The sequence below is a fragment of the Hemitrygon akajei genome, chromosome 15 (genome assembly GCF_048418815.1).
Source record: "Hemitrygon akajei chromosome 15, sHemAka1.3, whole genome shotgun sequence".
Taxonomy (NCBI): Eukaryota; Metazoa; Chordata; class Chondrichthyes; order Myliobatiformes; family Dasyatidae; genus Hemitrygon; species Hemitrygon akajei.
The window spans coordinates 55,628,909-55,700,997 of record NC_133138.1 but is presented as its reverse complement, the minus strand read 5'-3'; the positions used below and the strand labels follow the sequence as shown (position 1 = coordinate 55,700,997).

The 72,089-nt window shown below is 41.4% G+C and overlaps 1 pseudogene; it reads right to left on the bottom strand.

Annotated features, from left to right (window-relative positions):
* Positions 1-13,928: 13,928 nt before the first annotated feature.
* On the bottom strand, positions 13,929-58,245 carry LOC140739069 (uncharacterized; annotated as a pseudogene).
* Positions 58,246-72,089: the final 13,844 nt, after the last annotated feature.

The following is a 72,089-nucleotide window of genomic DNA, read 5'->3' as shown; positions in this document are numbered from 1 at the left end:
GCGTTGTTCACAGTCTTCCCCTTACCATTTGCCCCACTCCTCCCCATCATCCCACATTTCCTCTTTTGACTTAACTTTCCTTGCCACCCTGTTGTTACTCTTCCATCCCCACTGTCCAGTGTCCGCTGCCTCTCACATATACACGCAACTATCCCACAAGTAATTTTCATCACCAATATTTTCTAAGTTTTTATAAGGTTAATGTCCTGTTTGAATGGAGATTTCCTCAGAACACCAGCTCAGCTTCCATAAACTCACCAGAAGCGAGGCAGTAAAATGGATCATGATATAGATACATAGAAAACCTACTGCACAATACAGGCCCTTCAGCCCACAAAGCTGTGCCGAACATTTACTCACTTTAGAAATTACCTAGGTTTACCCATAGTCCTCTATTTTTCTAAGCTCCATGTACCTATCTAGGAGTTTCTTAAAAGACCCTATCGTATCCACCTCCACCACCGTTGCTGGCAGCCCATTCTACTCACTCACCACTCCCAGTGTCTTTTTAAAAAAAAAACTTACCCCTCACATCTCCTCTGTACCTACTTCCAAGCACCTTAAAACTGTGCCCTCTTGTGCTAGCTATTTCAGCCCTGGGGAAAAAGCCTCTGACTATCCACATGATCTATGACATGATCATAGGTCAGTTGTGGAGAGCGCCCTCTTCTTTGTGGCGGCGTGTTGGGGAGGAAGCATTAAGAAGAGGGACGCCTCACGTCTTAATAAGCTGGTAAGGAAGGCGGGCTCTGTCGTGGGCAAAGTACTGGAGAGTTTAACATCAGTAGCTGAGCGAAGGGTGCTGAGTAGGCTACGGTCAATTATGGATAACTCTGAACATCCTCTACATAGCACCATCCAGAGACAGAGAAGCAGTTTCAGTGACAGGTTACTATCGATGCAATGCTCCTCAGACAGGATGAAGAGGTCAATACTCCCCAATGCCATTAGGCTTTACAATTCTACCGCCAGGACTTAAGAACTTTTTAAAAGCTATTATTAATGCTTTTTGAGATGGTGATTTAGATGCATATCATATTTTTTTACTGAGTTAAGTATTGTATGTAAGTAGTTTTGCTACAACAAGTGTATGGGACATTGGAAAAAAAGTTGAATTTCCCCATGGGGATGAATAAAGTATCTATCTATCTATCTATCTATCATCTTAAACACCTTTATCAGCATCCTCTTCTGCTACTCCAAGGAGAAAAGGCAGAGTTCACTCAACCTATTCTCATAAGGCATGCTCCCCAATTTAGGCAACATCCTTGTAAATCTCCTCCACACCCTTTCTATAGTTTCCACATCCTTCCTGTAGTGAGGTGACCAGAACTGAGCACAGTACACCAAGTGGGGTCTGACCAGGGTCCTATAGCTGTAATATTACCTCTTGACTCTTAAACTCAATCCCATCCCTCCACTTCCTCATCCAGCTCATTTATAAACATCACGAAGAGTAGGGGTCCCAGAACAGATCCCTGAGGCACACCACTGGTCACCAGTCTCCATGCAGAATATGACCCGTCTATAACCACTCTTTGCCTTCTGTAAGCAAGCCAGTTCTGGATTCAGAAAGCAAAGTCCCCATGGATCCCATGCCTCCTTACTTTCTCACTAAGCCTTGTGTGGTGTACCTTATCAAATGCCTTGCTGAAATCCATATACTCTACATCATCGTGTTTAGTCGCATCGTCAAAAAATTCAGTGAGTCTCGTAATGCACAACCTGCCTTTGGCAAAGCTATGCTGCCTATTCCTAATCATATTATGCCTCTCCAAATATTATAAATCTGCCTCTCAAGATCTTTTCCATCAACTTACCAACCACTGAAGTAACTCTCACTGGTCTATATTTTCCCGGGCTATCTCTACTCCCTTTGTTGAAAAAGGGAAAAACACCTGCAACTCTCCAGTCCTCCGGAACCTCTCCCATCCTCATTGATGATGCAATGATCATCACCAGAGGCTCAGCAATCTCCTCCCTCACCTCCCACAGTAGCCTGGGATACATCTCATCCAGATGCTTTCCAAAAGCTCCAGCACATCCTCTTTCTTAATGTTTATATGCTCCAGCTTTTCAATCTGTTGAAAGTCATCCCTACAATCACCAAAAAATGTGTTGGAGTGGTGTAAGTGAGAGGGAAAATTTCTCTTTAGGTGTCTTAAGCTATTATTAGCTGGTTATTAGCTGATTTAAACTTAACAGATCATTACTTGTGCTGTGTTGACTGACTTTCATCCATTTTATTAACAAACCTCCATTGTCACTGTCAGCACTTAAGTTTGTTTTACATTGTTTCCAGCTTATTTAGCTTCTTGTTAAATTAATTAAAAACATGCTTTGTATTATATTTTTATGACTGGTGAAATACAAGCTTCCCATTTCTATGAAAGCAAGAAGATAGATATAAAGGCAAGCTATAGTCTAGCTTCTTGATAACCAATTAGTTATTCTGCAATATGTTTTTGTTACCAATTTTTCTACTAAAGTAAAGGCTTGCAATCATTATTTCTAGAATTATAAGACATTGCCTTGACATCTGTAATGAGTGTAAACCCATTGGAATAAATTACACAAGAACAAGTATTATAAACAGCAAATAACTAACCCATTCTGGGTTCAGTAAAAAACAGATCATGCTTAACAACTTTTATTTTGTGGAATCCTCTAAGGACCAGATAAAATTGGTAGGTAATAATAATGTGGTGGAAATCTTATTACAAACTACAAAGCATTTCAAGAGGTGCCCCAGAAGGCTTACAGCTAAAGTGAAAATATTTGGATGAAGCAGGAGGGTATTAATTGGATGTCAAATTGGCCCAGAGGGTAATTATCAATAATGCTAGTTTGAGCTGAGCAGACATAATTAGGGGTGAAACCCAAGGATCAGTTATCAGTTCTGAGCTTTCATGTCTTCACATGAAGCATATTAAAATTAGACTTATTGTGCATTTAACATTTAAGTAATGTTGGAGTAACCTTGCATATATAGGTTGAAAAAGTGTTCCTGTTTGTCTAAATAATTCACTACAGGTTACATGTATAAATACATGAACTGTATACATTAACACGCTACCATGTGACACATGCATGCCTCGCTTAAAGTAACCTAGAAGTGAGATGCGCATTTTGGGCTCCACTGTCTACTTTTAAATTAGTTTTAATGTTTTGAAGTTATAAAACATAACATTGGCATAATGAGGTATTTTAAAACAAAACGGAGACAGCTACTGACCTGTTAAAGTGTAGCAAGGTATTTGAACTAAAAAAAACAGCAAGGAATGTTCAACTTAAAAAAAATGCAGCCCAGCATGTACAGAGAGAGTCAAGTTAAGAAAAAAGCAGCACAGCACGTATTCATCAGAAGGGAAGATACGATCATGATTTTTTTAAAAAAAGTCAGTAAACAAAAAATTTTATGGATTCATATAGAGTGATTACTGGGTGATAATAATCCTTAAAAAACAGAAATGGCTGGCTACTTTGGAATGACATGTCTATTTATACAAAAGATAACTGGAATATATATACTGAGCTAACTCAACAATATTTTGAAACAATAAAATTGACTATGAGAAACGAGTACCAATTTTGCTATGTGCATTGCGTTTAAAGGCAAATAGTTTGCTTCAAAGTTTGACTACTCCAAGTAAACTAGCATTTCAATGTACGTGGCTGAAATGAAGAGATTTCCTGAGGATTGTAAATTCGGTAATGATAGATAGATAGATACTTTATTCATCCCCATGGGGAAATTCAACTTTTTTTCCAATGTCCCATACACTTGTTGTAGCAAAACTAATTACATACAATACTTAACTCAGTAAAAAATATGATATGCATCTAAATCACTATCTCAAAAAGCATTAATAATAGCTTTTAAAAAGTTCTTAAGTCCTGGCGGTAGAATTGTAAAGCCTAATGGCATTGGGGAGTATTGACCTCTTCATCCTGTCTGAGGAGCATTGCATCGATAGTAACCTGTCGCTGAAACTGCTTCTCTGTCTCTGGATGGTGCTGAAATGATACACTAAGAGGTCATTTAGTTTGCGGAATCTTATACGAAAGCATTCTGGAAGAGCTCCTAACTGAAGCACAGCTTATATTTAAAAGAGTAGCTGAAATTGCTGTTTCAATTGAAACCACAGACAGACATGCAATTGAATTGCATTTGGAATGAAAGTGAATGTGAAGAAAGTTGTAATATCTAAACAGAAACCGGCCAGGCCAGACAAAGTAAGTTACCATTGTGGTAGGGACTCACATACATTAAACAAGTGCAGATTTAAAGACAAATCTTGCAGAAAATGCAACAAAGTAGGTCATAGACAAACAGCATGTTTGGTAGACAGAAATAAACATACTGCACAGGCAATATAGTGGAATGCTCCTCTTGCGGGATGTGGGAAGGCAGGGAGACTTCCAGAGTGTCCCTAATGGCTATAATTGCAAGGTGCATCCAGCTGCAGCTTCTAACAATCCATGTTAAAGAGTTGAAGCTGGAACTGGATGAACTCTGAATTTTTTGGGAGGCTGAAGGGGTGATAGATAGGGCATATAGAGAGGTAGTTACACCCAAGGTACAGGCACTGGAAACTGGGTGACAGTCAGGAAGGGGAAAGGGGTTAAGGAGACAGTGCCATTCCCCTCAACAACAGGTATATCACTTTGGATTCTGTTGGAGCAGTTGAGCTACCCAAGGAAAGACTCAGTGTGTGTGTGTGTGTGTGTGTGTTGCTTGAAAGACTCAGTGGTCAGTTCTATGGCACTGGATATGGCTCTGTGACTCAGAAGGGAAGTGGGGAGAAGAGCCCCACTGTAGTAAGAGGCAACTTGTTAGTGGAATGGACAGGACGTTGTGTAGGTGAGAACGAGATTCCCAAATGGTATGTTGCCGCCTAGGTGCCAGGCTCTGGGACATCTTGGATTGGGTTGTCAGCATTCTTCAGTGGGAGGGTGAACAGTCAGAGGTTGTGTTCCCTGTTGGTACCAATGACATGGGTAGGACAAGTGAGGAGATTCTGCTTAGGGAGTTAGGTGCTAAGTTAAAGGGAAATACCTCCAGGGTTGTGATTTTACGGTTGCTATCCATGCCACATGCTAATGAAGCCAGAACTAGAAAGATTACACAGTTCAAAATGTGGCTGAGAATTTGGTGTAGGAGGTAGGGCATAAGATTTTTGGATTATTGACCTCTCTTCCAGGGAAGCTAGGACCTGTACAGAAAGGACAGTTTGTACCTGAACTGGACATGTCTAATATCCTAGTGGATGTTGTTAATGCTGCACAGTGGGGTTTAAACTAGACTTGCAGGGGAATGGCAACCAGAGTGCTAGAACAGGTAGTTGAGAGGTTGTGGAGGCAGTTGTTGGTAAGAGCTCAGACAAAGTCAGGAATCAAAAGATAGAGCATGGTGCAGTTAGTGTCCTGAGCTGCGTATATTTCAATGCAAAAAGTATCGTAGGAAAGGTTGATGAGCTCAGAGCACAGACCAACGCCTGGAATTATGACTTTGTATCCATCATTGAGACTTGGTTGCAGAAGGAGCATAACTGGGAGCCCAGTATTTTGGGGTTCAGTTGTTTTAGATGTGACAAAGCAGGAGGGATTAAAGGAGGAGGGGTGGTGTTACTAGTCAGGCAAAGTGTCATGGCAGTGCTCCATCAGGACATATGGGAGAACTCAACTAGTGAGGCTTTATGAGAAATAAAAAAAGGTAGGACCACATTAATGGACCACCCAATAGCCCTAGGGATGTATGGAACAAATTTGTAAAGAGATCACAGATTGGTGAAAGAAAAATAAGGTTGTTATAGTTGGTGATTTTAACTTTTCACGTATTGACTGGGAATCCTCTACTGTAAAAGGACTAATGTGATTGAGTTTGTCAAATGTGTTCAGGAAAGTTTCCTTCATTAGTACATAGAAGTCCAATGAGAGAGCATGCAATACAGGATCTGCTATTAGGGAATGAGTTAGTGCAGGTGACAGAAGTGTATCGGGGAACATTTTGCATCCAATGACCACAATGTGATTAGTTTCAAAGTAAATACACTAAGAGATGGGTCTGGTCTGTGGGTTGAGATTCTAAATTGGGGAAAAGCCAATTTTGATAGTATAAGACTGATCTAGCAGGTGTGGATTGGGACAGGCTGCTTTCTGGCTAAGGTGTACTTGGTAAGTGGGAGGCCTTCAAACACACAATTTTGAGAGTACAAAGTTTGTGTATGCCTTTCAGAATAAAAGGTAAAGATAAAAGATAACAAGTGTAGGAAAGCTTGGTTTTCAAGAGATATTGGTTAAAAGAAAAAAGGTGCGTAACAGGTGTAGGCAAGTAGGAACAAGTGAGGTGCTTATGGAGTACAAGAAATGTAAGAGAGCACTTAATAAAGAAATCAGGAAGGCTAAGAGAAGGCATGAATTTGCTCAAGCTGACAAGATGAAGGAGAATCCCAAGGGATTCAACAGATATGTTAAAAGAAAAAGGACTGCAAGGGACAAATTAATCCTCTGGAAGACTGGAATGGCAATCCATGTGTGGAGCCAAAACAGATGGAAGAGATCTTAAGTGCATTTATTTTACTCGGGAGATTGATACAGTGTCTATAGAAGTGACATGGACCCTGTTCAGATGACAGGGAAGGTGGTGTTTGCTACAATGTAGCAAATTAAGGTGGATAAATCCCCAGTGTTACGTACCCCGTAACTGGGTGTCTGACCAGCAGAGAAAGAAGAATCCGTTGGAGTCTGGTGGTACTGTATTCAAAGGTGTCTATTAGTAAAATAAGCAAATCAATACCAATAATGCAAATATATATATATATATATATATATATATATATAAAATACCAGTTAACAATAATAAACCTAAAAGTGTAGGAATAATAATAAGCAATAAACAAGCTCTATCGATGTCTAGGGGTAAATGAATTGTCATAAAAATGTATAAAGTTCAGTTCAGTTCATGAGTGCTGAGGTAGATATGGTTGTTGTGTTGTAATCGTTGGAGAGAGAGAGAGAGAGCGCGAATGAGGTGTAACAGCAACTGTTGCAGCAGTCAAACCTTTTACTCCTTTCTTAATCCGTCGTGTCGTTGTGGCCATTCAGTTATGACCCCTCTGTCATTCAGCTAGACCGTTCTTCTGTGGTGGACTCATCACTCTGGCATGAGTGGACACACACACAAGTCCCCATCGGCCCTGCTGTAACACTGTGAGCTTTACTGACCGATCTCCTGGTTCGGTCTCTGATGCCCCCACCTTTCCTGTGGGTTGCAACACTCAATCAGTGTCCACTGGTGTGTCTGAAGGGTGTCTCTCCAGACCTGTCTTTTATCCCTACCCACGGGGTCTCAGCTATCAATCAATTTTGAATGACTGAGTCCATCAAACCAGCCCTCTCCTGCAGTCCACTGAGGAATGTTAATGAGCAAAATGGTAGAAGATAAATAACCCTTGCAGAAGTCATAATACAGTAAATCAACAAGTCTCTCTCATCTGTAGCAGATGTTCTTGCATGTTTTCCATCTCTCTCTCTCATGAGCAGCATAGCAACAGTAATTGTTCGTGATTCTCAGGGAGGTGGGGGATGGGTAACTCTGCACCCCATTGTCCATCAGATCTGTTCATCACTCATAACACCAGGGCCTGTAAAGGTGCTGTACTTCACTATGACTATGAGAAAATGATAAAAAGTCAAGTTGCACTTTCAAAAAGAGCACTAATCTGCTTGCTGTTTATGAAAAATTGGATAATCATGAGAATGACACAGGAATGTGCGGCCTTGAGATTTAGTATGAAGATTAGCGATAGACAAGTAATATGGCTTACACCAGAAGTGAACAGCAAATTCATTAAAATGGAACTGGACACTGGGTCAGTTGCTTCAGTCATTCCACAAAATGAATTTGAATGACATTTCAAAGATACTAAACTGAAGCATGCCAATATTCAACTAAAAACCTATATTGTAGAAAAGATAGCTCCTGAAGAGTACAACAACCAACACATTGAGCTTGTACGTGGTTAAACCAGAAGGACCAGCATTGTGGGGATGTGATTGGTTGAAGCAACTACAATTTGATTAGAGAATCCACCCACAATTTGCTTGCTGTATACCCTGCAAAGAAGCCAACTGAAAGTGAATTAAGAAGGGTAGTGACACAACTGTCTCTGTGTTCTACACCATGAACTATTCCCCATAGAAGACAAACAGTTGTCGGTGCCAAAGTTTGTGCCTCTAGTTGGAAAGCACACTGGACTATGCTGCTCAGTGTTGCAGAAGTGTCAAAAACAGTAGTCCAACTACAACAGTTTTTGTAAGCAACATATCTGAGAAAGCTTCTGATATGTTAATCATGCAGTTACTTATTGAAATGCAGCTTGGTTTTAAGCTGGAAGACAGTTCAAGGAGCTTCACAGAAGTTGCAAGCATTTGGCATTTGTGAATAGAAAGAATCAGAATCTACTCTGCATGCATTAAGGTTATTGAATGAAGTTCAAGTGAGAGACAAAAGCTGGTTTCAAAAGTAAATTCAAAGACCAAAGCTCAGCTGGATGAATGAAAGGTATATTTAAAAAAAAGGAGTCAAGTGAGATATAAAAACAGAGGATTCATCCCATGGTCTCTCTCTCTCCGTCTTGTTTTACGGCACTTGGCACCCAGCTTAATGGTGCATTACTGCCTCCTTCTGTTCCGGAATATGCAATGGACTCACTTTCTAAATCCCTTCACCCAATCACACACATACACATACCCTAACCTACACTTTATCCTCCCCATCCTAGTACCCTATTTCTGTTTATCCATCATATCCTATAAAAAACCCCTGTACCCCTTAAGAAAGCAAAAAATACCCTGACCTGTGTTCTCTCACCCATGCCCAGCAACCCTTTTAATGTGAATTCCTGCACCCCTAATTCCCTTAAATTAATTCTCATCATCTCTCTCTGTATCCCATACTTCCTGCAACTCAGAACCACATGTTCTACTGACTCCTCTTCCTGACATTCCGCACACAATCCTGTCTGGTGTTTCCCTATCAATTTCAATGTTTGTTTTAGTGCACAGTGCCCCAGCCTTAACCTAGTCCACACAATTTCCTCTCTTCTGTATCTACTTCCTACCCTAGTACCTGCAACACTTTTTTGTATTTGATATAAATGCCTCCCTTTCCCCTCCCCGTCCCATCTTTCTTGCCACATTTGGTTAATTTTTTCCCAGATTACACACTTAACCTCTGCTTTACTGATACTAATGTGCATTTCTATATTTTCTTTCTTTATTGCCCTCTTTGCCAACTCATCCACCCTTTCATTGCCCTTCACCCCTACATGAGCTGGAACCCATAGAAATTTAACCTGACCTCCCTGATTTGCAACTCTTGTGACTGACTGAACGACTTCATGAAGTACATCTTGCCGGCCGTTTGAGTGAGAAGACCTTAAACTTGCTAGTACTGAAGATGAATCTGAGCATATCAACGCTTTGACTAGTTTAGTTTTCTCCACTCAACGCAACGCAACCAACACTGCCATCATCTCCACTGTATACACCGCTAACTTATCAGATGTTCTTCTGCTGATTGCAATTGCTTTTGCCGGTATAGCCACCCCAAACCCTGTCACTCCTGTCTCAGGTTCCTTAGCACCATCTGTATAGACCCGAGTATAATCACCATACTTTTCCATCACATGACAGTTAAATGCACTTACCAAATCAGTTTTATACTTTCCTTTCCTTTTTACCTCTAACAAATGCCAGTCTACGTCAGGCCATACCAGCTTCCATGGAGCTACAACTGGATAAACTACTGAAGGACTTATCCTTAGATCAAACACACCACATGATCTAGCAATATCATTCCCTACCCGACTAAAGTTTTCCCTCTGAAACCTCCCATTTTCCCAGGACTCCTGCAACACTCCTTTAGCAGGGTGAGAATCATTGTGTCCCTGCAAATTAACCCAGCAGTTTGCCATCAATTGCATCCTTCTTAATTCCAAAGGCATTATTCCCATTTCTACCTGCAGGGCTGATACTGGTGATGTTTTAAAAGCCCCACTGCACACTCTCAAAACCTGAGCCTGAATCACATCCAGTTTCCTTATAAGAGACCTAACTGCTGATCCATATGCTACACTTCCATAATCCAACACAGATCTTACTAAAGTCACATCCATTCTCTTTAATGCTGAACAACTTGCTCCCCATTCCCTACCAGTCAAACATCTCATCACGTTTATTACTTTTTTACATTTCTCCTCAACTTTCCTGATATGGTCTGCCCATGTAATCATGAATCAAATATAACTCCCAGAAATTTAAATGATCCAACCCTTTCTAATTCAATCCCATACATCCATAACTTCTTCCCTACTTCAATTCTTTTCCTAGTGAAAAATACAGTTTGAGTTTTTTCCCACTGAAAATCTACATCCCCAATCATAGCCCCACTCTACCACTTCATCAATTGCTCCTTGTAGTTTCCTGATTATATGCTCCGTGTTCCTGCCTCTTTTCCACAAGGCCCCATCATCCACAAACAGTGACCTACATATATCCACTGGTACCTTTGTGAAGACATCATTGATCATAATGATGAAAAGTAACGGGCTAATCACACTACCCTGAGGTGTGCCATTTCCCACTATGTACTGTTTTGATAATTCTGATCCAATCCGAACTTGAATTTTTCTATCAAACAAAAAATCTTTAATCCAATTAAAAACTCTCCCCCCAACCCCCATCTTGTGCAGTTTAATTAATAATCCTTCCTTCCACATCATATCATAGGCTTTTTCAATGTCAAAAAAAACACTGCAACTACCGATTCTTTATTTGCCTGGGCCTTTCTTATTTCAGTCTCTAACCTTATCACTGAGTCCATGGAATTCCTTCCCTTCCTAAAACCACTCTGATAACTTGCCAGCATTCCTCTCTTCTCAAGATCATACGATAACCTTTCAGTTATCATCCTTTCCATTACCTTACGTATATTTGATGTTAGTGCTATTGGCCTGTAGCTAGTGGGTTTTGACGGATCCTTGCCAGGTTTCCTTATTGGAATTACTACTGCTTCTTTCCATGCACTTGGCAATCTTCCCTCCTCCCACACTCTGTTGTAAAAATGCAGTAACTTCAAGAACGCTCCTTCTCCTAGATTTTTTAGCATAACATAGCATATTAGATCTTTCCCTGGGGAGGTTGGTCTCGATCTCTTTATTGCTCTCACCATTTCTGCCACAGTAAATGGATCATCAATTATATCATCTGTTTCCTTCCTCCTGTTTAACACACCTGGGTATTGACTCATTGTTCTTTCCCTTCTCCTTCTCCCTTCTTCAGACAAATTTTCTGAACTATGTATCTTTACAAATGACTTGGCCATGATCTCAGCCTTATCCCTGCTGGAGACTGCTGTTTCCTCCTCAGATATCATTACTGGATACTTCCAATCCCTTCTATCTCCCCCCACCCTCTTAATCATTCCCCATACCTCTCCCATAGGCGTTGTTCTTCCTATTTTGTTGCAAAAACTCCTCCAACTTGCCCTTTTAGCTTGACATATAGTTCTTCTCACCACTGCCTGTGCCTTTTATATTGAATCAAATGCTGCATATTATGGGTTCTTTTAACTAGCCTGGATGCTCTATTTCTGTTTTTTTCAGCCTGACAACATCCCTCTGTCCACCATGGCACTAGTTTTCTATTCATCCTATTTTTACTCCTGGGTATAGATCCTTCTGCTGCCATAATAATTGCTGAAGTTACCTGACTATCTAATTCATCTATATCTCCAGAAATGTCAATCTTTGTCAATGCTTCTTCACTTAACTTCTGGAACTTACCCCAATCTGCTTTTCCAAACACCCATTTTGGGACTCCCCCACCTGGTCTTATTTCAACTCTTTCACCCACTGAATATTAAACTGGGTAGTGATCACTGCCTACTGTTGAAGCAGTCCAAACTCCCCAGTTACTAATGCCAGCCAAGACATTAGACACTAACGTAATATCTAATACCGACTCAGTTCCTGTTGTTATGTTCATCCTTGTTCCTCTACCATCATTCATACACACCAAATCCCTTCCATCAAATCTTCAATTACCGTTCCATTTGAATCTGTAATCAGATCCCCCCATATTGTGCTGTAAGCATTGAAATCTGCACACCACACTATTTTATGTCTATTTTGTCCTTGTATCCTTAGTAGGCTGTCCAAATCCAACCTTTTACATGGATTGTAGTAGTTAATTATAACCACTCCCTCCCCTCTCTCCCATATTTCCACCACTATGTATTCCTGATCGTCCCCTTTTTCCAGTACTCTATACGGTATACCTTGCTTGATTAACATAGCACAACCTCCTCCTCCCCCTAGATTTCTATCTTTCCTTATCATTGTATACCCATGTACCACAAAGTCTAAAGCTGGTTTCAACCAAGTTTCCTGAATACACACTACATCCAGTTTTACAACCATTTAAGGACTTTATTATGTCCTTAAGTTCCTGGCCATTGGCCAGTAAACTCCTTGCATTCCATTGCAAAAGAATCACCATAATGAGTACTAACCAACCTATGACACGTCCTGGCTTGACTGATTAATGAAGTTCTCCCTCACTTCTTCCCATGTCAGTCCTACTAACCCTAAATGGTTTACTGCTGCTTTGACCACCAGCTGAATCTTGTCACTTTTTGACTTTATCTCTGCCGTACTATTAATGACTCCTGCAATGAATGTTACTAGAGCTTTTTTTTCCACATAAATCCTGTCATTTACTCTTCACTGCATCTCTTGCATCCCTATTGCTCTCTGGTCATTAGGAGCATTATTCTGTTCTCTTGACATTCTTACAGCTTCTGCTAAGTGATCTTTCTTTTCACTCTTATTTCTTGAATTTTATTCTCCCGTCTCATAACCTCACACCCACTATACGCCACATTATGAGCTCCTCCACAATTACAGCATTTTGGTTGCACTCCTGTTCCGCACTTTCCATATTCATGATCATCCCCACATCTAGCACATCTCCTCTGCCTTTTACAGTTTTTAGCTATGTGTCCGAACCTTTGACAATTATAGCACCTCAATGGCTTTGGCACATATACCCTTACTGGGTAACTCATGAAACCCAGGAACACTTTCCTTGGAACTCTTTCTTCTTCAAATTCAATCAATACTGTTTCACTTTCCTTTTTCATTCCCTCCTTTGTTGTTTTCAGTCTTAGAACATTAATTACTTTCCCCCTTTTGATATTCCTCTTCAACTCCTCCATGTTTATACTCATTGGTACACCCGTGATCACTCCTTTACAACCAACATTTCGTGCTCCCACTCTCCCTGTATATTCCACCTTGCATTTTCCTATCTCTTTTAGCTTGAGTGCTTTCGCAAGTTGTTCCTCATTCGCACATCTTACCAATAGATTGCCATCATTAAGGACTTTTGCAAATACTATTTCCCCTATCTTATTTGCCAGAGTTGTTAGCACAAATGGGTTAATTTTCTTCATGTGTCCTTGCGCCTTCTCATTAAACCTAATTATGACAACACCTCCTCTCTGAACTTGTTCATCTTCCTCACTTTCAGAACTCTCTCCATTGTCATTTCTTATTCTTTTATTCCCTTTGTCTCAGTTTTCATTCATCCATCCCCTCACTATCTCCTTATTCCCTTTATTTCTCCCTTCACAATAATCCATTTCTCCCCAGCTGCCTACCTCTGATCCCAAATCCCTATCCCGCTCCTTCTCCACTCTCTTTCCCTCAGCCCCTCCTCTCATCTTGTCTGTCATTACCAGACCCAGGCAACCCCCTCCCATCAATTCCCACTCCTTCCCCACTCTCTTTCCCTCAACAAGTTCCAAACCACTTTCACCCATGCAGCAACCACCACCATCCCATGGTGGGTAGCTTTTTGGCTTATAAACTCTGTGAGTTGTTTAAAGGTATAGCAATCACCTGAGAGTTGTTAAGAGTCATAGAGGTAATGAGAGAGTCATTAGTCTTGTCTTCGGATGAATAGAGGTGTGAACTTTTGTGGAGGTGCTGGGGTAGATATGTATTGTAAGTAGCTGATGAGTGGTGTTGTACCCCACCCTCTCTGTTCAGCGATAGGTTTTCCAGTTTAACCCCTCTTCAAATCACCTGTCTCCCCTGTCCAAAATGTGCACATTGTTATCATCATAGGAGTGTTCCTTGTCCATTAGGTGTAGATATACAGCTGAGTCTTGACCTGAGGTTTAGCCCTCCTGCGTTGGGACATCCATTTTGAAGTGGTTGTTCTGACTCTTTGATATACAGCTCTGTGTAGTTCCCATTGCATTGGATAGCATATGCAATAATGTTCTGTTGTTTGGGTGTAGAATCCTTGGTGTGGGTGAGTTTCTGTCTGAGTGTGTTTGTAGGTTTGAAAAACACAGGGGTTTTGTGTTTGTTCAAAATCCTTCTAAGTTTCTCTGAAACTCCAGCTATATATGGGATGACTATGTTTTTCTGTTGGCTTTGTTCCTTACCTCTGCCTGTTGGCCTGATGTCCCTGCTGGATTTTGCTGCTGTATTGGTGAAGGTCCAGTCAGGGTAGCTGCAAGATTTCAAGATTTTTCTCAAATATTTACACTCCATGTCTTTGGCTGTAATGCTGGTGGGCACATTCTCAGCATGGTGATGTAGTGTTCTGAACTTATGTTCTAATGGGTGATGGGAGTCAAACTGTAGGTACTGTTCTGTGTGGATTGGTTTCCTGTAGACTTCAATATCCAGATGTCCATTTTCTTTGAAAAGCACTGCACTGTCTAAAAAGGTCAGTTTATTGTCCTTGATGTCTTCTTGTGTAAATTTGATGTCATTATCCATAGAGTTGATGTGTTCTGTGAAGGCTTACACTTCATGGATTTTGATCCTTACCCAGGTGTCATCTACATACCTGAACCAATGACTGGGTCAAGTTCCATGGAAGGTGATTAAGGCTGTCCTTTCTACTTTTACTACAGTCCTGATGTAGCCCCTTTTTTACTGTCTTGATAGCTTCTGAAGTGGGCTCAGATGTGAATAAAGATGTAACATCATATGACACCCTGGTCTCATCTGTATTCAGCTTTAGATACCAAACTTTCTCAACAAGGTCCTTGGAATTTTAGATGTGGTGTGGAGTGTTGCCAACCAAAGGGGTGAGAAGGGCGGTAAGGTACTTCGAAACAGACTTTTTAACATCATAAACTAGCCTGTTGTTTTTCTGTCTCCCGCTTGCTGTAAAAATGAGAGACACTTCCCTCTCCCTTATTAGGGAGAGAGAGAGAACCTGTGGATTGCCGAATGCTGGATGAATTGCGATAGTCTTTAGGGTAACTGCATGGTCTGTGTCTTTGCTATCTCCTAGCACATGCTTGTGCTTGGTAGCGGGTGTGCTTTTTGTTTTGCCAGTGGGGTAGGGGGGGATTGTTGCTCGTCGCCGCTTACGCACGGGAGGGTGGAGCTGGGGGGTGGGTGTCCTTGTGGTTCTTACGTTTAACTGTCGTCCATTCTTTAGGACACTTCCCTATTCTTGTGGATGTTTTGCAAAGAAAAAGCATTTCAAGATGTATTTTGTATACATTTCTCTGATATTAAATTGAACCTTTGAATGTTGTAATCATCTGAGTTCATGCTGCTCACAATAGGCCTGAGGGGACTCCTTGCTTGTGGATCTTGGGGAGTCTGTATAAGGATGGGATGGCTTCTTCTGGGTATAGGTGATGATATAGGACCTGATCAATTACTTAGTTTTTTCTCTAAATTTTGCATACAGTCTATGATCTTCTTCCTGTAGGATCCCCCTTAAGTACTTTATAGACAGAATAATAAGAAAATACTCCAGTGAACTAAATGTAGGTTACCAAGATCAATATGCGCAAACTAGAAGAAGTAAAAGGAAGGAGGAGGAGGTGTCCAAGGCTGTCAGAACCATGTCCTAAAGTCTCAGAGTCAAATCCTATGATCACCATGGAGGAAGCCCCAGAACCTGGTTGTTTTCACAGCCACAAGTCTCAGCTGCTGAGCAGAGTGATTCCCCTTGTCAGGAAAGATGTTCTCTCACAAGGGTAAGAAATCCTCCCCAGCAAGTAAATCTTTAGGCCTGAATGGGACAATTTAAACTTTACAATGAGGTGGAAGTCTGTATATAGTAGTTGTATTATGTAATATACTTTGTATATAGTTGAGCTGCATTCTCTATTGAGTTGAAGTTTATAGCTAAGCAGAGTGGAGTATTGTGCATTTAATACTTAAGTAATGTTTGAGTAATTTTGTGTGTGTGTGTGTATATATATAGGTTGATTAAGCATTCCTGTTTATTTAAATAAAAAAAATGTAATAAATTCATAAGAATAAATATTTTCAAAGTTTAGTAATGCAACTTTATTTGTTACATTGTGGTAGCATGTTAAGAAACACAAAATGTTTCTTTCAGTACAATGTACCACAATACAGTATTAGCTTTTTTACTCTGACTTATATGGATAGCAATTTAGTAGTTTGATTTTAACTTGAAGAAGATTCTGGGTGGGAGTCAACTTTATGCTCTGGCCAAGATTTCAGTTCTATCCTAACACATAGATAATCAAGTATTCATGTAATTTGACACAATTTGCATCACACATATAGTGTTCTAATTAAAGTAGGAATGCATCTTTTAAAAGGAAGTATTTGGTTTATTGCCATTTCTAATGCTGTAATATAAATTGCAATAGTCAAAACATATAGAAACATACCATTGTGGACTTGTTCTTTGAGCAAGCAAGTCATGGAAATCTCCACCCTATCAGATTTCAAGAATTGGAAGACCATTCCATGATATTGCAAAAAGAGTAATATATAACAAAAGAGAGGACTAAATACTGAAATAAATTTATTCCATACTGCAATAAATAACACAAAATCAAGTACTTTGAAAGCAAACATACAAGCCATTCTGGGTTTATAAAATACAGATTAAGCTTGGTTCACAGTATTTTGTTCGGAATTCTCTGAGGACCAGGTAACATTGGAAGGTAATAATAATGTGGTGAAAATCTTATTATGAAATTCAGAAAGCATTTCAAGACATGCTCCCAGAAGGCTTGTGGTTAAAGTGAAATATTTTTGATGAAGGAGGAAGTTGTTAATTGGATGTCAAATTGGCCCAGAGAGTAATTATCAATATTGCTAGCTCTAGCTGAATAGGCAGGACCAGGGGTTAAACCCAAGGGTCAGTTTTATGCTCTCAAGGCTTCACATGAAGGATTATGAAAAGGAGAATTATTGAGATCAAGGACATTAGAAATTGATGTTTGTTTTTTACAGGTGATGTCAAGTTGAATGAGTGAGCTTTAAAGAGAAGAAATGGAATTCCAAAGCCCAATAGCCAAATATATTAGGGAAATAAGGTAACACAGTACATTCATAATATTCTGTTGTCATAATCTAATTACACATTTGTATCAGTAAAATTTTGATAACATGAAAAATTAAAAAAATATGCAAATACTATAAATCTAAAATAAAAAGAAACAAAATGCGGAACTGCAGATCAATGATTGAAAATGACAGCAAAATAAAACAAAATGTTCAATGGTGGGGTGGTCGTGCTTGGTGCAATCGCTTTACAGGGTTCACCCATCAGGGTTCCATTCCTGCCGCTGTCCGTAAGGAGTTTATACACTCTCCTATTTGCCAAGCAGGTTTTCTTTCAGTGCTCCAGTCCTTCCACATTCCAAAGATGTATGGTTTGGGTACATGAATTGTGGCCATACTATATTGGCACCAGAAGTGTGGTGACATGTGTGGGCTGCCCCAGCGTAATCCTCAGACTGTGTTGAAATATGATGCATTTCACTATATAATGTGTCAAATAAAGTTAATCTTTGTAACTTTGCCATCTATATTACTCCATGTTTCCATTTTAGCATTAAAACAGCATTGTATATTGTGCTTATGCTGCGAGTGAAAGTTATAGTAACAGCAAAGTTCGCAAGAGAATCCTACTGAGATTGCCTTGATCACACATTGCTGTAGGGCATTGTTGATACTGAATGTATTTAAGCTGCTGTCTCCACAAATTCCACCAATTTCATCAGGATTAATGAACTAAGGTCATTGTCCTCTCCTCAGCTAACCTTCCCAATGTTGAAGCCCTAGTTTGCTGAGATGGTTATGTTTGGCAAGCCTGACACCATCCTCTCAAGGCATACACTCTAACCTGAGCTCTGTTGTGGGAGGTGAAGACAAAGTGGAAAAGGAGATGATTCAAGAATGTGCTCAGAGCTTCTTTGAAGAAAAGCATTCTCCCTTTAGAGTACTGGGAACCTTTGACATATGACTACTTAAAGTGGAGAAGGAGCATTTTGAGTGGCATTCAGAATTTTGAGTCCATGAGGTGGGAACATAGAAGTACTGCATAAATACAGTAGCAGTATAAGTTAACCAGCTCACAAACTACCCCTACGCTCCAACCATTGGGCATCACCTTTACTATCTGGGGAAGTGTCTGCATTCCTCACTTTGACCTTGTCAGCCTCTTTAGAACACAAAACCAGACTGCAAGCAGATATTCCATGATGTTTAGAATCAAAAACAGAATCGGGTTTATTATCACCAGCATGCATCATGATATCTGCTAACTGAGCAGCAGCAATATAATGTAATACATGATAGTAAATAAATCAATCCTGTAAATATATGTATGTATATTAAATAGATTAAAATAATGCAAAAACAGAAATTATATATATGTAACACTCGCTTCGCCTAGCGGCTTAATAAAGGGGGCAATAACCCCCGGTCCGGCCAAAAAATCTTGCTTGGGTGGATGCTGTGCAATGTGTCCCCTGCTACAAATCAGTACCCCGAAATAACAAGCAGTACACAATATGTGACTAAACAATTAAGCTTTATAACTCTTACTTTGACTATATGGTTAGTAGAGAAACAAAATATAAAAGAAAAAGGGCCCAAATCTTATTGAATAGTCTGTGCACACCAAAGTTGGAGCTCACGCAGTTCAGTAGTTCTCCCACCATTGATCTCCTCCGAGTGTCGTTGACCTTGGGACCCCCACTCCGAGTCCACCCCCTCTGGCGGTCTACCAAATTTATCCATTCGAGTCTTCTCTCTTCATCTCTCCCCCTCTTGCAAAAGCCCGCAAAAATAATTGCTTCCAGAATCACAACACAAGACACAGCAACAATCTTGTTGGCTAGCCACTGAATTCCAAAGTCCTGTTATCTCTAGTCATAACCCAATCATTGCTGCTACAGAGAAACCATTACCTTAACAGTGGAACATTACATAGAAACCATTACATTAGATTTAGTAGTGAAACCTTACAGCGTGTCACAGGTTCAATGTCCTTTTAGAATTCGAATGGCATAGGGGAAGAAGCTGTTCCTGAGTCACTGATTATGTACTTTTAGGCTTCTGTATCTCCTTCCTGATGGAAGCAATGAGAAAAGGATATGCCCTGGGTGATGAATGTCCTTAATAATGGTCGTCGCGTTTCTGAGGCGCCACTCCTTGAAGATATTTTGGATACTACGAGGGCTAGTCACCAAGATGGAACTGCCTAATTTTACAACTTTCTGTAGCTCCTTTTGGTCTTCAGCACTAGCCACCCCACCCTCTACCCCATACCAGACAGTGATGCAGCCTGTCAGAATACTCTCCGTGGTACATCTGTAGAAGTTTTCATGAGATATAGACTCTGTCTTGCTTTCTTTATAGCTACGTCAATATGTTGGGACCAGGTTTGATTCTCAGAGTTATCAACACCCATGCACTTGTAACTGCTCACTCTCTCCACTTCTGAATCCTCTATGAGAATTGGTTCCCTCGTCTTACCCTTCCTGAAGTCCACAATCAGCTCTTTTGTCTTACTGACATCGAGATTGTTGCTGACACCACTCAACTAGCTGATATATCTCGCTCCTGTATGCCCTCTCATCTCCATCTGAGATTCTACCAACAATGGTTGTATCATCAGCAAATTTATAGATGGTATTTGAACTATACCTAGCCACGCAGTCATGGGTGTAGTTGGAGTAGGGCAGTGGGTTAAGCACACATGCCTGAGGTGCACCAGTGTTGATCGTCAGTGAGGAGGAGATATTATCACCAATCCACACAGATTGTGGTCTTCTGGTTAGGAAGTCAAGAAACAAATTGAAGAAGGAGGTACAGAGGCCCAGGTTCTGTAGCTTATCAATCAGGACTATGGAAATGTTAGTGTTAAATGTTGAGCTATAGTCAATGAACAACATCATGACATAGGTATTTGTATTGTCCATGAGATTTAAAGCCGTGTGAAGAGCCATTGAGATTGCATCTGCTGTAGGCCCATTGTGGCGATGGGCAAAATTTAGTGGGTCCAAGTCCTTGTGGTTGAGGCCGGAGTTTATTCTTGCCATGACCAACTTCTCAGAGTGTTTCATCACTGTAGATGTGAGTGCTGCTGGGTGATAGTCATTAAGGCAGCTTACACTTATCTTCTTAAGCACTAGTATAACTGTTGCCTTTTTGAAGCAGGTGGAAACTCCTGACTGTGGATTTCTTCCTCAGGGTTTACTTCCGAAGCCTTTCCCATGGGTGGGTATGGCCGCAAGGTAGAGAAGGTTTAAAATCATAGTTTTCCTTCTCCTAGGCGGACTGCCGTCCAAGGTTGATGAGCTCCACCTGCCTGAAAGCAAGTGTAGAAGGCATATAGCTCATCTGGTAGTGAAGCATCATAGCCATTCATGCGTTTCAGTTTTGCTTTGCAGGAAGTAATGTCCTGCAAGCCCTGTCAGAGATTACATGCATTCGATGTTACCTCCAAATTCGCTTGGAATTGTTTCTTTGCTCTTGAAGTAGCCTTCTGCAAGGAATTCTTGAGGGATTTCCTAAGAAGACGAGGAAAGTCTATACTAATAGGAGAAAGCAAATGACGTAAATCGGATTGTGATGAACAGTGCACACAGGACGTATGTTCTTTGCACAAGGAAGTCATAAAAATTCTCCAGGACAGCAGGCAGTCACTTCTGAAAGGAGTTCGCCAGCAAAATTTCTGTACTAAGATGAATGCATTCTCTGAATCCCTAATTTTAGGGATTTCTGCAATACAGGCAAATGCTGGAACTGGGTTTGATGTTATCCTGCTGTGTAAGAAAAGTACCGGTAGGTGAAATCTTTTCACATTAATTATTGTGCATGAGTGATTTTGTTAATGCTATGGTGAGATGCAAACTTTGTCATGAGGCATTCAGCAACATAAGCCTGTAATGATTCTGAAGGTAAGTACCCTTGGTGAAACAGATAAGCAGCATTAAATTTAAGATAAGAGGAAGTTGCAGACCTTGGGGAGAGCATAAATAATGCAGTTTGTGTTCTTACTCTTTAAAAACTTGATTTCCTTGCGAGTAAACTGGAAGTATCATTTGTAAAAAGCAACAGTGAGGATAAAAGTTTTACTGCTAATGAAGATCATGTCTTGAATATCTTCTTCCCACAATTTTTTATGACCTGACTAGCCAAGATCCCATCAAACTCTACGCAATCACTTGGCCTCCAAATTCACCTCCCTATGGCTAAAGAAATGTCTTCTTATCCCTGTTATAAATGTTCATCCCTCTATTCTGAGACTGTGCCCTCTGGTCATAGATTCACCCGTTATGGGAAATCATTCTTTCCACATCCACACTATCTAGACCTTTCAATATTCAACAGCTTTCAATGAGATAACTCCCCACCCCCTTCCCCCACCATTCTTCTAAACTCCAGTGAGTACCGGCCCAGAGCTATCAGACATTTCTCATATATTAACCCTTATATTCTGGGAATCATTTTCATGAACTTCCTCTGGACCCTCTCTAACACCTGCACATCTTTTCTGAGAAAAGGGGCCAAAATTGCTCACATTACTCCAGATGCAGTCTGACCAATGCCTCATAAAGTCTCGGCATTATCTTCTTGCTCTTATATTCTACTACTCTCCAAATGAAGGCTAACACTGCATTGACCTTCTTTACCACTGATTAAAACTGCAAGTTAACCTTTAGGGAATCCTGCTCAAGGACACCCAAATACCTTTGCACTTCTGATTTTTGAATTTGAAAATAGTCTATGCCTTCTACCAAAGTGCAAGATCATACACTTCCGTGCACTATATTCCATCTGGAACTTATTTACCCGTTCTCCCAAACTGTCCAAGTCCTTTTGCCGATTCCTTGCTTCCTCAACACTACCTGTGCCTCCACTTATCTTTGAATCATTTGCAAACCGGGCCACAAAGGCACCAAATCCATCTTCCAGATCATTGATATGTAATGTGAAAAGAAGTTGTCTGAATGCTGAACCCTATGGAAAGCCATGTCACTGGCAGTTAACCAGAATAAGCCCTTTATTCCAACTCCTTGCCTCCTTACATCCAGCCAATCTCTTCTCCAGGCTAAGATATTCCCTGTAATACCATGAATTATTATCTTGTTAAACTTCCTTATAAGCAGCACCTTGTTAAACAACATCCACTGACTCTCCTTTGTCTATCCTGTCCGTTATTTCCTCACAAAATTCCAACAGTTTTGTTAGGCAACATTTTCCCTTGAGGAATCCTTGCTAACTTCGGCCTTCTTTATCAGTGACTCCAAATACCCTGAAACTTCATCCTTAATAATAGACTTCAATATCTTCCCAAACATTGAAGCCAGACTAACTGGCTTATAATTTCCTCCTTTTGCCTCCCTCCCTTCTTAAAATGTGCAGTGACATCTGCAATTTTCCAGTCCTCTGGAACCATTCCAGAATCTAGTGATTCTTGAAAGATCATTACTAATGCCTGCACAATCTTTTCAGCTGCATCTTTCAAAATCCTGGAGTGTGGTCCATCTGGTCCAGGTGACTTATCTAACTTCAGACCTTTCAGCTTCCCAAGCATCTTCTCCTTAGTAATAGCAACTACACTCACTTCTGCCCCCGATACTCTCGAATTTCTGGAATACTGCTGGTGTCTTCCACAGTGAAGATTTTCACAAAATACGTATTAAGTTCATCCACCATTTCTTTGTTTCTCATTACTATCTTTCCAGCATCATTTTCCAGAGATCCAATATTGACTCTCATCTCTATTTTGCTGTTTATATATCTGAAAAATATGTGGTATCTTCTTGGATATTATTAGCAAGCTTATTGGCTTCATATTTCATGTTTTCTCTCTTTATAGATTTCTTAGTTGCCTTCTGTTGATTTTTAAAAACTTCATAATCTTAAATTCCCCAGTTATTTTTGTGACATACAGTATTTAGATTAGATTAGATTAAATGTTATTGTCATTGTGCCGAGTACAGATACAAAGCCAATGAAATGCAGTTAGCATCTAACCAGAAATGCAAAGAATAGTGTCATTTACAAAATAACTGTGAATAAAAAGTAAGTGCTACAGCACACAAATATAAAAGTACTGAGACAGTACAATATGGGTGCAATACTGCTTAGCACTGTGATGTGAGGTTCAGCAGGGTCACAGCCTCAGGGAAGAAGCTCTTCCTGTGCCTGCTGGTGCGGGAGCAGAGGCTCCAGTAGCGCCTACCGGATGGGAGAAGAGTAAAGAGTTCATAGTTAGGGTGAGATGCATCCTTGATAATGCATTTCACCCTGCCCAGGCAGCGTTTATGGTAGATGTTCTTAATGGTGGGCAATTGGGTGCTGATAATCCACTGGGCAGTTTTCACCACATGCTGGAGCACTTTGCGGTCCGATACGGGACAATTGCCATACTACACTGAGGTGCAGTTAGTGAGTATACTCTCAATGGTACAGCGGTAAAAGCCGTCAGTATCCTGGGATAGAGGTGAACTTTCTTGATGATCTGCAGGATATAACAGCGCTGTATGCTCTCCTTTTATGCTGTCTTTGACTTCCCTTGTCAGCCACGGTTGCCTCAACCTCCCTTTAGAATACTCCTTCATCTTTAGGATGTATCTATCCTGTGCCATGCAGATTGCCCCCAGAAGCTCCGGCAATTGTTGTTCTGCCGTCATCCCTGCTAGCGTCTCCATCTAATCAGCTTTGGCCAGCTCCTCCCTCATGCCTCTGTAATTCCCTTTACTCTGCTGTAATACTAACTTCATCTTCTCCTTCTCAAACTGGAGGGTGAATTCTGTCATATTATGATCATTCGCTCCCAAGGGTTCCTTTACCTTAAGCTCCCTAATCAAATCTGTTCAGTACAAAGAATTGCCTTTCCCCTCATGAACTCAACCACAATCTGCTCCAAAACGCCATCTTGGAGGTCTTCTACAAATTTCCTCTCTTGGGATCCAGCACCAATCTGATTTTCCCACTCTACCTGTATATTGAAATCCCATGTGAATGCCATGACATTGCCCTAATTACATGCCTTTTCTATTTTGTGTTGAAATTTATATCCAACATCCTGTTTACTGTTGACAGCCTGTATATAACTCCCATCAGAGTCTTGTTACCCTTGCAGTTTCTTGACTCTACCCACGAAGATTTATTGACTTCCAGTCCTATGACACCTCTTTCTAACGATTTGATTTCATATTGTACTAACAGAGCCGCTCCACATCCTCTGCCTACCTGCCTGCCCTTTTGATATAAGACATATCCTTGGATATTAAGCTCCCATCTGTGATCTTCATTCAGCCACACCTACAACATCATATCAGATAATCTCTCACTGCAGTTGTACAGAGGGAAACAGAGTTAATGTTTGAAGTTGCTGATCATCTCTTCTGATTTTATAACCTTGACCTAATTAAGGATCACTTATTAGTAATCTCTCCACAGGAACTACTCGACCTTCTCATTTTTCTAATTCTCTGTTCTTAGCATCTGCAGTACTTGATTTTTAAAAAAATTTTGGCTTTCCATTATTGCTTTGATGTTTGCTGATATCCTTTTGACTGAATTTTTGTTGTGGTGTTCCAACAAAGATGGTACTCATTATTTTGGGGATTAAACAGTTTTAGGAGTATCACGTGGGTATCATAAACATAGCTATCTCTCTGCTTAACAGGAATATTCAGTATATTTTAGGAATTTTTTCAGAATATGATATTTCATGTAAAGGTCTATTGATTTTAATTTCTCATTGTTTTAAATGTTCACGATTTTTAAATGTTTGTTTGTTGATGAGTTATTTACAATGTTCTAATTGCAGTTCCATCACCCATGTGAGGCACTGAAGAATGCTAACATCACTATAGAAGGTAGAACTAAAATTCTGTATTGATGATTCTATCTCAAATGGAAATGTTATGCACAATTCAACATTACCATTATTGCAGCCATCAGTTCCATATCTTACAAGAGTTACATCAATAACTATCTTTAATGATCTGTTGCATGTATAATTTGTAACTATACCTAGCAATATTAGAAATACAAATACATTACAAAGACTTTTGAATCATTAGTTTAATATGTATTAAACTAATACTTCGAATTGCTCTTAGAATTCATTTTGAAGTATGTGGTCTAAATTTTCCCGAGAGTGGCCTACTGTTGACATTGCCATCCATATCCCTATTCACTGTAATTTATCTTTTCTGGATTTTGAGGGCTGATATCAATCCCAGAGTTGATTAGTGATTTCCTGAGTAAGAACAGGTCTTTATTCAATGCATTGCTGTGAAATGCTAGTGATACACTGCCTATAAAAGGTATTTAACCCCCTTGAAAGTTTTCATGTTTTATTGTGTTACAGCTTTGAACCCCAAAGGATTTAATTTGGCTTTTTTGACACTGATCAACAGAAAAAGACTCTTTCATGTCAATGTGAAAACAGATCTCTACAAATTGATCTAAATTAATTACAAATGTAAAACATAAAATTAATTGATGACATAAGTATTCTCCCCCTTTAATATGAACCACTAAATTATCACTGGTGCAGTCAGCTGGATTAAGAAGTCACATAATTAGTTAAATGGAGATCACTGTGTGTAGTCAAGTTGTTTCAATTGATTGTAGTAAAAATACATCTGTATCTTGAAAGTCCAACTGCTGGTGAGTTAGTATTCTGGCAAACTACACCATGAAGAAAAAAGGACACTCGAAAAAACTCCAAAAAAAAGCTTATTGAAAAGCACAAGTCAGGAGATGGATAAAGAAAATTTCCAGTCAATGAACATTCCTTGGAGGACAGTGAAGTCAATCATCAAGAAATGGAAAGAAATTGGCTCAGCTGAGATCGGCCCCGTGGTTTGTTCATTCTGCAGCATGTGGGAAATCAGGGATACTTCCAGTGTCCCTGATGACTATGTGTGCAGGAAGTGTGTCCAGCTGCAGCTTCTGGCAGACCGCATTGAGCATCTGGAGCTGCGATTGGATTCATACTGGAGCATCTGCGTTGCTGAGAAAGTCGTGAATAGCACATTCAGTGAGTTGGCCACACCGCAGGTAAAGGCTACACTGGCAGAAAGGGAATGGGTGGCCACTAGACAGCGTAGCAGTAGGTAGGTAGTGCAGGAGTCCCCTGAGGTCATCTCCCTCCTAAACAGATATACTGTTTTGGATACTGTTGGGGGAGATGTGTCATCAGGGGAAGGCAGCAGCAGCCGAGTTCATTGCACCATGGGTGGCTCTGTGGCACAGGAGAGAAGGAAAAGGAGTGGGAGAGCTATAGTGATAGGGGATTTGATTGTAAGGGGAATAGATAGGTGTTTCTGCGGCCGCAAACGAGACTCCAGGATGGTATGTTGCCTCCCTGGTGCAAGGGTCAAGGATGTCTCTGAGCGGCTGCAGGACATTCTGGAGTGGGAGGGTGAACAGCCGGTGGTCGTGGTGCACATAGGTACCAACGATATAGATTAAAAATGGGATGAGGTCCTACAAGGTGAATTTAGGGAGTTAGGAGATAAACTAAAAAGTAGGACCACAAAGGTAATAATCTCTGGATTACTACCAGTGCCACGTGCTAGTCAGAGTAGAAATAGGAGGATATTTCAGATATATACGTGGCTTGAAAAATGGTGCAAGCGGGAGGGATTCAAATTTCTGGGGCATTGGAACCAGTTCTGGGGGAGGTACAACTGGAATAAACAGGATGGTCTGCACCTGGTCTGGACTGGAACCAATGTCCTAGGGGGAGTGTTTGCTACTGCTGTTCAGGAGGATTTAAACTAATGTGGCAGGGGGTTGGGAACAAGTGCAGAGAGACAGAGGGTGTAAAATGAGGATAGAAGCAAAAAGTAGTAAGGTGCAAAGTAGAAGTGGCAGGCAGGCAAATCCAGGGCAGAAAGCAAAAAAAGCCACTTTTCAACATAATTGTATAAGGGCTAAGAGTGTTGTAAAAACAAGCCTGAAGGCTTTGTGTGTCAATGTGAGGAGCATTTGTAACGAGGTGGATGAATTGAATGTGCAGATAGTTATTAATGAATATGATATAGTTGGGATCACAGAGAGATGGCTCCAGGGTGACCAAGGATGGGAGCTCAACATCCAGGGATATTCAATATTCAGGAGGGATAGACAGGAAAGAAAAGGAGGTGGGGTAGCATTGCTGGTTAGAGAGGAGATTAATGCAATAGAAAGGAAGGACATTAGCCTGGAGGATGTGGAATCCATATGGGTAGAGCTGCATAACACTAAGGGGCAGAAAACGCTGGTGGGAGTTGTGTACAGGCCATCTAACAGTAGTAGTGAGGTTGGGGATGGCATTAAATAGGAAATTAGAAATGCGTGCAATAAAGGAACAGTAGTTATAATGGGTGACTTCAATCTACATATATATTGGGTGAACCAAATTGGTAAGGGTGCTGAGGAAGAGGATTTCTTGGAATGTATGTGGGATGTTTTTCTGAACCAACATGTCGAGGAACCAACTAGAGAGCAGGCCATTCTAGATTGGGCATTGAGCAACGAGGAAGGGTTAGTTAGCAATCTTGTCGTGCGAGGCCCCTTGGGTAAGAGTGACCATAATATGGTGGAATTCTTCATTAAGATGGAGAGTAACATAGTTAATTCAGAAACAAAGGTTCTGAACTTAAAGAAGAGTAACTTTGAAGGTATGAGTTGTGAATTAGCTAAGATAGACTGGCAAATGATACTTAAAGGGTTGACGGTGGATATGCAATGGCAAATATTTAAAGATCGCATGGATGAACTACAATAATTGTTCATTCCAGTTTGGCAAAAGAATAAACCAGGGAAGGTAGTGCACCCATGGCTGACAAGGGAAATTAGGGATAGTATCAAGTCCAAAGAAAAAACATATAAATTAGCAAAACAAAAAGCGGCACACCTGAGGACTGGGAGAAATTCAGAGACCAGCAGAGGAGGACAAAGGGCTTAATTAGGAAAGAGAAAAAAGATTATGAGAGAAAGCTGGCAGGGAACATAGAAAGTGACTGTAAAAGCTTTTATAGATATCTCAAAAGAAAAAGATTGGTCAAAACAAATTTAGGTCCCTTACAGTCAGAAACAGGTGAATTGATCATAGGGAACAAGGACATGGCAGACCAGTTGAATAACTACTTTGGTTCTGACTTCACTAAGGAGGACATAAATAATCTTCTGGAAATAGTAGGGGACCGAGGGTCTAGTGAGATGGAGGAACTGAGGGAAATACATGTGTGGTGAACTACATATACCTGTCTGGACACCCCCCCCCCCCGCCCCCCGCTGACTGCTGCTGTGGCTCCTCCCACAGACAATGGCTCCTCCCACAGACCCCTGTATAAAGGCGATTGGAGGCACTGCTCCTTCCTCAGTCTCCAGGATGTTGTGTGGTGGCCGCTTGCTGCTGACGGTGCTTTCTTTCAGCCAATAAAAGCCTACCTTAACTCACGTCTCAGAGAGTTATTGATGGTGCATCAACATGTTAGTAGGGAAGTGGTGTTAGGTAAATTGAAGGGATTAAAGGCAGATAAAAATCCCCAGGGCCAGATGGTCTGCATCCCAGAGTGCTTAAGGAAGTAGCCCAAGAAATAGTGGATACTTTAGTGATAATTTTTCAAAACTCCTTAGATTCTGGATTAGTTTCTGAGGACTGGAGGGTGGTTAATGTAACCCCACTTTTTAAAAAAGGAGGGAGAGAAAAACCAGGGAATTATAGACCAGTTAGTCTGACATCGGTGGTGGGGAAAATGCTAGAGTCGGTTATCAAAGATGTGATAACAGCACATTTGGAAAGAGGTGAAATCATTGGACAAAGTCAGCATTGATTTGTGAAAGGAAAATCATGTCTGACGAATCCTATAGAATTTTTTGAAGATGTAACTAGTAGAGTGGATAGGGGAGAGCCAGTGGATGTGGTATATTTAGATTTTCAAAAGGCTTTTGACAAGGTCCCACTGTTATGACCCCAGACCCCTCCTTTGTGAGAATCGCAAGAGAGAGAGAGAGAGACGTGCTGAAATTGGACTCAGGAAGATTAGAGAGAAGCCTTAAGGTTTGGAATGTGGTCTGGCCTCTCAGCCAGCCAAAAGCCATGGACATAGCCATTGTCTCTTGGAGACACCTTTGTGAAATGAGGACTGGACTACGTGCAAACCCTCAGGGCAACGTGGGCTGGGTGATGGGGAAAGATTGCCACACCCCACCCCGATTGACAGCTACAACCCTGCAAGTCCTGATAAAAAGGTGGGCTGCCGAGGCGGCCCCTCAGACGCACCAAGGAGACACACGAAGAAGACACGATAGTGCTTCCCGTCGGAGCGGGAAGCCATTTTGAAGGAAGCCACGTGTGTTAGATTCCGGATCGGGAGTCTGTGGCTGAAACCAAAGGAAAACCGTTTTAACTAACAACCAGGATTTGCTTCGCAAAGACGACGGGCAAGTGTTCCTTTTTCTCACCAATCCTCTCTCTCCAACACGTGAAATGCCAGCGGTTCCCAAATGGAAAAGCCTGCAGATTTATGAGTGACTGTTATATTCCATTGGACTCAGTATTATCCCCTAGACAACGATAGAGCTTATTTCTGATTGATTATTACTATACCTGTGTTTTAGATTGAGTTTTGACGACATATATGATCGGAATGTTTTGTATTAACCATACGTTTGTGCCCCTTTATAAATAAAAAACGTTTGAAAATAGTACCATCAGACTTCAGCGAACCTCTCTATCTTTGCTGGTAAGTCACCCGGTTACTGGGAACAGGAGATTAGTGTGCAAACTTAAAGCACACGGTATTGGGGGTATGGTATTGATGTGGATAGAGAATTGGTTGGCAGACAGGAAGCAAAGAGTGGGAGTAAACGGGACCTTTTCAGAATGGCAGGCAGTGACTAGTGGGGTACCGCAAGGCTCAGTGCTGGTACCCCAGTTGTTTACAATACGTATTAATGATTTAGACGAGGGAATTAAATGCAGCATCTCCAAGTTTGCGGATGAGACAAAGCTGGGTGGTGATGTTAGCTGTGAGGAGGATGCTAAGAGGATGCAGGGTGACTTGGATAGGTTAGGTGAGTGGGCAAATTCATGGCAGATGCAATTTAATGTGGATAAATGTGAGGTTATCCACTTTGGTTGCAAGAACAGGAACAAACAGATTATTATCTGAACGGTGGCCGATTAGGAAAAGGGGAGGTGCAACGAGACCTGGGTGTCATTGTACACCAGTCATTGAAGGTGGGCATGCAGGTACAGCAGGCGGTGAAAAAGGCAAATGGTATGTTGGCATTCATAGCAAAAGGATTTGAGTACAGGAGCAGGGAGGTTCTACTGCAGTTGTACAAGGCCTTGGTGAGACTGCACCTAGAATATTGTGTGCAGTTTTGGTCCCCTAATCTGAGGAAAGACATTCTTGCCATAGAGGGAGTACAGAGAAGGTTCACTGGGATGGAAGGGCTTTCATATGAAGAAAGACTGGATCGACTAGGCTTATACTCACTGGAATTTAGAAGATTGAGTGGGGATCTTATTGAAACATATAAAATTCTAAAGGGATTGGACAGGCTAGATGCAGGAAGATTGTTTCCGATGTTGGGGAAGTCCAGAACGAGGGGTCACAGTTTAAGGATAAAGGGGAAGGCTTTTAGGACCGAGATGAGGAAAAACTTCTTCACACAGGGAGTGGTGAATCTGTGGAATTCTCTGCCACAGGAAACAGTTGAGGTTGGTTCATTGGCTATACTTAAGAGGAAGTTAGATATGGCCCTTCTGGGATCGGGGGTATGGAGAGAAAGCAAGTACAGGGTTCTGAGTTGGATGATCAGCCATGATCATACTGAATGGCAGTGCAGGCTCAAAGGGCCGAATAGCCTACTCCTGCACCTATTTTCTATGTTTCTATGTGTCTACCTAAAGCAGGCTGTCCTCAAAAACTGAATGACCACGCAAGAAGGGGGTTAGTGAGGGAGCCCTAATGACAGCTCTGGAGGCGTTACAGCTTTCAGTGGCTGAGTTGGGAGAGACTGCGGATACAACAGCTATTGCCTGGTGCTTCACCAGTTGCAGCTTTATGGGAAAGAGAAAGCCACTGTTGGGGGAAAAAAAACTCTCATGAAATCTTGGCTAGAGTTTGCCAGAGGTCAGCTGGGTGAAGGTTCTATGGCCTGATGAAACCCAAATTGCGCTTTTTGACCTAAACACTATGTTTGGCATAAGCCAAACAGAGCACATGATCAAAAACACACCATCTCTACAGTGAAGCATCCCCACTCCCTGTCACCTTTGATGCTATGTCCAATCAAGCACCTATCAAGCTCTGTCTTAAATACACCCAGCGACCTGGCCTCCACAGCTGCCTGTGGTAATAAATTCCACAAATTCACAACCTCTGGCTAAAGAAAAGTCTGTTTTAAAAGGATACCCTCTGTCCCTCTTGTCCTAGACTCCCCACCATGGGAAACATCCTTTCAACAGAATGCATCTACACACAGATCAACTGAGAGGCCCTTACTCTAGTATGGGGAATAAAGAAGTTCCACCACTACCTCTCCAACAACAGTTTACGCTAGTGACAGATCATCAGCCCCTGTGTTCATTATCAATCCCAGGAAGGGAATTCTCATGATATCAACTACCCAGTTACTACATTGGGCACTGTTCCTAGGAGACCACTCATGTGACAGGGCAACAACAACAGCAACTCTGATACTTAGTCATGTCTTCCACTATTGGCAATTGAAGAAGAAAAGTCTTCATACTTTGAGCCAACAGAAGTGTTTCACACAGCTTTGCGGACTAGTTGCCAGTAACAGATTCTGAAATACAAAGGGAGACATGGAATGATCCAACATTGTCAAAAGTCTATGAAATCACCATGCAAGGATGGCCAGCTCATGGTAACCCTATGTTTCCAGAGTTCTCAGTGAGGCAAATCCAGCTGCCTGAATTTCAAAGAATGCCGATGTGTGGATCTCATGTTGTGATTCCCTCTGTTACGTACCCCATAACTGGGTCACTCACCAGCAAAGATAGAGAGGTCCGTTGAAGTCTGATGGTACTATTTTTAACAGTATTTATTGATAAAAATACACAAAAATAATATCAATGCAAACATACAGATAATATACGTCGTCAGTACTAAATCTAAAAGCGCGGGTATAATAATAATCGATAAGAAATAGCTCTATCGTTGTCTAGGGGATAATGTATTGTCCGATGGAAATATAAGTCACTCAAGTTCATTCAAGCTGCAGCTTTTGGTTGGAGAGAGAGACGGAGTTTAGAACTTGCCCGTTTTCCTTTCTATGATGTCGATCCTTCGAAATGTCGTCGGTGTCCTTTTCCTTTTAGCTAAGCCATCTTCCGTGGTCAGTCCCACCAATTCCGAGGCAAATGGAAAAGGACGCACGTGGGCTTTCCACCGGCTTTCGCTATTAAACGCTGTCACGGGATCTCTAGCGTTTCTCCTGGTGCGTCTAAAGGGGTTGTTCCCCAGACCTTCTTTTATCCTTACTCACGGGGTCTCAGATGTCAATCAGGTTGGGATGATGCCATCCCCCCAACCAGCCCACGTTGCTCATGCCTTGAGGGCGTCGATGAATAGCACAGTGCTCAATACACAAATCCGTCTCCAAGAGACAATGGCTGTTTCCCATGGCTTTGTATCGTTGAGGGTCCAGGACATTCCAAACCCGTGGATTCTGCGTCTCTCTCTCTCTCTCTCTCATTTCCTGGGTCTCCTGACCTGAATTAATAGCGATCTTGCGATTCTCAAAAAGGAGGGGGCTACATTGTACCCTTTGGCCCCTCAGAGTTGGGGCACAGGCGTAACACCTCTAACTCTGCACCAGAGTGCTCGAGAATCTGCATGAAGGACACCTGGGTACAGTCAGGATGAAAGGTCTCACTTGGAGCTATGTGTGGTGGCTGGGAATAGATAAACAGATTGAAGACTTAGCCAAAAGCTGCCAGTGACTAGTGGTGACGAGTTGTGTTCTGCATGGTTGGTGCTGGGACCACTTCTTTTTATGCTGCATATAAATGATTTGAATGATGGTACAGGCGGCTTTGTGGGCAAGTTTGCAGATGATAGAATTTTGGTGGAAGGGCAGGTATTGTTGAAGAATCAGGTAGGATGCAGAAGAACTGAGATTAGGAGAATGGGCAAGAAATTGGCAAAAGAAATACAATGTTGGAAAGTGCATGGTCATGCACTTTGGAAGTTGGAATAAATGTGGATACTATTTTCTAAATGGGGAGAAAATCTAGGAATCTGAGATGCAGAGGGACTTGGGAGTCCTTGTGCAGAACACCCTGAAGGTTAACTTGCAGGTTGACTTGGTGGTGAGGAAGGCAAATGCCATGTTAGTATTCATTTCAAGAGGTCTAGAATACAAGAGCAAGGATGTGATGCTGAGGCTTTATAGGCACTGGTGAGGCCTCACCTTGAGTATTGTGAACAGTTTTGGGCACCTCATCTTAGAAAAGATGTGTTGGCATTGGAGAGGGTCGAGAGGAGGTTCACAAGGATGTTCCAGGAATGAAACAGTTATCATATGAGGAATGTTTGATAACTCTGGGTCTGTACTCACTGAAATACAGAAGGATGAGGGGGATCTCATTGAAACCTTTCAAATGTTGAAAGGCCTAGACTGTGTGGATGTGGAAAGGACCTTTTCCATGGTGGGGGAGTCCAGGACAAGAGGGCACAGCCTCAGGAAAGAGGGGCTCCTTTCAAAACATGCATAGTAATGTCTTTAGCCAAAGGGTGGTGAATTTGTGGAATTTTTTTGTCACATGCAGCTGTGGAGGCCAGGTCATTACATGTCTTTAAGGCAGAGATTGATAGGTTCTTGATTGGACATGGCATCAAAGGTTACGGGGGAGACGGCCAGGAACTGGGGCTGAGGAGTTGATATAAAAAAAGGATCAGCCATGATTGAACGGCAAAGCGGACTCAATTGGCCAGATAGGCTAATTCTGCTCCTATATCCTACAGTTTTATGGTCTTATGGAATAGAGATTAAATTAGGGATGTACAGGGTATTGGTAGGAGCACACATGAAGCAAGTGGACTATTTATCAGAAGAATATTCCCTTTCAGCTTCACTTACTGACCAATAGTACAATGGAAACAAATGAGCTTTGGCTATTGGCTATTCTTGGCATTTTGTGTGATCGGTACAGCAATCTAATGCCCCTTTTATTTTCATTGCTAGTCAGCCCCCACTTTCAATACTTTTTTTCAGTATATTGATGAGTGCATTGATTCTGCTTCTAAATCATATATATAGCTTGACATTATCATTACTTTTGCAACAATTTCCAGGCTGTCTTGCATGGCTTTTGTTTGATTCATTCATTTTCTAGATCTCTTAGCTGATAAGTTAACAGTAAAGATACATTCGAAGCCCAAACTTTCTTGACTACGTTTCTTCCCACTTGACTTTCTGCAAGGACTTGATTCCATTCTTCCATCATCTTCAGCTGAGTCACAGTGGAGGAAATAACTTAAATGCAAGTACATATCAGCCAGTGAAACAGACTGCTTCTTCCATGATAGTGCTGAGTTCCTGGAATATCCTTTAAACTCCATGATCCCCTTTGTAAATTTCTCACTTTTTTTGCTTGTTGCCCCACCTGATTGTCAAATTCTGTTTCAAATGAGGATATCCAAATCCTGCTGTATACAAACATCCATACTGAAATAGAATTCTGAGTTTCTATTCTTCAAATCAGGTACACTTCTTCACGTAATTCATCTACCAAGCTATTGCCCAGAATCTCATCGTTATCCCCAACATAGCGCTTGTGGAGCCAGACGAGCCAACACAGTGGACCACCGTTTTACTACCATCAAGAGTGCATCCCATGGAAACACTTTGGGAAGTCTGATAAGCTGGCTATACTTCTACTCCCTGGGTATAGGCAGAGACTGAAGACTGCAGCACCAGTACAGAGGACCAAGAAGGTATGGACAAGGGAGGTGGAGAAGTGCTTACTGGACTGCTTTGAGTTGATGGACTGGACAGCATTCAAGGATTCATCTTCGAGTCTTAATGAATACATCACAGTCGGCACTAACTTCATTAAAACCTATGTGGATGTGTGTGTGCCTACGAGAACACTCAAACCAAGAGCCGTGGATGAACTAGGAGATCTGTAGTCTGCTGAGGGCTTGATCAGTGGCATTCAAGTCTGGTGATCCAGGACTATACGCGAAGGCAAGAAAGATATGACTTACAGGGAAAAAGAACAATTCTGATTTGAGGTTAGAGATAGAATCAGATGCACGTCAGCTCTGTCAGGGTTTGCAGGTCATTACTTCCTACAAAGCAAAACCTAAGATCATGAAGGGCTGTGGTGCTTTACTCCCAGATGAGCTCAATGACTTTCATGTGTACTTTGAAAGACAGAATAAAACTACAGCCATGAGGATCCCTGCTGCACCCAGTGACCCTGTGATCTCTGTCTCAGAGGCCAAAGTTAGACATCTTTCAAGGGGAAGAACCCTCACAAGGCAACAGGTCCCAATGTTGTACCCGGTAGGGCTCTGAAAACCTGTGCCAACCAACTGGCAGGTGTGTTCAAAGACATTTTCAATCTCTCACTGCTACAGTTAGAATTTGCCAGCTGTTTCATAAGGGCAACAATCATACCAGTGCACAAGAAGAGCAGAGTGAGCTGCCTTAACGTTTATCATTCAGTAGCATGCACATCTATGGTAACAAAGTGCTTTGAGAGGTTGGTTATGGCTAGAATCAACTCCTGCCTCAGCAAGGACCAGGACCCTCTGCAATTTGCCTATCACCACAATAGGTCTACAATGGTTGTGATCTCATTGGCTGTTCAATCTGCCTTGGATCACATGGACAATACAAATACTAACATCAGGGTGCTGTTTATTGACTACAGCTCAGTGTTTAACACACTCATTCCTATGGTTCTGTTCAAAACGCTCCAGAAGCTGGGTCTCTGTATCTCCCTTTGTAATTCAATCTTTGACTTCCTCACAGGAAGACCACAGTCAGTGCTGATTGGAAATAACAACTCCACCTCATTGATAATCAACATTGGCACACCTCAAGCCCACGGCTCTACTCTCTCCACAACCATTACTGTGTGGTTTACCTCCAATATCATGGGTTTTTACCTTCAACATTTTTTTTAGCAATTGGGCCACCTTATCAAAGGCTTTCTTGGAATCCAATATCCCTTGATAAACCCTGCTGATTATATCCTTAATGTACTGAAATTTAATCAACCAGAGTTCACCTAATTATATCTCCTCCAGACTGTTCTAAAACATTTTGAATACGTATAATGGATGATAGCTGTCAGGTTAACCACCTTATAGTATGCTGCTCTCTGTCTCCCTCCTTTTGTGATTTTGCAGTTTTTCAATCTCTGAGAACCTTTAGTACCATTCCTCAGGTAACTGTTTTAAGATTTCCTCCCACTCCTTTTCTGCCTGTGTGTACAGACTATTTGTGCACAGTTACCTTTATTTTCTTATTCCCCTGTATCATCCTCCCATTAGCTAAAGTTTACCTTGGCTATGCTTTTTATATATTTCTTGCTTTTCCTTATTTTTACTTTCGCTATTTTAGTCACCCTTTATTGATCTCTAACATTTTCAGGATCTACTGCTCTACAACTAATATTTCCCTTCCTTTCAATTTGATACCACACTTCATATCACACATCTTTTATCTGTCTTTTAACTATATCTCTGCTGTGAATTAAGAACTTTTTCCTTAAATGCCCTTATCTGACGATCTTTTCACAGAGCTTTCCCAATTTAACTGTCATGGTCACTAGTGAACTTGAGCGCAGGAATCGCAGAGATTTTGGCAATTCAAAGTACATTTATTATCAAATTATGTGCAGCGAAACAGGGAAAAAACACAGATCATGCCAGCAATAGAAGCATGCAACAGCATTCTAAACCAAAATGAGTCCATAGACCCGAATCCACAGAGCACCCGGAGTAGGCCCAAAGCCTTAGTCTCAAGTTCATCATACAGTGGGGCAGGCCACCCTGAAATTTGCAGACAGAAAGCATACAGCCACGGGAGCAGACTCACAGCCTCAGCGTCGTGGAGAGAGGAGTGTACATCAGGCAGAATGAGTGAAACTGGCACGAACCTCACCTCCAATCCAAGCACCCTGCCTTTCCAGTCTACCTGGGCTGGTGTTTAAATCGTCCAAGCACTGGGTCGTGCTCCGCCGGGCAAACAAAACAAAGCAAAGGATTTATTACAGAAATTACCAACAAAACTAACTGGAACTCAGGTAAACTATATGAAATGTTGAAGAACTGAAATAACTCATGGTACACAGAAGAACTCAGTCTGAGTTCCACCAGACATGGATCCACCAACTCCACGCAAAGGGGGGTTTGCGAGTGTTGCGGAAATACACCCTGGAGCATGTAGGAATTCAGGAGCAATCACACAGCCCCGGTGCTCAGATGAAGCAATCACCCCCACTGACAACAACTACAAGGCAAGACTTTGAGAATCCTGTGCTAATTCAATCACCCCTAATGCACCATCAATAACTCTCCGAGACGTGAGGCAAGATATTGGCTTTTATTGACTGGAAGAAAGAACAAGCAGCAATTGACCACCATGCTACATCCTGGAGACTGAGGGGCTGGGCTCAGGCCCCAATCGCCTTTATACCGGGGTCTGTGGGAGGAGCCATGGTCAGTGGGAGGGGCCACAGGAGCAGTCAGCGGGGGGGGGGGGGGTGCATGTCCAGACAGGTATATGTAGTTCACCACAACCCCAAACAGAATAAAAGAGATAAATACAAAGAGAGCTTAACAATCCCCATGATACCAAATGAGACACGTGCAACACAAAGTGAAAACCCAGAGCTGGTCGAAAGACAAACAATTAGACATAACAATTCAAGGATACTGCATACCCACGAGGTTACACCAAGAAAATGCAATCCACATACTAACTGAAAAAAGTCATTTCTTTTTTAAGAAAATGACCCCTGGTTGTAACATTTCTTTAGGCAATTTAGTTATTTTTTTAGAGAGATACGGTGCTGAACAGGCTCTTAGCTGCACCGTCCAACAACCCACCTATTTAACCCTAGCCTAATTACAGGTCAATTTATAATGACCAGTTAACCTACTAACCAGTATATCTTTGGATGGTGGGGGGGAAACCGGAGTATCTGGAGGAAACCCATGCACTCACAGGAAGAACGTACAAATTTCTTACAGACAGCATCAGAACTAAGCTCCAAACTCTAACACCCTGAGCTGTAGTTGCATTGCACTACTGTGGTGTCCCAAATTCTCTACTCATGTAGTACTGTGCAAAAGTCCTAGGCACACATATATAGCTAAGGTGCTTAAGACTTTTGTACAGTACTATAATAAATTTATGTCATGCACTGTACTGCTGCCTCAAAAATAACAAATTTCATGACATGTGAGTGGTGGTAAACTTGATTTTTATATGGTTCTCTATTGTGGACTGAGAATGGGAACACGGCAGTGAGAGGGGAATCATAGTTGGGAAAAGAGGAGGGAGAGAGGAGGGAGTGGGAAGCACCAGAGAGACGCTCTGCAATGATCAACATATTAATTGTTTGGAATCAAATAATCTTGCCCCGTGTCTCATGGCTCGGTGCATCTGCATCCGTGACATCCCCGGCCCTTGGCATCCTTTCTCTGCCACCTGTTCCATATGCCTCTGGCCTTGCTCCACCTTCACCATTCCCAACATCCTTTGCTCTCACCGGATTTAAAAACTTGGTGTCCGCTCCACGTTGACAAATACAGTACTAAGACTTTTGCACAGCACTGTACATTTGCATTTACAATTTTTCAAATTTAAGATATTACTTTCAGACCTGTTTCTTACCAGCAAATTTAGTATCTGTAGCATGTTTTAATTAACTGTCCCTAGTAGGTCCTTTACTATGAGACCATTAATCCTGTCTCATTATACATAGTCAAATCTAAAATAGGCTGTGTCTGCAAAAGATATCCAAGAGACTGCTTTGAATGCACTTCATGAAGTTGTCCTCATGATAAACTTTACCAGCTTGATTTGTCCAGACTATATCAAGATTAAAAATGGCAAGAATTATTGCAATTCCTTTTGAACATGATTTGTGCTGTCCTACAAGGCTGCTACTTCCATGAATGGCTTCTTGCTATTTCTCATCCTGATACAAAGTAATTCTACATCTTGATCAGCTGAACCAAGGTCATTTGCAATTGTGTTGATTTCACCCTTTATTAACAGGGCAGCTCCACTCTCTTTTTCTTCTCTGACAATGTTTCCAAAATGCCATTTCTCAGAATATTTAATACCCAGCTATGCTTAGCTTGAAACTTACATTTTTTTTGCAATGGTTCTCAGTTTAAATCCATGTAAGAATAATTCTCCACTTTGTCTTTACAGGACAATATTGATGAGAGGGACGGTTAATTCTGCAGGGCAATTCTTCAATATTACAGCTAGGATGTTGTCGGGAGCTACTGCTTAGCCAACATCCCAGAACAAACTGTGTGGTTTCTGGTTCATAGTCGTGACCTCAGAACATAGCAAAGATAAATCTTCCACTTGTCACTTCTGGCTCATATACATTTCTCAGCAAGATGGGTTAACTTAAAGGAGGAACAAATAATAGAAAACAGCTTCAACATAAAGGAGAAAAGGAAAGCTATGAAGGTAATGCAAAAGTCCTGAGGAAATTACTGTCTGGAGTACTCTGAGTGGCTTCAGATTTGCAACTTTCCATTTCACTTACTCAGTCCACTCATCTGAGTTCTAAATGTCAAACAAAGTTTTATTCCAGCTTCCTGAAGCATAAATCAGTCCTATTTACGCTTTCTCTATCCATGGCTCACCGTACCACACTTAATAATTTGCCAATGAACAAGCTCTAACCATGTTTTTAATTAAAAAAAAGATAGGTGCTCTTCCGGAAGGCAATTATTTTCACTTTTCTGAAACCTCTTCCAATGCATCCTTTGTGATCCAGGCAGACGTAGACACAGGCTGATTGCTACGATGTGTGCAGGTCATCAGCAGATTCAGGGGCATCTATAGTCCATTCAGCAAAGGCCCAACTCTATTGGGTACCTCGTGGTTGAGTTTGTGAGTCCCAGATTGATTTCATCAGTTACTTTAGCACTGACAGAGTTGGAGCAAAGTAAATCTCAATCTAAGGAGAATGAAGAAAGGAGAGCTATTCAGATCTCTGGTCTGACTACTGATATGCTCCAGTGCAACATAAGGTTCTTGCTATAGTTTGTTACACCTGCACTTGTGCAGTGGAAGACTCAGTCACTAGGAGCTGAGAGAGTGTGGAGAATACTGACTCAGATAAGGGTAATGAGTACCCTTGGTACTCAAGAGGATCACGGAGTACCCTTGAGTACCCATGGCGATCTTCATCTCCGTGTCTAGCCTTACCATCATCTCTCTCATCTCCTTCTGAACGTCCTTGCTGACAAAGCTGCAATGGTTGTACACTCTCCCAAAGAGATTTTCCGCTGCATCTCCTGCTTCCAGCATCTGCAATTGCTGTATTGCAAGTTGTGATTCACCAGATGAAGACACTTTTTTAATCTGCCTTGCCAGCTGTACCAAGGTGTGAGTTTCAGAAGCTGTTTATGGATAGGAATTACTGTGACAGCTGTGAACAAGGGTCATCGTTGTCCTCCTTTGGGATATGATAGGACCCCATAGGAAATATGAAATATGAATTAGAGTTGTTAGGGTAAGGGGACTGAAAATGATCATAAACCATAGGATTAGTTTTCATTCCTTGTTGATTTTAAGGCTGTGTAAATGTGAATTGTATTCATATGTTTAGATAAACACTGAATTTTGCCTTTCTCTAGTGACCTTGCAAAAGAGTTTTCTCCACTGTCTCCCCTGCTGCTGTAATTTATGTAATAGTTGGAGGACCATCTCTGAAAGATATGACCAATGAGTGACCGTAATTGTGTGTGTTTATAAATATAGATATCATTTGTTGTTAATAACAATGATGTAGGTTGCGCTCTATATAATGATGGGGTTAATTATCAATATGAGCTGCAGAAATGGAATGTTGATGAAGATGGTAGATAAAGGAGTGAGGATGCCTTTGGGAGGAATTGCTAATGTAACCTTGAGAGCAAATTGAAATAGGTTGGACCAGCTTAGCCATTAAGTTGTAGGTGAATGTACCTCTCGAAACTTGCTTGTCTACATGTAATGAAATTACTTCGTCAAATGCATCACTTAGCTGAGGAACATGGGATCCCACTTCTGCCTACTGCAATGTCTCCTCCAGCCATTTTCTTCAACCAGACAGGATTGCTCTTCCTATTAGCAGGGAATATTATAACCCAATTCTTACACCTACCACATTCGGCTATAACTAACCTAAACCTGAATCTCCTTGCAGCATTGACTAATCTGTATTTTCTATGGGCACACTCCAAAATCCACTAAATGGCAATATTGACGATTTCCCTTTAACAGTGTCACCACAAGTAAGCTGTATATTTGATCTTCATATCAATTCAGAATAATTATAAGACAAAAATAATCTGCCAATGCTTTGGCTGCATTTTAAAATGCTACTGACGTATGTCTCCATGTATTGCAGGACACGTAACCCTATCCCCAGTTACTAGCTTGTCAATACTTAAAAATTGACCTTAGACCGCAACAAAACTGATTGAGCGAAAGTCAGAAGAGTGACACGTGTACAATATTGTGGGAATTGGGAAATTCTATATTTTGGTAAACAGAATACACAAACAGTATATTTATACATTGATAAGGCCTACAAACCATGTGTTTCATTGTATATAAAATGCACATTAACACAAATTGAAAAACTGGGTTCTGAAAAGCTGAAATAAGAAATAAAAGTATGACAAAATATTACTTTATTTAAGAAGAGAAACACGGATTGGGCAGTGAGCCTTACATCTACAGGAGAGAAACTCCTGGTAAATAATCTAAGACAGTTTATGCGTATTGGGAAGGACAGGGATTGTCAGCTTGGCTTTGTGTAGTAAATCTATTTCAGTAATTTGATTTTTTTTTGAGAAGGTAACTAAGGATATTGATGAAGGCACGGGATAGACATTGTCTACCCCATTTCAGTATGGTATGTGACATGCTCGTCTGATTCAGAAGATAAAGGCATATGGAATCTGAGGCAACCTGGCTAACTGCATCCTGCTTGTTGGTAGGGCATTAGTGGAAGAGTGCTTTTCTAATTGGAAATCTGTGACCAGTGACACACAGCAAGGATTGTTACTTGAATGTAGGAGTGATTATTAAGTTTGAGATTGGTGGCTTTGTGGATAGTGAGGAAGGTTATCTAAGGCTACAGCAGGATATAGATCAGATGGAAAACTGGGTGAAGCATTGACAGATGGAATTTGGGCGATGCACTTTGGGGCAGCACATACAGTAAATGGTAGAATACCAGGAGATATTGTTTAAAAATGGAACTTGGGATTCAAATCCATTTTTTCATTGGCTGATACAAAAGGGACATTTAAGAGAATTAGATAGGCAGATGGATGTAAGAAAAAAGGCTGGGTTAGTTAGAGTATGTTTATATAGGTCACCAGCACATTGTGGCATGAAGTGTCAGTACTATGCTGTACATGTTCTATGTTTTATACTCTATGTACTGTGTTCCCTGAACATGGTGTAACAGCCTGATAGGATGGTGAAGAAGGCATATGGTTATTCTTGTTCTCGTAGATAGGGGTAAAGAAAAGAAAAGTAGGGACATCATGTTGTAATTTTACAAAACAATGGTTAAACACCAGTTGGAGTTTGTGTGTGGTTTGGATCACCACACTATGAGAAGATTGTGGTTGTGCTGAAGAGAATACAGAGGAAGTTCATTAGGATCTTGTCTAGATTGGTGGATTTTAATTATGAAGGATTTGATAAACTGTGCTTGTTAAAGGTTACCTCAGAGCTGTGGATGTTCAGTCACTGAACATGTTCTGGACAGAAACTGATAGATTTTGGTACTCCTTGTGAGAATCACAAGGATCAGATAGAAAAGAGGGCTTCAAGTGAAGATATCCACATTTTACATGATACCTGGTAACTAAGCTTCAGACTTTGATGGAATTTTCAGATATGATACATTTTAATTTCCTAACTAGCTGACTGGGATCGAGGAGGGTCCTCGATCTAAAATATTCTAATAACTCATCTGATGAGAGATTTTGTTCGATATTTTGTAGCATCTGCTTTTGTGCTGATTCATTTCTGCTTAAGTCGAAGGGGCAGGGGCTCACCTATCATACAGAACACAAGCATACCAATGATAAAAAGCCAAACACAGTAAAATTGAAAAGAAAAAAGAACAGGCAATTTAACATCAAAAGGTTTTGAATGTGTCCCATTTGTAAATTAGGCATAAACCTGCCCTACAACAGCATTTGTCAAATATATTTTATGGAAACTTCACGTGGAATGTACATTTGTAACTTAAGGAGATGTTTTCAGGATCCTTTTGCCGTAAATATGTCATTTCCAGGAAAGCTGATGCATGAACATTTCTTCCATGATGACATGTAGTATCTCAATTTTCCTTTAAAATTGAAAAGAATAGAGAAAAACAAATTATTGAGCTTGTATCAAGTTTATTATAATATTCAAAAACATAAACCATTTCTTCAATTATCATGCATCGTTTTTGACAAGTAGACCTCTGGGGATCTATTTGTTGCACTTCCTCATGCTATTTTTTGTTTCTGGGAACCATAAATGATTGAATACTAATCACATTAAAAACAAAGAAATCTGCCATTTGAAAGAATGGGTTCTGTGATGGAGACCATACTGAGTGTAAGGAGTCTCAGTTTACAGTGGTTACAACTGCTGTGTGAGATTCTAATCCATATGACAAAAAGGATGGATTTAATATTCTTGGAACCACCTGGGACAGTATTCATAGACCTATTTGGCGCCGCTGGCTGGCAATTTGCTGTGAGCTCTGAACATCATGAGGAGGAGTCATGGCTTATTTTACTTTATGCACAGATTTACTTGGTGATCAAGAGTTCATCAATTCATACAGTCGTCGGGGCCTGCTTGCTCTGTACTGTTATGGTGCACATGACTGTCAAGAATTCTGCTCACCTTTACACAGTGCCCCTTTCAAATAGTTCAGAAAGCTACGTTCTCGCTTTTGTACACCATTTGTCTTGTTTATGGATTATAATAGCTGTACTCTGTCTTAGTCGAGGATACTGCATCGGAAGACTGCAATCTTCCTTTGCGCTGAGCTGCTGGAGCAGTCTTTTTGCCGATTGAATTACTCTCTTCCATAACTCCATGGCAAGAACAGTTCTGAGTCTGTACACATCCTTATAAGAAAGCTGATGAATATGGACACCAACAGTTAGGTTTAGATGAAAGTTATTTCTGTCGTTAAATTCACAATGTTCTACTGATGGAAAAATAGTTGGATCAGACAGAATAGTGCCTAATATAATAATGCATCTCCTTATCTCCTGGTGAAATCATTTAGATCAACTATTGAGTCCTTTGCAGCATATTTACTATAATCTAACATGACCTATATCACCTTTCTATTAATACATATGTGTATGTTTATTTAGTATTGCAATATTAGAGCATGCAGCTGTCAACAATGATTTTACTTACCTATACAGGGTAACAATGAACAAAAGAGACTCTTGCAAATTATTCAGCAACTTATTCAGATATCTACATTCTTACTTAAAAATATCAGTCACATATTTTATTTTATTTCTGACTTACTTTCAATGCTTTTTAAAATCCTCGCTGTCTTGAAATACAGTTTTTGTATCTTTTTTTATCATAATTGAATTGAGATGATTTGTATTAAAATGCATATGGTAAAATATTCTGTGCATAATATGATGCTTTCAAACATATAATTTCTATGCATCAAGTGGATTCTTTAGTTCTTTTTGTGATTTTTAATTGTTTGCTTGAAAGTCACAATTATGAAAACAAAAGATTGTTTCTTGGTGTTCCAAATTTAAAATAAAAATAGAATATGGTGAAAATGCTTGAGAGGTCAGTTAGCATCTGTTCGGATAAATAATGGTTTATTAGAGGAATTAAATCTTTTTCACAGTCTGCTTGTTTAATTTTGCTACAGTTTGAAATATAAATCAGGGAGATTTCCAGGACATTTCTGTGTAAGTTACATTCACTATGTCTGTATGTCAAATCCTGTATTCATTCAGCATCAGTAGTGTAGCTTCTCAATTCACACAAGATGCAGCAGATCATTGAAAAAAAAATATGGATCACATTTTCTGTAGACAATCATTTCCTAATTTAGTAATAATAAGATTGTAGTATCAGAAAAATAGAGAAGTGATATATAGAAATGGCAAAATAATTTAAATATTCATTAATGACAAGGTACAGTGCACATGGACAGTGAAATCAAAGTATAGCTATCTTGTAGAGAAGAAATCAAATTGTTGAGGTTGATGGTATATAGTTGTGTCACAGATTTAATTTAGTCCTAATTGATTATTTTCAAATAATATTTGTATGTTAATATATAATTAAATAACAGGTCTCCAGAAGCTTGGCAGAAGATTTGAATGTGGCACCATATTTCCATAAGATGAGAATAGAATTTGTGGCACTGCAATGTCATTGGAATTTGTAGATTATAATTACAGTGTCACAGGTTTACATTACAATGTAAATTTAAGAATTTAAGTGCTAACTAATATGATGAAAACTTGGTATCAGATGTGTTAATGGAAATGAAAATGTAATGGAATCGAATATTAGTCACATTGCATACAGGCACTAAATAACATTTTTAGGTGTAAGTTAATTTGAAAAATAAATATTTGGTGGATACTTAATGCAGATTTTGTGAATATAATTGTTCCCATGTAAACATCCCTATATTTTCCTTTATATATTGATTTAATATTTTTATAAGAATATGGTTTATTTTACAGCAAACAGGAAACAATGATTGATGATTTTTGAGAAAAACCAATTATATTCTGTAGGGCCCAAGTAGGAGATACAGACTTTAAGTCAATGCAGTACTTGCATTGGTGAGAAGGTATAATTACTATTTCTCAGAACATAACTATAAGGAAGAAACTCAGATGAAGGTCTATCAACGTATAAAGCATTGTAGGCTGGGGATGAGTGCTTAAGAAAGGTATGTAGATGTGTCCACTTGTAGTAAACTGCTACTTGCCAAGGCATTATGTTTTAGAGAACCGAGACAGAGGAGGCAGAGTTCCCTGTTTTGAAGAAGGATGATGCTCGGGCAACCTACGTATCATGTTTTGAAGGGAGTTGTTTTGATGTTGCTGTATCATAAGGGGTGGTGCACTGGAGACAAAAATGTGGGATGTGAGGGAAGGCAGTGGGTCAGCAGGGACAGGAAACCATGAATGATTCCAATACTCAGTGCAAGGTCCCAGATGATTACCTGACAGAAAATCAGGATATCAGGGAGGTGGTTCAGTGTGAGGAGGTGGTGACTAGAGCATGAATGTAAGTCTATAACTTGTGTATTCGTGCAGGAAGTGGTGAAGATTTGGAATCCTTTGTGGATCCTAGTTTAGGCAATCAGGAAAATATTGTCCCATGTAATATTCCTAAGAGTGTAGCAGTTTAAATGATCTCATCCCTTGCAGTTCCATTGTAGAGAGCATACTAGGCTCATACAAGTGCTACATTGACAAGAACCGCATCTGTATTTATTTAAGGACATAGTAACTACAAGTATGACAATGGTTCCATTGTTCTTCTCCAAGGCATTCTTTCAAGATTGAAGATATTTAATTCCCAATAGATTTTGTAAATTCTGAGTTCAGTTCAGTTCAGTTTCAGTTTATTGTTATTTAGAAACCACAAATGCAATGCAATTAAAAAATGAGACAACGTTCCTCCAGAATGATATCACAAAAGCACACGACAAAACAGACTACACCAGAAAATCCACATAAGGTTTGGTAATCCACAAATCCAGAGTCCGGAAAAGCTGCTGCATATTAATATCTTGCTACCATCTTAGCACGTTCCCCGGAAAGGAGCTCCAAACTCACCAGACAAAACAAGACTACCCAAACACACCAAGTCAGGAGACCAACTCTACCACCCAACAAACCAAAAACTAAAGCTACAAGACCTACACAAAACCACATAGTTACATATAGTTATAGTTAACATATAGTTACAACAGTGCAGACAATACCATAATTGATTTAAAAAAAAACAGACTACGGGCACAGTAAAAATAGTCCAAAGATGTTAAAAGACTAAGTTCGAAAGAAACCACCACACAGTTTCCACAAGTACTTAGGGTCCCGATAGACTTGTCATCCCACACAGGCGGCAGAAGGGAATACCCCTGCTATGGACTTCCAAGGCACCACTGGACTCAGCCTCGCAGATGCAGCACACAATGAAAGCTCCGTCGGACCCAGCTTCACAGACACAGCACACAGGGAAAGCGCCCCGACCGCAGCGGACTTCGAGTCCGTCGAACCTCTGAGCCTCCGACCATCCCCTCCAGCACAGCTTCTCTGAGCACCATCCTCTGCCGAGCGCACTACGACACCCCTGCCAACGGCCACCGGCAACACGACCGCAAGGACTGGGGGCCTGTTCTTCTCAGCAGAGACCTGGACCTCACAACAGCAGCAGCAATGAAGAAGGTCTTCCTGGAGATTTCCAGATGTTCCTCTGTGCTCCCATGTCTGTTTTTCATCAGATTAGGATTGCGCATGGCACCCCGCTTCACAAATAACAGATATCAACACCGGAGTGACCGCTGCAAACTGCGTCATGCCGCAATCTTGTTTAATAGGTGATGATGGGACCAACTTGGAAACAGGGAGAAGGTAGAAGAATGGGGTTGAGAGGGAAAATAAATCAACCTTAATCAAATGGTGGAGCAGACTCGATGGCCCAATTCTGCTCCTATACCGAATGGAACTTATACTCTTCTATACGTATATGGGTAAGGAGGTGATTGTATAGGAAGTTAGTTTCTGAAACGGTCTGTTGCTTCTGCCAGGTATGCAGGACTTCTGTATGTTCCCAGTGCATGAATTCAAGGTTCTCAATATCACCCTGAAAACCCTTCCCTTTGAATAGGCATATTTGGAGATTCCCATGAGTTAGCTGGGATGCCTGAACGATCTGATAAATCTGACCATTTGAATAGACAACCAGGCAGTTCAGTGTCACAGAGAGAGAGAGAGAGAGAGAGAATGCCCTGAGCCTCCTACTCATTAGATCAGCATCTGTATTCACCCCCTCTCTCATCACCCAGAAAACAGTCTTCAGAAGTCGAAGGGTCTCGGCCCGAAACGTCGACAGCGCTTCTCCCTATAGATGCTGCCTGACCTGCTGCGTTCCACCAGCATTTTGTGTGTGTTGCTTGAATTTCCAGCGTCTGCAGATTTCCTCATGTTTGCTTCAGAAGAATCTTTGCAGGTGTGGTGGCCTGCACCTATCTCATAAGGAACAAGATCAGCGCAGAAGAACAAGCTACCGTTATTTTGGCTCTCCAAGAAATCTCTGGGAATCATGTCCCAAGCACTCAGTAAAAGAGAATACCTGTCCGCAAGAAGGGGAATTCTGGTGGGAAATTCATCCTGCAAGCAGCTTTCCCTCCTCAAGTACTGCTCCCAGCTTCCCTGTCTTGGGGTCAGAGACCTATGCGCTTGGGGCATTTATTGACTTTAGGCCAGCCAGAAACATTTTGGATATCTCCCAGGCTCAACAAGAGAATATTGATTTCAAGGCTCTGCATGGTTGACCTCTGGACATCAGCAAGATCAATCTTTCCACAGCAGAACTCCAACGTGCTAGAGAATAACCAAAGGGAACAGCTCTCCTGACTGGTTAATTCACCTGAACTGCTGTTGGTTCTTCATCTTTCCTGGCTATCTTTGACAAACTTTTACGGAAGTGTGGGTGGGGGGGGAGTATATCGACTGGCTGCTTCACAGCTTGGTATGTAAACACCAATGCCCGTTAACAGAAAATCCTACAAAAACTAATGGATACACCCAGTCCATCACCTCCCCACCATTGAACATATACACATGAACTTTGTTGCAAGAAAGCACTAATCATGAGAATAATCAATAATATTAGTATATTAAGGTGTATGATGATTCTGTATTGAATCTAATATGCATTTTAAATAACTTTCTGCATTTTCTCAGTTTTCTCATTAAAAATCCTGAAGAAAGCTTCTGTCTTGGGTGTTTTTTGAGAAGGTGTTTAACTCCTTGCCTAGCTTTATACACAATGCACTGTGAGCGCAGTAGAAGGAGGCTCTGGAGGCATGGTGACACTGGCTGGAGGAAGCAGAACACATTGTTCTGATATGGACAGATCACAAAATCCTCTCCTACATTTGTGACACCCAGAGACTCAACTCCTGTCAAGCTAGTTGGGCTCTTTACTTCACTCAGTTTAATTTCACCCTAACCTATGGCAGCAAGAATATCAGGGTCGATGCTCTCTCCTGCTAGTTTAACATCTCTGAGGACAATGCCAATCCAGAGCCCATCCTTCCCTGCACATCTATAGCTGCTCCAGTGACTTAACGAATGGAAACCGAGGAGAAGGCTGCCCAGCAGTCGGATCCATGCCCTGCCAGGTGGTGCACCTTTGAATATTGGTGTAGTGTCATTCTTTCTATCTGGTTGGGTACCTAGGGATTCACTGGACCCTGCAATTTCTAAAGAAATGGTTTTGGTGGCTGTCTATCTCTGAAGATGTCCATGACTTCATCTCAGCCTGTACTACTTGTGTGAGAGCAAGACATCACATCCGAGCCCTTCTGGTCCTCTCTGTCTGCTGCCTGTGCCTTACTGCCCTGCTCCTACCTGTTGGAAGATTTCACTGCTTGACCTCCTTCAGATGGGAACACTACCATTCTGGTAGATGTGGACCGGTTCGATAAAGCAGCCCACTTCATTGCTTTGCCCAAGTTCCTGCCACATGCTCAGATTGCATGGCTTCCCTTGGGACATAGTGTCTGATTGAAGACCACAGTTCACATCCTGTTCTGCTTTGGGAGCTACATAGGACTATTCATAGTGGAGAAGCCTATCAACAGAACCTCCTATATACTGCACCTACCGTCATCCAAGAAGATTCACCCTGTGTTCCATGTTTCCCAGCTCAAGTCAGTAACTACCTCCCTCCTTGCTCCAGTCACCCCCCCACCCACCTCTTCTTCCCTTTTGATGGATGGGTCTCTGGTCTATTCCATGCAGTGTATCCTGGCATCTCACAGAGTGTGGGACAGTGTCCAGTCCCTTAATGATGCGAGTGGTATGACCCAGAGAAACGTTCTTGGTTTCCAGGCTCGGTACATATTGGACACACATCTCATGTAGGACTTTCACTGTGCACATGCTTCTGGCATCTTGGGAGGGTCACAGCCGCGGACACTGCTGCAGGTTCTGGGGGAATGGTCAAATGCTACAAATGCATGTAGAAATGGGCCAAGGCGGGCAGCTGAAAGGGGACAACAATCACGCATGTAAAAATGCAGATATTCCAGCCAATTAGGATTTCTAGTAATTGTATTTAACACTCTTCCTTGTGCGTGAGCCTTGTCAAGGCTTGACCAAAGCACAGCAATAACAACACCCACTGCTTACCTTTGCCCACATTCCTGGAAAGAAGTTCTTATTAAAACTAAGTTAGCTGTTAATTCTATGTCAGTATCTCTGCACTTGGGACCTCAACTCTTCTCAGGTACTGAGATTTTAAGCTCCTTCTAACAAATTTCTAATAGCGATTTCCTTGAAGTGGAAAAATGTAGGGCTTTCAGACCTGAAAAACAGAAATGACATGACAATAATGATCTTCCTTGTGAATTTATTGAGGATTTTTAATATTGTTTTCAGTTCCTTCGCCTTGAATTCGATAGATGTTCTATCAAAAAGCCTGTATGAACTTGGGTATAGCTTCGATTCCTGCTGTTGAGCTGGAGAAATCTAAATATTTCAATTCAGTTGTGTTATGTAAATTGTAATATACTGTATATCTGAATTTCTTTTATGCTCAGAAGTTGGAGTATGATTATTTTTATTTGATGTTCAAACAAAATTGTTGCATTATATTTTTATTTCAAATTACATATCTGATATATCTAATTTGTTACTATCTCAAGAAGTTCATTATTTTTTAATCTACATTAAACAATATTCTCAATTTATTATTTTCTGAATTAGATCTTTGAGATAGCTAATCAAAATCGAATTTACACCTATATGTTACTAACACGATCTGATATAACAAGAGTTCTATATTTAGCAGATTTGGTATTCAGAATGTAATTACCTCTAAATTTTGTGCTATGGCTTACAGAAACAAGAAAATCTATGATCTTGGAAAGTCCCTTTGACTTGGTGCATTATACCAGAGAATATCCTATATATCTGAAATGTTGAGTAGGTGTAAAGTAATTTTCTCTCTAACTATTACATTTTTATGTTGAACATCCTGGAGGCAGCGAGCAGGTCTCAGTCACTACTGCAAATTATTTGCTATTGAAACTCTTGTTCAGAAAATGCATTAACCACTGTTTAGTGTAATGGCTATTTCTTTCTTTAAAGGTTCATTTTTATATCTTGCATGGTGTGGGGCACAGAAACTCAAAAGGTGCATATTTTAAGGGTAATTATGATACAAATTATTTGTACAAACTCAAAGTCAGATAAAATAAACTTAAGGTGTTTGAAATATGTGGCAGATCTAGCAGCTTCAGCGGAAAGAGAAATAGTGTTTATATTTATGTCAATGATTCTTGTTCAGATGCCTGTTTCCTCCTTTTTGGATAATTTCTGACCTGTGAGTATTTCTAGTACTTCCTTCTGTAATATCAGGTTTGCACTGCCTGCAGGTTTTCAATCATAATCAAATAATGAGGGAAGAGTATTGTTTTAAATTTCCTTCTGTGGAATGCCAGTGATCGTAGCGATATTGTCAACTGCTTAATTTATTAGAAGTTCACCTCAGAGACACAAAATTGTGAGTTCAAGCTCACTCCAGTGATCCTGTGCATTAATTATGTGCTAACACAGGGGTGTCAAACTCATTTTAGGTCACAGGCCGGATTGAGCAAAATGCAGCTTCATGCGGGCCTGATCAGTCGGACGCGTGCGAACGCAGCTTTCGTTGCCTCCGTTTTTTCAGACTGCTCTCATGTGTCTCAGTCTCTGCTATAACTACAAAGTGTTTCACTTTACAAATTCCGTTTCTTATGAAGAAGACTGCCGAGCAAGACTGCCGAATAAACACTAAAAACCCTGAAAACCTGGTACCTGAATAAACTCAGCATTAGCCATATCATACGCCATAGGTGCTTTGATTATTGGGGCCAGCTTTAATAGTAATTAGATATTATCTCGCGGGCCAAAGATAATTCCACCGTGGGCTGCATTTGGCCCGCAGGCCTTGAGTTTGACATATATGTGCTAACATGTGGGTCCATAATGAAGTTTATGCTTGTCAGAGGAACTGCTATTTGGATAAAGTAGTCCCAGATGTAAAAGATCCCATGGAAATATATGGTGCAAGAGCAGAAGAGCTTATTCTCCTATCCTGATCTTCAGTTATTCCTCATTTAACTCCAGAGAGCTCAATTGCTAGCTGTGAACCCATTAACTAAAATTTTTTATTTAAAATATCAATATATTTCAATGTACTTCATTGACTGAGAAGACCTTTGGAATATCATATGAATATGAATAATTTGATTGTCATAAAGGTATTCAGCACTGAGAAAGGACCACTGGCCTGCTATATCCATGTGACCATTGCATACCTACATACACTAATCCCATTTATTAGCCCTTCAACTGTAGCCTTTTATATATTGCTGATTCAATTGCTCTTCTAGCTAGTTCCTAAATGGTGTGAGATGATCCCCCTCCACTACTGACACAGGCAGAGATTCCATTTTGGTTAATAAATATTTCTTCAAGTCCCCTCCAAATCTCTTACCCCTTTCACTTACTCTATGCCCTGTATTTTAGATGCCTCTGTAATGCCAAAGCATTTCCTCATATTTACCCAAAGTCTGTATGCTTGCATTGGATTCTTTACCCAGCCTCCTCTGCTCCAAGGTAAACAAACTCATTCTTTTCAGTCTCTCCTCATAGCTGAAACAAGATCCTGGTGAATCTCCTCCGCACCCTCAACAATGCAAAGGGTCATATAAGTTGGTACCTTAACCTTGCTGCTCTTATATATGTTTCTTATTTTATTTTATTTAGTGATGCAGCATGGGGTAAGCTCTTCTGGTCCTTTGAGCCATGCTGCCAACTAATTAACCTTAATCTAACTATTGGATAAATTACACTGATGAATTAATCTACCCTGTATGTTTTTGGACCATGGGGGGGAAACTGGAGCACCCAGGGAAAACCCATGCTTCCGTAGGGAGGACATGTGGAGCCTCCTTTCGGAAAAGTGCTGGAATTGAAATCGGAAATCCAGAAGGTCCCATGTTGTGCAGGTGTTGTGCTAAATGCTACACAACTGTGGCAGCCATGACATATTCCATGTCCTGACTAATCCAAGCAATTATCCCTTATGTCTTTGACACAACCTTTTCTACCCATGCTGCCTTTTTCAAGAATCCTTGTTTCTCTGATCCTAGCACACCCTCGGGCCCTACCATCACTGTGTATGTTGTATCCTTATTAGGCTTCCCAATAAGGGTACTTATTGTACTTATTATAATTAACTAACATCCACAATTAATTATACCCTCTTACCAGCTGATCAATATAATCCTCTAGCCTATGACTGTCCTCTTCATTATTAAAAAAGGTACTATCTTTTCCATTAACTTCAAACTTAGCCATCATACGTCCTGCATTAATATTCAGATTATTAACGCATACAACAAACAGTAAGGGTCCCAGCATGACTCTCTGTGGTATACAACAAGTCAGAGGCTTCTAACCATAAGAACAACACTCTACCATTAATGAGAATATGTGGAGAACAAAAGGTGAGATTAACGTAGAATTAGTATAAAAGGGTGTTTGATAGTTGGTGTGGACTCAGTGGACTAAAGGGCTTGTTTCCAAGTTGTATGTCCCCGTGGCCGTCATTCTCTGCCTCATATATTCAAATTAATCTTGGATCCATTTACAATCTTGTTCTGAATCCAATAGACTCTACCTTTTTGCACCAGTCTCCCTTGTAGGAACTTGTGAAATCTCATCATGTCCTGTGCTGTTCTGTTCAATTTCCATTGACTGCATCAACTACATTGCCCTCATAAATTTATTTTATCAACTCTGTGGAAAAAGTCAAATTGGTCAGGCAGAAGAGAAAAAAGACTCCTCCTCGCTGGCAGTCCACCTCAAGGATGCATACTTGCTCTACTCACTCTTCACTATGGACTGAGTGACTAGGTGCAGCAGAAACACCATCTATAAATTCATTGAGGACACAGCTGTTATCAGCAGAATCTCATATGGTGAAGAGGAAGCTTAAAGTAGTGAGTTAGATTGGTTAGTTGAGTGGCATCACAACAACAACTTTGTATGTCAGTAAAGACAAGGAATTGATTGTTAATTTCAGGAAGGGTAAATTGAGGGCACACAAACCTGTCCTCATCAAGGGTCAGTAGTGATAAGGATGTGCAGTTTAAGTTCCTCCATGTCAACATCTCTGAAGATCTATCCTGGGCACAACATATTGATGTATTTACAAAGAGGGCACACCTGCAGCTGTACTTCATTAAGAATCTACATTTCATTAAGAATTTGAGGGGATTTGGTATCTCAGCAAAGACTCGAGCAAATTTCTACAGATGCACTGTGAAGATCATTCTAACTGGCTGCATCACTGTATGTCATGGATGGACCACTGCCCAGGATTGGAAGGAGCTGTAGATGGTTGTAAACTCAGCCAGTTTCATCATGGGTATTGGCCTCCCCACCATCGAGGACATCTTCAGAAGGCAATTCCTTAAAGGTGGCATATGTCTTCATGGACCCACCCAGCCTATGTGTTTACATACATGTGCAGCATTGCAGGCCCATAATTACCTTGTTTACCTGGTTTTATCTCTATTCTTGATTTGGATCCTTCTGTTTTATTGCCTCTATTAGTAATCAGAGAAGATTGCGGTAGAACTATATGAACCACTGTAATTCTTGAGATAATTTCCCCATGATATTGTTAGGTAGGTAATTTTTTGATTATGATTTGAGATGAGGCAAGTTTGTTTTTCTCTGACATTGCTGTTCTTGTTTTCTGGGTGGTAAGAGTAGCAGATCTGTCAAACTAACATGATTTATATCAGTAGAGTCTACAAATAAAAATATTGGAAACATAGTGTTGTAAAGAGTTTTATTCAGATGGGCTTCTTGTCTTGAATGAAATTGATCTTTACAATGCAGTGGTTGTAAACATCCAGAAAGCACTAAGTATTCCATTGACATCTAAATTTTGCAGGTGGTCTAGGGATTTAGGCTGGTCATGTAGTGAATCACTCATTACAAACTACAAAGCTTCTGTACTGCTCTTGTAGGCAAGATGCTGTACATCAGGCTATGTTGAGCTTCTAATCAATATTGGTCCGCAAACTGATGACAGCTGAGGATTTGTCAAGGCTGATGCCTTTGAAGGTAATGAAGATAGGGTTGGCCTTTATGTTCTTGAAAATGATCAATGCTGGGCAATTCTGTGGTCGAATGCTATTTACTCAATCCTCCTGGCATAGACTGACATAAACTCAATCATAGAATATTTGTGAAAGGTAAAGAAAAAACAGTGAAATCACCAGAGACTTGCAATAAAGTTTTTATAATTTTATTAAAAGAAGAAAGACACTGACCTTTCGGACAACTGTTATAATACACATAAGATATTTGCATTTGCATGTAAACTGAGCAGCAATGTCAAAATTGTAGAGAGATGAACACTTTCACCTCTGAGTCAGAAAGTACCAGCTAAAAACTGCACAGATGGTTTTTAAAACTGGTAAGTGCAAAATAAACTAGAGAAAATCTGCAGATGCTGGAAATCCAAGCAACACACACTAAATGCTGGAGGAACTCAGCAGGCCAAGCAATATCTATGGAAAGAGAACAGTTGATGTTTTGGGCTGAGATCCTTCATCAGGACTGGAGAAAAAAAAGATGAGGAGTCAGAGTGCACAATAATGCATTTTGGGAGGTCAAATAAGTGCAAGGCAAGCACAGAAGTTTGGCCTTAATGGGTATTGAGGGACAGAGGAACCTTGATGTCTTTGTCCAAAGATCTGAGGTGGCAGCACAGGTAAATAGGCTGGTAAAAAGGTATCCTAGATGCTGGTCTTGTTAGCCATAGAAAGTAAGAATAGGCAAGTTATAGCACAGTTTTATAGAACTGATATGGGCATATTTGGAATATGCAGTAATGTGTTGCTTTGATCACATCAGTTTAGCAAGCACATAATTTCTCTGGCGAAGATGCAAAGGAGATTCACCAAAATGTTTCCTAGGATGAGGAGAGACTGGATGGGTTGTTTTGATTTCCTTGGAGTGGAGAAGTTTGCACGTGTATGTGTACCAAATTATGAAGACAGGGCGGATAGCAGTCAGATTTTCAACATAAGAAAGGTGTCCATAATTACATGACATAAACACTGGTACAGTTAGCACCATTTCAACAGTCAGGTTCCTGGGTATTATTATTTTGCAGGACCGCATGTGTAAAAACAATATCTCCTTCATTTTTGTAAAGATTTTCTTGTGGCATTTGGTAAAATTGCATCATCCTCAGAACATACATCACAGAGAGCATCCTCACATCAGCCATTACCGTCTGGTTTGCTGCAACATCCTTACACAATATAAGAAAATTACAGTGAACTGTCACTCAGCAGAAAAGATCATTGGCTGCAGTCTACCATCACTGCAGGACTTTTAAGTGACCAGGGCAAAGAAACACACAGGAAAACTCATTGTGGATATTACCCACCCTGCAAATCCTCCTTTTCCAAAAGCTCCTTTCTGGAAAGCACTAAAGGACTATTAAAACAAAATCTTCACACCATCTTATAAGTTTTTTTAACACCAGGCAGTTATTCTGATCAAGCATTCCTGTTAACCAACCAACACCCTATATCTATTGCCCCCATCACTGCACTGCCCCGGAAACACTTTAAACCACTTATGTATTTTTTCTCCTCCAGTATTTTGTGTGTTGCTGTGGATTTCCAGCATCTGCAGAATCTCTTCAGTTTACGTTTTGTAATGCAGTTTTCATTGTAAGTACATGAGGGTATTAATGTATTCATGCACATTTTATTCTACATCTGTACTTTAGCCTAACATTTTTTTTCCATAATTCTTTATATCTTATAATTTTTAAATGTTGCCTTTTGTTGCATGTTGCACCCAACCAACACACCACAACAAATTCCGAATACATGTAAATGTATATGGCAAATAGAGTTGATCCTTGATCTTTGATCCTTTTAACCAGGCTTAAAGCAATGCAACTTTCTTGCACACAGAACCAAGAAGTGAATCTTCAAGGTAAGTACAAAACTTTCTCCTGTGAGATGAGGCTAAGCAGAGTTTCCTTCCAGCCACACCCTCCCACTTTCTTCCACCATGCCCCCACGTTTTCTTCCTCCTCCACATCCTTCCCTCACAGTTCAACCTTTCTTCAAACATCACACTTTCTTTCTACCCCAACATTCTTCCTCTTTCCATTTTTTTCCGCATTCCACTTTGCTCGTAAACCCCACTTTCTAACTGTACCCATTTTCTGTCTGCAACCATTTCCTACTTGCTCCACTTTCTTCCTCACTTCCTCTTTCTTTCTCATTCCTACTTTCTTCCCCCATCCCCATTGCCTCGCAGAACCCCTTCCTTTAATAAGGTAATAACTTTCCGATGAGATTCGTTGTTAATGGTGGGTGGCATCTAGTTACTTAGACTTTTTGCACTGCCCACCCTGTTTATGATGGATAGTTAACTGACAACTTATTAATGAGGTTAGGAGTTTTTAAAAAAATTAATTGCAGAATGTGCCAGGTTGTATATAGAAATGAAGGGGTCATGGCCAAATCTGCAGGTGACACGATGATTGGTGGAATGGGAGATAGTTTTGAGGAAGCAGGTAGGCTGCAGAAGGACTAGACAGATTAGGTGAATGGGCAAAGAAATTGCTGATGGAATACAATGTTGGGAAATGTATGGCCATGAACTTCAGTAGAAAGAATAAAAGCCTATACTATTTTCCTACCAGGAAGAAAATAAAAGAATCCGAGGTGCAAAGGAAATTAGGAGTCCTTATGCAAGATTCTTTAAAGTTTAATTTACAAATTGAGTTAGAGGTGAGGAAAGCAAATGCAATGTGGACTACAGTATAAAAACAAAGATGTAATGTTGGGACCTAATAGGGTACTGGCGAGGTCTCACCTGGAGCACGATGAGCAGCTTTGGACCTCTTATTTAAGAAAGGATGCACTGATGTTAGGGTGGGATCAGAGGAGGTTTGTGAGAATGATTTTGGGAATGAAAGGCTTATCATATGAGCAACAATTGATGGTTCTGGGTCTTCTACTCACTGGAATTTAGAAGAATGAGGGGGGATCTCATTGAAACCCATCAAATATTGAAAGTGGATATGGAGAGGATCTTTCCTCTGGTGGGGAGTTTCAGATCAAAGGGCATAGCCTCCGAAAAGTGGGGCATCCATTTAGAATGGAGATGAGGAGGAATTCTTTTAGCAAGAATTTGTTGCCACAGGTGGTAGAGGCCTGATTGAAACCTGCCTTGTTTTAAATTTAAAGGCAACACGGGTGAATCAGCAGATGCTGGAAATAAATAAAAACACAAAATGCTGGCAGAACTCAGCAGGCCAGACAACATCTATGGGAGGAGGTAGTGATGATGTTTCGGGCCGAAACCCTTCATCAGGAGGGTGATGAAGGGTTTCGGCCCGAAACGTCGTCACTACCTCCTCCCATAGATGCTGTCTGGCCTGCTGAGTTCTGCCAGCATTTTGTGTTTTTATTTTAAATTTACCCTAGTTTGATAACAGTATAGACATTGAGTATTAATCTGCATAATACCGTAAATGAAAATGTGCTGATTATTCGAAGGAATGGAAGCTGTTTTTTCATTTCATGTAGCTAGTGTTTTGGGCAATGGAACCATTATCGTTTGAACTTTCAGCAACCTTTCCAGCATAAAATGATACAACTATCACATTCTCCTGCAGGGTGTCCATGAGGAAGGAAATGAAATTTTTGCTTGATTAACCAAGGTTTTATGCTTTTATGTACAAGAGACAAGTTTACTCTAGCTAGTTACCATCCTATCACCCAATCCTCATAATCAGGAAAGTGACCGAAGACATTGCTAACCTGCATCAAAACCTGTTCATTAATGTTTGGTTTGGGTTCCACAGGGACCACTTAACTTCAGATCTTATTGAGGGAGGCCTCAGCTGGTCAGAGTTGACCATGGATATTGTGTCCTAGCTGTCTAGATTTGCAAGCCTGGGCAGTACAATTTGGAGAGCAAGCTGTTGCCCATGTAGCAAGCTCCCCCTCTCCATGCATCTAATGAATACAAAGGAATGACAAAGATCAATACAGTTTGGTACCAGCAGCATTGCAAGAGTTGCCAGTCAGCAGAGAACTCGACATAAGACTGCCTTAGGGACTCCAGCTTGGGATTTTACCCTCAACGATTACTCCTGAATCCTTCCCCGTGAGTAGGTATAGCCGCAAGGCAGTGGAGGTTTGAGATCAGAGTTCTCCTTTTCCTAGATAAGCAGCCATTCTCAGCTAACGAGCCTCATCTGTCTAAAGTGACCAATCTTATTAGTCTTGATTTAAGTAGAGATAAACAGAAAAAAATCTTTGAAATACATCAAGTTATATAAAGCATACAGCTGTTTTTAATCAGTATTTCTGCTCCATGCAAACCACTTCTTACCAACTTGATCTAACCATATTCTTCTCCTTCTCCTTCATGAACTTATCTTGCTTCCTCTTAAAAGATCTGTCTTCTGCAAATTATGTTGAATCAGTTGTTAATTTAATGCTGGCAGTTGATAGATTTTTGTCATCCTCAGATGTTGATAGATGTGATGAAGTGATAGGTATTTGAAGTTAAGCCACAAGTCAAGTCAAACTTTACAGAATTCCAGAATTGATTTTAAGCAATTAATTAGTCTAATCTTATTCATGTTAATTAAATGTATCTGGGTTATCTTTATGACAGCACATTCCACTTCCTTATTTTACTTTGGGTGCAGATTATTTCACTTTTGAATCCCTGATAAGATTTAAAAGAGAATATCTTAAGTGGATATCAAATCATCCATATATTATAGAGTAATTAAATTTAGCTTGTACATCCTTTCCTTGTCAATATATCCTCTGAGTTCTTCTTTCATCGTTGTGAATATTTTTGGTAGGTTAAATGGCCACTATAAATTTCTCCCTGGACTATTGGCAGCAGGAATTCAAAAGCAATTAATGAGAAGATTGGGAGATTATTTTACATGGGAAAATAATAGCACTACTCTGTAACCTGTAATTAATTTGAAGGCTTCAACATCCTTCTCCGATTATTAGGAAATATAACATAATTGTGGTGTAGGAGGCTCTGGATACAGTAGTACTGCTTGGTAGCAGCTGCACTCTACTGAGTAGGGTGGACAGGTGTCACTAGTCCTCATCCATCTCTTAAGTCTCTCACATCTGCCTCCAAGTGGCACACCCCAGTACTGTTTTAGCTGGTGAGCTAAACGACATGAGGGGTGATGTTAACATGGCACCACTGGGTGAAGGACCTCATTGACAAAGTCACCGGTCAGGGTGGATGAGTTTCCTAAATAACTACAATGGTCACATGATCGAGACCATGATGAGCCATCGGGTTGGAGGACATCCGTTGTGGTCTGTCCTGGAAAGTGATGAGTGCCACCAGGCCTTACGAGCACAAGACACGTGACATGATGGGCATAGCAACAGACTCCATACCGGATCGGTCGCCACCCACATCACCAAGGGCCGTGCTATCCGTTGTACAGCAGGGCAGAGGTGTTAAGTCTGCTTCTGTTGTAATTTCACCACAGAAAATCCATGGGGAAGACTACATCTCATTAGCCACACGGAACGTGGGAACACTTGCCCAAGCAGGGAAATTGCAGGAGCCCACATATGAGCTAGAGAGGTATACCTGGCACATCGTGGGACCCTGTGAGGTCAGGTGGAAAAACCTCAGTGAACATCTTGCTGAGGAAGGCCATAAACTATACTACAGTGGAGAATTTGACAAAATGCCAATGGCGTAAGAACTCAATAACTCGGTGCTTCCCAGTATCTAGCAAGCTTATTTCCATCCACCTTAGAGCAGCACCTTTCAACATTAGGGAATACAGGCCTACACACCAACAACTGATCATGAAGATGACCAAGTGGAAGAATTCTACACCCAGCCCCAGGGTATTATAGACAAGGCGGACAAAAAGGACATCCTTATCATCCAGGGGAACTGGAATCCAAGGTAGGTGTAGACGCATTGGCAAACTGGAAAGAACTCTGTAGTCCCTCCTGTAATGCCACAACCAACGGGCAAGAATTATGCCAACTTGAGTTCGTCACCTACAACAACATGGAGAGCACAAGGCATCACGATGCTGGACCTGGCATGTGCCCAATAGAATACATCATAGCCAGATCGATTACATACTGGTGCAGAACCAGTTTCAGTCCTGGACCGAGAGAGCCAAAATAAGGACGTGTCCAGGTGTTGATATTAAAGGTGATCATGAACTAGGGATAATAAACTTTAGAATCAGCATAAAGAAAGTCAAGAAGATCAAGAACATCATAATGAATTTCATCTTGGGCGGACCAAAGGACCCCTCCATTGCTGAATCCTTGCTTGATGAAGATGCTGAAGCGTTGACAGCTAAGTTCAATGAAGAAATGACTGAAACAGCTAATGAGATACTTGGGAAACTCCGCAGGAAAACCCGACCCTGGGTAACAGAGCAGATCCTGGGAATGAGAGACACCAGAAGAGACCTGAAGAAAACTAAGAATACAAAAACAGGAGTTGTAACATACAGAGAGATCAGCAAGAAGATCAGGAAAGACCATAAGACATATGAGCAGAATTAGGCCATTCATCCCTTCCAGTCTACTCTGCCATTCCATCATTGCTGATCCTTAATCCCACTCAACCCCATACACCTGCCTTCTTGCCATCTCCTTTGATGCCCTTATCAATCATAGACCATAGAATAGTACAGCACATTACAGGCCCTTCAGCCCACAATGTTGTGCTGACCCTGAAACCCTGCCTCCCATATAACCCCCCACCTTAAATTCCTCCATATACCTGTCTAGTAGTCTCTTAAACTTCACTAGTGTATCTGCCTCCACCACTGATTCAGGCAGTGCATTCCATGCACTAACCACTCTCTGAGTGAAGAATCTTCCTCTAATATCCCCCTTGAAATTCCCTCCCCTTAACTTAAAGCCATGTCCTCTTGTACTGAGCAGTGGTGCCCTGGGGAATAGGCGCTGGATGTCCACTCTGTCTATTCCTCTTAATATCTTGTACACCTCTATCATGTCTCCTCTCATACTCCTTCTCTCCAAAGAGTAAAGCCCTAGCTCCCTTAATCTCTAATCATAATCCATACTCTCTAAACCAGGCAGCATCCTGGTAAATCTCCTCTGTACCCTTTCCAATGCTTCCACATCCTTCCTATACTGAGGCGACCAGAAATGGACACAGTGCTCCAAGTGTGGCCTAACTAGAGTTTTATAGAGCTGCATCATTACATCGCGTTTCTTAAACTCTATCCCTCGACTTATGAAAGCTAACACCCCATAAGCTTTCTTAACTACCCTATCTACCTGTGAGGCAACTTTCAGGGATCTGTGGACATGTACCCCCCAGATCCCTCTGCTCCTCCACACTACCAAGTATCCTGCCATTTACTTTGTACTCTGCCTTGGAGTTTGTCCTTCCAAAGTGTACCACCTTACACTTCTCCGGGTTCAACTCCATCTGCCACTTCTCAGCCCACTTCTGCATCCTATCAATGTCTCTCTGCAGTCTTTGACAATCTTCTACACTATCTACAACACCACCAACCTTGGTGTCGTCTGCAAACTTGCAAACCCACCCTTCTACCCCAACATCCAGGTTGTTAATAAAATTCACAAAAAGAAGAGGTCCCAGAACAGATCCTTGTGGGACACCACTAGTCACAACCCTCCAATCTGAATGTACTCCCTCCACCACAACCTTCTGCCTTCTGCAGGCAAGCCAATTCTGAATCCACCTGGCCAAACCTCCCTGGATCCCGTGCCTTCTGACTTTCTGAATAAGCCTACCATGTGGAACCTTGTCAAATGCCTTACTAAAATCCATGTAGATCACATCCACTGCACTACCCTCATTTATAGGCCTGGTCACCTCCTCAAACAACTCTATCAGGCTTGTTAGGCACGATCTGCCCTTCACAAATCCATGCTGACTGTCCCTGATCAGACCATGATTCTCTAAATGCCCATAGATCCTATCTCTAAGAATCTTTTCCAACAGCTTTCCCACCACAGACGTAAGGCTCACTGGTCTATAATTAGCTGGACTATCTCTACTACCTTTTTTGAACAAGGGGACAACATTCGCCTCCCTGCAATCCTCTGGTACCATTCCTGTGGACAACGAGGACATAAAGATCTTAGCCAGAGGCTCAGCAATCTCTTCCCGTGCCTCGTGGAGCAGCCTGGGGAATATTCCGTCAGGCCCCAGGGACTTATCCATCCTAATGTATTTTAACAACTCCAACACCTCCTCTCCCTTAATATCAACATGCTCCAGAACATCAACCTCTCTCATATTGTCCTCACCGTCATCAATTCCCTCTCAGTGGTGAATATTGAAGAGAAGTATTAATTGAGGACCTCGCTCACTTCCACAGCCTCCAGGCACATCCTCCCACTTTTATCTCTAATCGGTCCTACCTTCACTCCTGTCATCCTTTTGTTCTTCACATAATTGAAGAATGCCTTGGGGTTTTCCTTTACCCTACTCACCAAGGGCTTCTCATGACCCCTTCTTGCTCTTCTCAGCCCCTTCTTAAGCTGCTTTCTTGTTACCCTATATTCCTCAATAGACCCATCTGATCCTTGTTTCCTAAACCTCATGTATGCTGCCTTCTTCCATCTGACTAGATTTTCCACTTCACTTGTCACCCATGGTTCCTTCACCCTACCATTCTTTATCTTCCTCACTGGGACAAATTTATCCCTAACATCCTGCAAGAGATCCTTAAACATTGACCACATGTCCATAGTACATTTCCCTGCAAAAACATCATCCCAATTCACACCCGCAAGTTCTAGCCTTATAGCCTCATAATTTGCCCACCCCCAATTAAAATTTTCCTGTCCTCTCTGATTCTATCCTTTTCCATGATAATGCTAAAGGTCAGGGAGCAGTGATCACTGTCCCCCAGATGCTCACCCACTGACAGATCTGTGACCTGACCCAGTTCGTTACCTAATACTAGATCTAGAATGGCATTCCCCCTAGTTGGTCTGTCAACATACTGTGACAGGAATCCATCCTGGACACACTTAACAAACTCTGCCCCATCTAAACCCTTGGAACTAATCACGTGCCAATCATTATTAGGGAAGTTAAAGTCACCCATGATAACAACCCTGTTATTTTTGCACCTTTCCAAAATCTGCCTCCCACTCTGCTCCTCGGTATCTTTGCTGCCACCAGGGGGCCTATAGAATACTCCCAGTAGAGTAACTGCTCCCTTCCTGTTCCTGACTTCCACCCATACTGACTCAAACGAGGATCCTGCTGCATTACCCACCCTTTCTGTAGCTGTAATAGTATCCCCGACCAGTAATGCCACCCCTCCTCCCATTTCACCCCCTCTCTATCCCTTTCAAAGCACTGAAATCCAGGAATATTGAGAATCCATTCCTGCCCTGGTGCCAGCCAAGTCTCCGTAATGACCACTACATCATAATTCCATGTATGTATCCAAGCTCTCAGTTCATCACCTTTGTTCCTGATGCTCCTTGCATTGAAGTACACACACTTTAGCCCTTCCACCTTACTACCTTTACACCCTTTATTCTGTTGCTCTGTCCTCAAAGCCTCTCTATATGTTAGATCTGGCTTTACTCCAGGCACTTCTTTCACTGCTCTATCGCTCCAGGTCCCATCCCCCTTGCAAATTAGTTTAAACCCTCCCGAACCATGCTAGCAAACCTACCAGCAAGGATATTCCTCCCCATCAAGTTCAGGTGCAACCCATCCAATCTATGCAGGTCCCACCTTCCCCAAAAGAGATCCCAATGGTCCATAAATCTAAAACCCTGCCCCCTGCACCAACTCCTCAGCCACGCATTCAACTGCCATCTCCACCAATTCTTACCATCACTATCACGCAGCACTGGCAGCAATCCTCAGAACGCCACCCTTGAGGTCCTGTTCTTCAGCCTTCTGCCTAGATCCTGAAACCCACACTTCAGGATCTCATCCCTCTTCCTGCCTATGTCGTTGGCCCAACATGTATCACGATTTTTGGTTGCTTTCCCTCTTGTACCAGGATGTCATGCACCCGGTCAGAGACATCCCGGACCCTGGCACCCGGGAGACAACAAACCATGTGGGTTTCCTTCTCACATCGACGAAATCTGTCTGCTCCCCTGACTATAGAGTCTCCAATAATGACAGCTCTCCTCTTCTCCGTCCCATCCTTCTGCACCACAGGGTCGGACTCAGTGCCAGAGGCCCTGCCAACATGGCTCACACCTGGTTGGTCGTCCTCACCAACAGCATCCAGGACGGTAAACTTATTATTAATGGGAATGGCTACAGGGGTGCTCTGCACTACCTGTCTACTCTCCTTCGCTTTCCCCCCTCGGACTGTTACCCAACGACCTGCTTCTGGAAGCCTAGGTGTGACTACCTCCCTGTAGCTCTCATCTATGATTGCCTCATTCTCCCTTATGAGTCGAAGGTCATCCAGCTGCTGCTCCAGATTCCTCACGCGGTCTTCCATATCGCCCAGCCGCATACACTTCTGGCAGATGTGACTTTGCAGGAGAGGGGAGTTCCCCCAAGACTGCCACATCTCACAGGAGAGGCACATCACCATCTCAGGAGTCATTGTAAAGACTAACTGGGAACAAGCTTGTCCTCCGCCTCTTCTCGTAGAAACCTCTCCAGTCAAAGCCTCAAATCTCCACTCCTTCACTGGCCCACTCACTCACTGGCCGCTTTCCAATCAGGGAACGATCAACTTCTGCCTTAAATATACTCATACACTTCACCTCCACTGCAGTCTATGGTAAAACATTCCACAGATTCACTACCCTCTTGCTAAAACAACTCAAGTCAAGTCACTTTTTATTGTCATTTTGACCATAACTGCTGGTACAGTACACAGTAAAAACTAGACAATGTTTTTCAGGACCATGTTGCTACATGAAACAGTACAAAAACTATGCTGAACTATGTAAAAACAACACAGAAAAAAAAACTACACTAGATTACAGACATACCCAGGGCTGCATAAAGTGCACAAAACAGTGCAGGCAATACAATAAATAATAAGCAAGACAATAGGCACAGTAGAGGGCAGTAAGTTGGTATCAGTCCAGGCTTCGGGTATTGAGGAGTCTGATGGCTTGGCTTGGGTGTAGAAACTGTCACATAGTCTGGTTGTGAGAGCCCAAATGCTTCGGTGCCTTTTCCCAGAGGTTGGGAGGGAGAAGAGTTTGTATGAGGGGTGCGTGGGGTCCTTCATAATGCTGTTTGCTTTGTGGATGCAACGTGTGGTGTAAATGTCTGTAATGGCGGGAAGAGAGACCCTGATGATCTTCTCAGCTGACCTCACTATCCGCTGCAGGGTCTTGTGATCCGAGATGTTGCAATTTCCGAACCAGGCAGTGATGCAGCTGCTCAGGATGCTCTCAATACAGCCCCTGTAGAATGTGATGAGGATAGGGGGTGGGAGATGGACTTCCCTCAGCCTTCACAGAAAGTAGAGACACTGCTGGGCTTTCTTTGCTATGGAGCTGGTGTTGAGGGACCAGGTGAGATTCTCCACCAGGTGAACCCCAAGAAATTTGGTTCTCTTAACAATCTCTACTGAGGAGCCGTCGATGTTCAGTGGAGAGTGGTCGCTCTGTGCCCTCCTGAAGTCAACAACCACCTCTTTTGTTTTGTTCACATTAAGAGACAGGTTGTTGGCTCTGCACCAGTCTGTTAGCCGCTGCACCTCCTCTCTATATTCTGACTTGTCATTCTTGCTGATGAGACCCATCATAGTTGTGTCATCGGCGAACTTGATGATATGGTTCGAGCTGTGTGTTGCGGCACAGTCATGGGTCAGCAGAGTGAACAACAGTGGACTGAGCACACAAGCCCTGGGGAGCCCCCCGTGCTCAGTGTGATGGTGTTGGAGATGCTGCTCCCGATCCGGACTGACTGAGGTCTCCCAGTCAGGAAGTCTAGTATCCAGTTGCAGAGGGAGGTGTTCAGGCTCAGTAGGCTCAGTTTTCCAATCAGTTTCTGAAGGATGATTGTGTTGAATGCTGAACTGAAGTCTATGAACAGCATTCGAATGTACATGTCTTTTTTGTCCAGGTGGGTTAGGGCCAGGTGGAGGGTGATGGCAATGGCATCGTCTGTTGATAGTTTCCTCCTTGCCTCTGGTCTAAAAGGTCACCCTTCAGTTTTGAGGCTGTGTCCTCTAGTTCTGGATACCCCTACCAGAGGAAACATTCTCACTACATCCATCCTATCTAGTCCTTTTAACATTTGGCAGGTTTCAATGAGATCCCTCACATTCTCTTAAATTTCAATAAGTGCAGCCCCGAAGCTGCCAAATGCTCCTCATACATTAACTCGTTCATTCCCGGAATCATCCTCTATCCAATGTTAGCACAAACTTTCTGAGATATGGGGCCCAATACTGTTGACAATACTCCAAGTGCGCCTGACTAGTGTCTTCTAAACCTTCAGCATTATCCCCTTGCTTTTATATTCTATACCCCTTCAAATAAATGCCAACATTGCATTCGCCTTTTGTACTTCAGACTCAACTTGTAAGTTAACCTTTTGGAAGTTTTGCACAAGGACTCATAAGTCCCTTTGCACCTCTGATGTTTGAATCTTCTCCCCATTTAGATAATAGTCCACACCTTTATTCCTTTTACCAAAATGCATTATCATACATTTCCCAACACTGTATTCCATCTGCCACTTCTTTGCCCATTCTTCCAATTTGTCCAAGCCCTGCTGCAATTGCATTGCTTCCTCAGCACTACCTACCCTCCATCTATCTTTGTATAATCTGCAAACTTTGCCTCAAAGCTATCAATTCCGTTATCCAGATTATTGATAACCGATGTGAAAAGTAGTGGTCCCAATACTGAACTCTGAGGAACACAGCTAGTCACTGGCAGCCAACCAGAGGAGGCCCATTTATTCTCAGTCACTGCCTCCTGCCTGTCAGCCATTCCACTACATCTTCCCTGTAACAGCATAGGATTTTATCTTGTTAAGCAGTCTCATGTGTGTCACCTTATCAAACACCTTCTGAAAACCCAAGTAAATGACCTCCACCGCCTCTCTTTTGTCCACCCTGCTTGTTACTTCCTCGAAGAACTCAAACAGATTTGTCAGGCACTATTTCCCTTCACAGAAACCATGCTGATTTTGACTTAATTTATCATTAGTCTCCAAGTACCCTGAAACCTCATCCTTAATAATACACTCCAACACTTTCCCAACCACTGAGCTTATGCTAACTGGCCTATAATTTCCTTTCTTTTGCCTTCCTCCCTTCTTAAAGAGTGGAGTGACATTTTGCAATCTTCCAGTCTTACAGGACTATGCCAGAATCAAATGATTCCTGAAAGATCATGACCAATGCATCTGTTATCTCTTCAGTAACCTCTCTCAGGACTCTGGGATGTAGTCCATCTGGTACAGGTGACTTATCCACCTTAAGAGCTTTGAGTTTGCTTTGCACTTTTTTCTTTGTGATAGCAATGACACCATTCCTGCTCCCTGACACTCACGGACCTCTGGCACACTCCGTGTGACTTCCACAGTGAAGACTGATGCAAAGTACCCATTCAGTTCATCTGCCATTTCTTTGTCCCCCTTTACTACCATGCCAGTATTATTTTCCAGAGATCCTGTATCAACTCTCACGTCCCTTTTACTCTTTTTTATAACTGAAAAATACTAGTGGTATCCTGCTTTTTATTATTGGCTAGTTTGCCCTTATATTACATCTTTTCCCTTCTTATAGCATTTTTAGTTGCCTTTTGTTGAATTGTAAAAGTTTCCCTATCATCCAACTTCCCACTCACTTTTGCTACCGTATGTGCTCTTTCCTTGGCTTTTATGCAGTCCTTAACTTCCCTTGTCAGCCACAGTTACCTAGCCCTGCCATTTGAGAACAATTTCTTCTGTGGGACATATTTATCCTGCCCCTTGTGAACTACTTGCATAAACTCTGCTGTGCTGTCATCCCCACCAGTATCCTCCTCCAATCCACTTGGACAAACTCCTCTCTCATGCCTTTGTAATTTGCTTAATTCCATTGCGGTGCTGACTTATGCTTCTCCCTTTCACATTGCAGTATAAATTCAATCATATTGTGATCACTGTCTCCCAAGGGTTCCATTACATTAAGCTCCCTAATAAGATCTGGGTTATTACACAACACCCAACCTAAGACAGCCTTTCCTGGAGTGGGCTCAAGCACAAGCTGTTCTAAAAAGCCATCCCTTAGGCATTCAACAAATTCCCTCTCTTGTGACCTGACACCAACCTGATTTTCCCAATCCCCTTTCATATTGAACTCCTCTATTACCATTGTGTCATTAAGCTCCCTTTGCAATCTTACATCTTGGCTACTATTTAGAGGCCTATATATGATTTCTATTTTTTTTACCCTTACATTTTCTTAACTCCACCCACAAACATTCAACATTCTCTGATCCTGTGTCACCTCTTTCTGAAGATGTAATTCCATCTCTTACCAACAGAGCCACACCACCGCCTATGCCTTCCTGCCTGTCCTTTCGATTAAAAGTATATCCTTTGATGTTAAGCTCCTAACTATGGCCTTCTTTCAGTCATGACCCTGTAAAGCCCACAACGTCATATTGACCAATCTCTAAATTACGCCATGAGTTCGTCTACTTCATTCTGAATGCTATATGCATTTAAATACAGCACCTCCAGTCCTACATTTTTTACCCTTCTGAATTTTGCCTCTGTTGTACAATTTAATTCTTTGCTCTGTATATACTTGGCTTGCCCTTCCTTCCATTCATATTACATGTTACATAATCTACTTGTAAACCTGCTGGTTCTATCAAACTGGCTTCCATCCCCCTGCTGTATTAGGTTAAATTGTTCCCAGCAGCTCTAGTAAACCAGCCAGCAAGAATATTGCCGCAATATTCAAGAGCAAACTGCCCCAGGAGGTCCCAATTATCCAGAAATCTGAATCCAGAAACATGATCAAGGCCAAGAAAGAATAATTTGTGAGACAGTGTACAGAGATTAGACAGCTTAAACAGGAATAACAGCAAGTGAGCATTTCAAATAGTGAAGGACCTCACTAAACAGAAAGAGTCACGAGTCAGCAACACCCAAGACAAAGAAGGAAACTGTTTCACAGATGATAAAGGCATTCTCAACAGATGGACTGAGTATTGTTCAGACCTTTGAAACCATTAGACCTAAGGAGCCCCCAGTGTACTCGCAAGCCAGGACTTGTCAAACAATGATGACTTCCCAATTCTGTGGGAAGAAGTAAAAGCAGCCATAAAATCAGTAAAGAATGGGAAAACTGCAGGAGTAGATGACATCCCGGTCGAGTTGGTAAAACATGGAGGAGAGACAGTGATAGACATCCTCATCAATATCTGCAGCAAATTCTGGCAGACCAGGAATGGCTAACACCTTGGACAACATCACTCATCATCACTCTCCCCAAGAAAGGCACCCTACGGCAGTGACTGAATTATAGAACTATAAATCTTATCAGCTACACAAGCAAAGTGATATTGAAAGTCATCTTGAACCGACTAAAATCACTATCAGAAGAAAGACAAGGCTGTCTCCTTTCACCCATGCTGCTCAACATTTTCCTGGATCAAATAATGACAGATGCCCTGGAAGACCATATTGGTACAGTCAGCATCGGAGGACAGATCATAACCAACCTCAGGTTTGCCATGAAGTTGATGGGGTGGCAGGAAGTGGGGATGAACTGGCCTGCCTTGTGAAACATCTGGACGATACATCTACCAGATGTGGTATGGAGATCAGCGCAGAGAAAACCAAACTGATGAGAAACAGTGACGATCCAATCACGACAAAAATCACAGTCAGTGGATAAGAACTAGAGACTGTCAAATGGATCAAGTATCTTGGCACCATCATCAATCAAGAAGCATCGAAGCCTGACAACAGCCCAAACAACAGTGATGCTGGCTAAACTAAAACCAATCTAGAGAGCCAATAACATTGCTCTCAGATCCCAGTTGAAACTCCTGCATGCACTTGTGCTCTACATCTTCTTGTATGCATGTGAAACATGGACTTTGACAGCAGAACAGCAAAAGAAGATCCAGGCAGTAGAAATGAGATG